We start from the raw sequence: 71,119 nt of genomic DNA on the forward strand, positions 1-71,119 counted from the left end.
GTTAATTGTAGGATTAGTTATAGCCATATAATCACCTCAACCCCCAGTCTGTTTCATCCCTTCTTTTTTCCTTCTTCCAAAGAATCCCCTCTATCAATCCTCCTCTTTTTTGTCTCTTCTTTTCATGGTTGATATTTTTGTGTTCTTCTCTCCAAATTCGTTCCTTTAATGGAGGTATATTATATCATATTGGGGTTTTTGAACATTAGTCCTTGCAAAAGATTAAAATTAAAAAAAAAACCTGATGCTAGATTAAATATTCAATTTAATCCCTTGAGTGTACTTTTATCAAAATTTACATTCACTTTTTCTTATTTAATGTGTATTTTTATTTAATCTCTCCATATTAAATTTTAATTTTATTAATATGCACATATTTAATTTGTTTTAATTAGAAATGAATGTAAATGAGAAAATATTAAAAAAAAATTGTGATAAAAAAATATATAGATACATAAGTGTACAAAAATGATTGTGCCAAAATATATAAAATTGACTTTTTTTGTACCAAAATATTTGTACCTACATGATTGTACCGAAATATATTATAATGAACCTAAATGTATGTACTGAAATGTATTATATTGAATTAATGTACCTAAAAGTCAATACCGAAATGTATGTACCAAAATGTACGAACCTAAATGTCAATACCGAAAATGTATGTACCTAAATAAAAAAATGTCAATACAAGTGTACCTAAATGTCAATTCCGAAATGTATGTACCAAAATGTACGAACCTAAATGTCAATACCGAAAATGTATGTACCTAAATATCAATACCAAAATGTATGTACCTAAATGTATTTACCGAAATAATAATTGAATTAATGTACCTAAAAGTCAATACTCAAATGTGTGTATCAAAGTGTACGTAACGAAATGCATTATATTGATCGAAATGCATTATATTGAATCAATGTAACTACATGTTTGTACCGATAGATATACCAAAATATTCAAATGTATTAATGTACCTAAATGAAGAACATACAAAATTGTTATCGGAATATATATTATAAAAAATTTAGTTGCCTAAATGTAGACATTAAAATATATTATGGTGAATGAAATAAAAATTAAATGTAAATGTAATTAATACATTAAAATAAAAATAAAAAGATAAAATAAAACATCAAAATACAACTAATAAATGATATGATTAAATGTGCTAGGGACTAAAATTGGATTTTAATCTTACATATGGTTATAATCTAAAACTCATCTTTTTTAGGGATTAAAATGAAGTTTTCTATATCATATTTATATTTCTATGTTCCGCCATGTAGGTTCCCAACATTTTTCTTCCAATACAATAGGTAGTTTATTTTTGTTTTGCAGGTAGATTATATCTGCTTTGTAGGCATAAAGCATTTTTCTTCCTATACAATAGGTAGGTAGTTACTAGATTATATCGGTTTTGTTTTCTTCATAAATAGTAGGTAGTTACTAGATAATATTTTAGTTTGAGTATTTAAATATTCAAAATTTAAAAATTGAATAAATGATAAAAAAATTAAAGAATTTAAATAATTTTATTTGAAGGGTCAAAATTGATATCAAAATATGTAATTGGATAACTGTACTCAGTCCCAAAACTACCTATGTTTTTTAACCTAGATCCAAAAGCCCCTTTTTTTAAAAGGATTATAAGATTAAGAATTTAGGAGTGGCTTCATAAAAAGGACTATATATACACACACATATATATATAATCTTTTGAAAGGTAAGAGAGCCGTGCAGTGCCATGAAAGTTCATTGAACTTTATAGCTAACTCTGATAGGAAAAGCCTGATAATGATATGTTATCAGGTGGATTTCACGTGCTCATCCATCTCTTATTTATTTCTTGTCCATCACCATTTGCAAACCCTACCTCTTGTTACCATCTTGGGTGCGTCCTGCCCATTGACCAATTTTTATTCTCTCTTCTCTCTCACATTATTTGTCCTTTTTCTTGCACAAATTGATGAGTTCACTCAATGCAAGTATTTAGATTATTTTGCCAAACCCTCGATGGGAGTTAAGGGTGGGATAATTGTAAAGGAAAATGATAGCACATTTATTATAGCTTTTCTTACACTCATGTTTAATTCTAACCTTTATTTTTTATTTTTGAATTATTTTTCGGGGGTGTGAAAGGTTAAAGGATAATTTTTGCGTTCCCCATAGGAGAAGCACATATCCCACTCTTTGTGAATTTTTACCATTTTCAGAATTGAAACCGTTCAATTTCTTGATATTCATTTGAAGATTACTCATGCAAAAATCATTTGAATTTGATAGCTTTTAGACATCCAAATGTATGGAAGAAATCAACAGCGTAAGTGATGTTTGAAATTTTTTGTAAACATGTGAGTTATGACTATGATGGAGGATGGAAGATTGCTTCAAATCGCGTATAAAATGCTTTCTTTCATACTCTATTTGCCCTCAAGTCCGACCTTACGCCTATTGTTTGTCAAAGTTTTGTACACTCCTAAGACAAACCCCAGACACTTAAACAGAGACAATCCCTCCACCACTTTCAAAATAATAATACAATATACTGAAAACATATTGTAAAATTTTCTTGAGCGGTTTTCTTGGAAGCCTAGTACTGCATAACTAAGGTATCTTATGGACTTGAACCTTAGCTTAGTAAAGACACATCAAGGTTAAATCGAGATGGAGAAGTAGCTATGCTTTGAACCTAATTACGATCCCAGTATTATGACCTAACCAGACACATCTACTTTTGAACCCCTTACGGGTGTTTCTAAAAACCGACACGCGGATTGGCCTTGTGTCTATATCCACCTTCGTAAGTGCTCTAGAGACTAGCCCAAGTCGCCTAGAGAAGGCGCAACACCTCCCCGATCATATATAGGTAAGCATGCAGTACCCTGTAACTATAGTACTTTAAGTCAATGCGTATTAGGAGCCATTGCTCAACTTCCTCATACATTACAGGACCAAACACTGTTACCTTGGATGGAAAATTTAAATAGTAGTGTTTTCATTATATGAAAATCACTTGGTGCTTGCAATCGTCTTCATATAATGTACTTCTGCAACTCTTAACATGCTTTGATAGCATGTTAAGAGTGAGCTCACATATTTCAAGAACCGTCTGAAGTTTTTTATTTAAAGGATTTGGGTAAACTCACCTATTTCCTTGGGTTGCAGATCACATACAAGACAAATGGTGACATTCTTGGGAATCAATCCTAGTATATATTAAGGATTTAATTCACATGGCAGGTATGGGTTCATGTAAACCTGCCTCTAATCATTGCAAACCTCATGATCAATTAGTGAGATCCAACTTTGTCCAAAATTATAGTTGGTTCATTGCAATACTTGACCTTTACTAGAGGCTAATCTTTGATTTAACAATAAAATTAAATTCATTTAGTGCGCACATTGCACTAGTCAATTGTAGTATGCTAATTAAGATCCCATTAACCTTCTTATTTGGATAATTTACATACTGTCATGCATAATATATATCAAAATTTTACAAAAAGAAATATATCACAATATCAAGATATGCATCAGCAAATTATAAGCAGCCTATCAAAAGATATATGAATCATCAACAGCATGATTTTATAGTTTTGAATGTCAACAAAAGCACTAATTTCAAATCACTTTTCCAGTTTGGCTTTTAAGTTTATTCATGTATTAACAAAAGCATGTCTATGTATAAGTAAAGTAAGCGTATGCATCGCTTCAAGCATGCTTTCAGTAACAAGAACACAACAACACATATCGCAAAAGATGCAAGACCTTTTGCATTAGACAGGACAGTTTGCTGTTATAAGGCAGTTGCCACTTTTAAGTTGCAGGTCCTAACAACCTCATGCCATATAACCATAAGTAATCCATACCGTTCCAATATCTATCACTGCAATTTCCTCAATAGTATAAAATTAAACATTTTCAAAGAAAAGAAAACTGCACACGACATATATACAAAATAAGAAGCAACGTGAAATGGAACGATGATATCCAATCCACTTTATGTCTTAATTAAACACATACCAAGTGATCTACAGAATTCAAGCATATGCATATTTGTAATTCTCACAACTAAACCAATCAAACATTTAGAATTTCGTTTATAAAATTTTGTACGAGTTATGTATAAGCATTGAAATTGTCTTACATAAATCTGAAATCATATTACTTTGCCCCTCTTGCATTGCCTCCACCTAATCGTTGTCTCCATTGTTGCCTCCACCAATTCAATGCATCCACAGAATATTTCAATCTTCCCTCAGAGTCCATAACCAAAGGCTAGAAATAGAGTCTGAAAACGTTGGGGAAAATTTTGCAAGCATGTGAGTTATGGTTATGATGAAGGATAGAAGATTGCAGCAAGGCGTGTATATACGCTATCTTCCAGACTCCATTCACCCCACATCCAATGTGCAAAGGAAATATGCGAATAAGTGGATACAAGGAAGCCCGGCCGTCCATCCATTGTTTGTCAAAGTTTTGCACACTCTTAAGACAAATCCCAAACACTCAAAGAACGCTCAAGATTAAAATAGAAACTAACTAGCATTTGAGCCCGCGCGATGCCGCGGGTTGTAAAACTATATTATACGTATGAAATATATTGAAATCTATTTACATCCATAACAAAATCTAATAGTCATCCAAAGTGTATTTGGAGATCACAAAATATAAATGCTACAAAATAGCTACACAACTCCATCATCGCAAGTCTTCACATCATCTTTCATTGAATCCCTGAAGAGAAAAGTGATTCAAAAATGCATTTGGCCTAAAGTATAGTGTTCACCATATGTTTCATTCAATCAATTGAGAAATCTAGACATTTTAGTAGATGGGCTTTTGCTCAAAAGAAAAAATTGTTCCTCGGTTTTTCAAATTAGAGACTTAAGGATCTTTAGAGCAGGAACTTTTAAGCTGCTCCATATCCTCTAATTTCCTGTTCCAATGCAAGTGTGCTCTCTTCAAAAGTTAAAAAGAAAAGTAGCATCAAATAACAAAACAATTTTTTAAAATCAAATAAACACAATACATGCCATCTTATACAATCACCTTCGAGAGCACACCCAGTCCAGAACATGGAGCATCCAACAGAAGTTTATCACATTTTGTACTATTGTTATCCTGGAGAAAATGATGACGAACACATAAGAAATTTTGTGTCCCGAATAACAATGTTGTACAGGGTTGATGACTTACAGAAAAAGTACGGATATCCGAATGAACAATGGTGATCACACCATCTACTTGGCGCAACTTAGTCGTCTCTTTGAGGATTCTCAAGCGGCCTTCATTTATGTCAACTGCATATACCATACCTGAAACCCAATGGTAAATCACTCCCGTTATTTATGGTTTCACAAAATTGACGATAAGAGAAGATTAGAGGGTCTAACATCATCATCACTTCTTCCAAACAATCTGTACAATAATAAGACTCTGGAATTTAAAAGCTCGGTCCAACTTTGTAACTCTGCGATGGAAAAAAATATAAACCTAAATTACAGCTTCTTCTCTCACTTAAAAGAAAATCGAAAACTTTATATGAAATTGAGCTTTACCTGCAGAACACAAATTCTAAACCTTCTTGTTCAACTGAAAAGTTTTCAAAATATGGATTGGAGGTATGCTCATTTTGCTATAAATCTGAAAGTAAAATATACATTTGGTTAGTTAAAAATGAGTGCATGTATATGTCAAAGTTAAAGTAAAGAATATAAAAAAATGTTTAGGCATTGATGAATAAAGATTGAGACCTGTTTTTAAATTTTGAAGATATTCTACACACTATGTTTTTAGTGTATTTATTTGGCACCTAACAAACATTGCAAAACATCATGTTTGAGAAAATGAAAAAAAATTGTAGTAAAAATTTATACTTTCAGGCAGTGATTGAGTAGAAACTAATGTCACCTTGAATTGATGACAAATAGTGCTTATCCTATCCAATTAACGAAGAATTTATACTTTCAGGTAGTGGTTGAGTAGAAACTAATGTCACCTTGAATTGATGACAAATAGTGCTTATCCTATCCAATTAACGAAGATAAGCACTATTTGTTGTCAATTCAACATTATATAAAAAGAAACAACACCTGAGCAGTGGTCACATGAACCAATCTTGTGAGATCAGCCAAATAGTGTTTATCGTCTAGAAGATCTGCATATCCATTTATAAACCAATCTTTAGTCTTGCAGAAAGTGATATGCTGACTCCAAATTCCCATACTATTCAAATTGACTTACAGTACAATCTGCATATGTAGTTAATTTTAATGCTTCCCATCATTGCCATTGTTGCAAATCAAATCCTATGTGCAGATTTATGGTACAATACATGATCGAATAAGATAGTTGTATGAATACATGTTTGTTCTTTCCCTTTCAACATGTTTGGATCTCACTTTTGTCAAACAAAAGATTAGACTGTTATGACTTCTTAGCATACGACTTAGCAGGTTTAACCACTCGCACAACCACTAATAACATCTCTCGAACCATTCATTGTGCATATTCATATCATTTTAATATCGAACTTTTAGGAATCGAAGCTCATCAAAGCGTAACTCCGACAAAATACACATAACAAAAGGTGTTGATGCATAAAATCAGAGATGACTTTGGTACAACAGAAAGTGTTAAGTTTGTGACCTTCGCTAGATTGCTCCGGTCACTAGTGTGGATAAGTATGTAAATGGATAGAGACAGGGAAGCAAACACAAGATGTACGTGGTTCACCCAGATTGGCTACGTCCACGGAGTAGAGGAGTTCTCATTAATTGTGAAGGGTTTACACAAGTACATAGGTTCAAGCTCTCCTTTTGTGAATACTAGTGAATGATTTAGTACAAATGACATTAGAAAATATTGTGAGAGAATGATCTCTATTTATAGAAGAGAGTTTCTAGTTTCATTCTGACATTGACACGTGTCATGTTGTGATTGGCTTCTGATGTTGACACGTGTCGCGCTATGATTGACTTCTGATGTCAACACGTGTCGTGCTGTGATTGGACTCCTGGTTGGAGGGAAACTTTTCTGAGTCCTTGACTGTATAACGTTGATCGGTGCTCAGTAGTTTCGGGAATGGTCAAGTATGGTACAAACAGTGCTCCCCTAAGTTCCCGAGTGAGGGAAGCTCCTCGATTGGGGACTTGCAAGATCCAAGCCATTGAGTAATCACGAAACTTCTAAGTACCGAAGTGTGGTATCATTTTCACTTGCCTTATCTGTCTTATACGTACTAGGAAATAACTTCTCATACATTGCTCAATTGGGGTGTTTGAATGTACCACTGTGACCTACTCAACCTCAGGAACATCCCCATATTTTTAGAAAAATTTTCCGACGTCCCACGCGCCGGCCAAGGCATAGCTAGACATGCCTCTACGCACAGCCAACCTTGACGGAATCCTTAGCCGCCGTTAGGGAATATTCCGCTAAAAATTAGAATATTCTGTTAAAACTAAGCTGATGCCGTTAGCTACCGTTAGGAATATTTCGTCAATATCGACGGAATATTCTCATTTCTTCTCCGGCGAATCGCCGATCGCCGATCGCCGTCGCCGGAAACTGGAAATTTGAAAAAAAACCTTAATATCTTCTTCATTTCTCAACCAAATTTCACGAATTTTATACCAAAATGAAGCTTAAGACAAGTAGAACAAATCATTACCAGTTTTAGGACCTAAAACTCATGGGATCTTGCCGGAAAAATCCACGATAACCGGCCACCTCTGCAACTCACTATTCCCGAGCTTCCTGACGTCCAAAACGCCTCAACTTTCTTCTCCAAGCTTCGGGGGAGTGATCTAAAGCTTCCTATCACCTCAAAACTCCCTGAAAACTGCACATTTACGTGTGCATGAACAGTGCATCAAATCAGGAATCGAGTTCTCATTATCCCGACGTCCTCACGACCAACTAAGGGTAGCAATGTGTTCCTGGGCTTTCAAGGAACACAAAACCAACCTTCAAGTCTTCGATTCGTGAATGAAATGGATATTGAAACTTGTCTGTACGATTTGTACGAAAAATGGGAAGAAAAATCAAGAGGGAGAGAGAGAAAGAAAGTCAATAGAATTGGATGAGGGTGATGTGTATGGTCCTAATTGGGTCACCAACCAAAACAAATACAACTTTAAAATTTGATTAGGTCCAAATAGTTAGGAAATGAACTTAATTGGTCCAAAACCTTAGCCCATTTACACACACCATCACCAAACGCTCAAGGGCAATTTCGTCAATTCACGCTATCGATAAAAATAATTCGGGACGGGTTGTGACACCTATTTACATGGAATTTAAACTTGGGAATTAGATGTCCCATATTCCAAGAAATTGGTGCATGTCAATTTATAAACTCCGACTTTTACCAAATTCCAAGTTTATTTTCCTCATCCAAACATAATGTGAGGGTTTGACGGAAGGAGGAGTGAAATTGGGTACGGGTTTGACGGCCAGAATTGAGAGAAGAAATCGCATAAATTAGCAATCATATATCTATATTTGGATGGCCAGGTTTCAATGGGGTTTGTAATATTGGCTATGACATCAGGTGACCGGGTTTAAACCCGGGAATAGTTTTTTTGGGTTTTTAACCTACCCAACCCAATTAATGTTGGGTAGGTTGGTCAAGTTGGTCGGTTGACTTGCACAAATGCCCACCCCCTATCAGGACATATGAGCCCGAAGCACCATTGGTATATTGGTGGCTACCCTATCAAAAGTGCATGGATATAAAATTAACATCTTATTTATTAAGATATTAGACCACGTGTAAAGACAAACTATCTTTTTATAAAAAAAATTAAAAAAAGAAGAAAGAAAACCTTTAATAAAGAGTAGTGCTACCTACACACCAATTTTTACTTCTCACACAATCTCTTAATTTTTGACCATCAGATCAAATACGAAGAATATCAGTGATCGAAAATTAACAAATATGTATAAGAGATAAAAATAGATATATAAAATCATTATTTCTTAATAAAACGCCATCGTCTAGCAAATTATAGAAACAAAAATAGGGCAAACTATCTTCTTCTTCTCGAGTTGTGCCGCCGGTTTATAGTTTCTTCTCTGCTAGTGATTTTCCTTTTTCACAAATAGCCCAGCCAGTAATCGGCGGAAGCAGCAGCAGCAGCAGCCAAAGGTTCAACCTTGATTTGGTTTGGAGCATAGGACGCCATGGCCGAAGAAACCCATCTGCCAGAAGCAGCAACAGAGCCAAGGAAGCGGAAAATAGGGAAGAAGAAAGGCTCGAAGGCAAAGAAGAAAGCGAAGATGTTACATTCGTCAGAGGAAATCAGAGCCATGAAGCCGAAGAAGTTTAACAATAAAATGAAGAAACTGTTTCTGAAACGAGCTAAGGACTACAATTCGGAGTCGGAGGAGGAGTCCAAACAGGAAGATGTGAAACCGAAACCGTTGGGAAACAATGAGAACGAGCCGATTGGCGGTGCCGCGTCGTCTTCAGGAGAAGAGTCGGAGGAAGGTGGTGGTGGTGGTGGTCGCAATAGGGGTGATACAGTTTCGGATGACGAGGAGCACGGCGAGATTCTGCCCGGAATCATGAAGTTTTCGGAGGGTTGCAATGCGTTTAGGTTGGCATTCAAGAGTATAATCAAGAAGTCAGTTTCTCTGAATGCAGTGGTGAGTTATATAGAGTTGAGCTGCTATGTCTAATTGTTTAGTTTTTGTGTCTTGACTCCTCAATAACAAAATTTGATTGCTTTACAGGGACCCGTGATGTCGGCGCACAAGAAGCTTGTTGCAGAAAAGCTTGCCGAGGAGCAGACGGAGCGCAAGGCCAAGGGCGAGGCTAAGAAGGAAAAGCATACGGTAGTTCATATCTTCGATTTGTTTTTTATTTTAATGTGTATGTATCCAACATTTTTGCTTGAGAGGTTAAATGCTTATTTGTTTAGATCGTTTTGATTTGATAGGTGATAGAAAAAGGGCATGTGATGCCGGCCAATTATTTGGACACGCACGAAAAGTTTCTAATCGGTGTTGCTACTAAAGGAGGTACCGGAATTTTTTCCCTTTGGTTAAGATATATTTGATCGTGTTATTTGTCTTGTGGGAGTTATCAAATTTCTTTCTCATACTGACTTAGCTCACATTTACCATGTGCAATGCTGGATGTTCAGTGGTGAAGTTGTTCAATGCTGTAAGTTGCTTTATGTGAATTTAATTGTTTGCTTGTTTTCGAATCGGGAGTTTAAAAGTTTTAAGTTTTGTAAGATTGTTTCTGTTGCGCCGCATTGAATCATGAGCTTGTGTTCGTGTCTAATGCAGGTCAACAAGGCACAAAATGCTCAGAAAGGACTGAATCCATCCAAGTTTAAAGATGCCAAAGGTGTGTTCTGACTTCTTAGTACTGCGGCTACAATTTGAGACCTTCAGTTTTGCTGAGGCCCTATGTTTTGCCAATTTATTTTGTTAAGTTTCAGGTATCAACTATGTGGTTGAGTTAGTTTTGAATTTTAAACTGATAGCGAAAGCAATACGTTTTCATCATATCACAGATAGTGTTGAACTGTTTTGTGATTTTATGTTTATTCATGCCTCTCTTGAGTAGCCGTATGAGTTGATTTGGATTTCATACATGGCTTAGTTAGGAGGCAGATATTAATTCAGTGTTTTGTGGCGAGGCCTTTTGAGGGGACTCTTTGTCTCTTCCCCATCAATTGTCCTCCAAGCAGCCTCGCACATTCTCTAATTAACCGAAAAAAAGAATGCTGTCATCTTATGATTTATATTTTTCTCATAGATGGTGTATCAGTGCCAGTTTTTTAATGTTTTCTTGTGGTATCCTATTTTTCACATATTTTGATTGCCTTTTAAAACCTTGGTTTGAATCATGAATGCCTTTTGAACACAAATTCACCATTAGCACTCAAACCCTGTAAACAAAGTGTATTCTGGCAAGTTATTTATGCTTATTGAAATTCAGTTTACACAAATCTAATATTTGTTGGTGAGACTATTGGAACACATATTTCTCTGTTGGCAGTTGCAAATTTTGAGTTTAAATGTGTAAACCTCTGTTCTGATTGTGTGTTTAATTACCTCCTTATATCATTGTCCAAATGTTTCCAGTGATAAAAAAGCGGAGGAAAGAAGCATTCTTTTCAGAGTTGGGCAAAACATCTTCGAAGGTCAGCTACTTTTTTATTTTGTTTTAGTTCCTTGCATTCTCCCACAGCATTTTTACCATCTTGATCTTCCTTACTGGGGAAGGTATGGTTGTAGACATTCTTGTTTCTTATTTTCAAAGATTTGAACAATCAAATATACCATTGCTCCAAAATATGTTTGGAGGATCGATATCTGATGTTGAAGGTCCTTTTCTGAAATATTTATCTTCCAACCACCTGGTTCCATTGAATTGTTGGTAGTGCCAAATTGCCGAAGTATATTTTCTTAATTATTTATTTGTGGGTTTTATATGTGAGAATGATTTAACATGCAGGCTCATGCGTCTAAAGGCGCAGTGGATGGTGAAGGGCCAGCCTGGGCTCCCTTAAGAGATAATTACATGCTCACAAATCCCAAATTGAAAGACTGGGATAAGAAGCCGGTAAGGATCTTTAATCACATCTTAAAGTGTTTCACCTGTCAGACACTCGCGTGCTCTCACATAAACACGTGCGCGCATACACAATGCACTTCTAGTTGCAATTATGTATTCTGGTGACAAATTGCTGTAATTTGCATACAGGATTCCATTGTGGAAGATGACATTGGAAGGGTGGCTGGGGATAGTTCCGATGACGATTGATGCTGTGGAACTGCACAAACGGCTGGAGATAGTTCCGATGATGATTGATGCTGTGAAACTGCACAGACTACTATGTGCTGATTGTTTCCTAGGCATACTCTCTGTAAACACTACCGTGTTATCCTTGTTGCTACTGCACAGGAGGAATTTTGTTTTCGATTTCTATTAATGTTATAAATGAGTGCTTTCTGATGCAATTAGCGAAAATATCCTGTTTTTCTTGCTCATTTTGTGCAAAATTTTCTTTTACGAAGATTTTGAAGAAGCAGCTCACAGAAACAATTGACTTTACACCCGCATTTGCAAGCGAAGCGGAATATATTTTTGCGGATATTACAATGATGCGCAACAAAACACCGGACTTTCTTAGCATCCAAAAGGCGTAAACTGAAATCCGAAAGAAACTACGTTTTGTCCGGCATCCGAAAGAACGGTGCAGAATTTATTGACAGTACATGTGATAGTAACACACTAGAATTACAAGGTGAAGTGTATTCCAATTAAGATACTACATCTTACGGCAACGGCAGCGAATTAACATCCCCCTCCTCTTATCGGTATAAAGAAACTACAAACTAATCTCCCTAAACTGCATATGTAAAGCATCCTGTTCTTGTCTACCCAGGCCAACAAAAATGAAAGCGAAATTTACAAGTTCGAGTTTACCTCTTAGGTCAGAGCTCATAACACTCAACGGCATACGTACAGATCATGTGCATGTCAAATGAACAGAAAAAGGGGAAAAATAACAAGCCAAGGCTAACCTAATGACCGGAAACTACATGTTCAGCCGCAAAGATGCCATGGCAGCCGCTTTTTATAGGAGTCATCGGAGCAGGAGGACAATATAATAACAGGGATAATCGAGGCATCAAGCATAGTAATGGTTTGGAAGACCAATGTGAATCCTCCCGGGAGAATAATTGAACAGATGAACTTCGGCTAGAGAAACATAAAGGGAAACGAACGATCTGGATAATGTAACGATCAGTCAATCTGTCATGGTGATTAGAATCAGAAATCTGCTCCTCCACTTTATTAGTGAAGCATCAGAACCTGGCCGTTTGCATCAACCCTTCTCTTTCAATGAAACCAAGGCCCTGTGATACAAATCATACAGCTTTTCACTGCACAAGGAAAAGATGCATCAGCTTCATCTACCATTACGTTATAAGGATCACACCGTCTTTTATATTATATAACATGGTTAAAAATTGTACTCAGTAGCTTCTGGTTCTGGCCTGGTTCAAAGGGTCATAGTCATAAGCTTCACCAGCTTTAATGAAGCGGCCCTTGACACGCTTTCTTACATCAGCCCGTGCTTTGCGAGAAGCATACCTCACCCTTTTCTCAAACCTATCAAAAGGACAACAGAAAATATAGATGTTCAATAGACAACGCGAATTTCATAACCAAATAAGACTTCCGTGAAAGTGTAACCACTTCATCCAAAGGAAAGTAGAGAAAGAAATCAAGGTACCCTACATAGTTAAATCTCTCTATATGGCGAATAATAAGAAACAAACATAAGACTACTCCAAGAAGTGATCAAACAAAGAGGTGAAGAAACTAGAAAACGATTGCTGGCTTAATAAATGAATGAAGAACAAATAGTAGTCTGTGTGCATGCTTGCTAATATATTTACTTTTTGGAGTACACTTACTTGCGAGCCTTCTTCTTTTCCTTGTAACGCATAACAGCATTACTACGGTTAGCTGACTGCATGGAACTCTCAGGGCAAGGAGGACACCATGGCGTTGAGGACGCTCCACAATCTTGACAATCACCAGCACTACTCTCTCCAGTGACGCCCGAAAACGAAAGGTTTGAATGTGCTTGTTTTGCTGGAAAGCAGATAACTGGATCAGTTTTCGTACTCATTACAGAATCAGCAGATGCCGCGTTACTGCACGCTGGCTGTGGAGCATTTCCCAGTCCAAATGAAGACCCCTGGAAAAAAGCACTAATAGTTAACCACAAATACATTTTATAAACTCAAATCTGGACATGCTTTACCAACTACTTTAAGAAATATTCAAAAGAAAAACCCAAAAAGTTCAGAACGGCTACTTGTAAGATAAAGAAAGCAATTTTTAGTTATACAGTAGTCTAGTCTAAGACAAGGGCCCAGCCAATGAACAAAAACAGATGACGAAAGACCGAGCATCATAAAGCACGAAAATAAGGAGACAAAATTACATCAGCAGCAACCGCATCTTGACAATCCCTGGACACGTTCTTTGCCCCAAACAAGCTATCAATCCCGCCATTCTTGAAAAGCTCTTCAGAGTGATTGAGAGATACACCAAACAGTTCGTCATAATTTTCAAGATTCAATTCCATTTCATCCATGTCTAAATCATCATAAAGGTCATCGTCTTCAGGGAGTCCAGTACCTTTGCCCCCATGAGAGTACAGCTGTATAATCATAACACGAAATTCCGAAGGTCATTGATGAAGAAACTTCAAACTTAGAACAAAATCATACACATGACTGTACCCAATACTGTATTAAGATCATAATTTTGGAATAAAAATTACCTTAGGCAATGAAGCATTTACAGATCCGGACAGCTGGCCAACAACATGACGAGCATGACTACGTTCAGGCACCGAAGAGGAACCAACCAGAATACCAGACTTCTCCATGGAATGCGCAGGATTCACTTCATCTGCACCAGATGCACTTTGCCTAGTGTTACTTTCAGTTTGGCTCCATTCACTTCTGGTGCTGTTCTCAGCGATGCTCATCAATCCCATTTCCTGCTCGCAAGCAGATTCTCCGTTAGAAGGTAAATCTGATACGAATGACCAGATAGACGACAGTTCGGCAGATGATGGGCAGCCGGAGTAACAATTGAGGGTTTGCCTCTTATGTCCAGAAGCTGAAGTAGATGCTTGGTGACCCATCCAATCACAATTCTGACAAAGAGACACTCTCTCTTCTGTGCATCTAACTAATGCAGGCTGTGAATTGCATCTTTCGCAAATAAGTGTTCTCAAGTGACGCCTAGACAGGGCATTTGCGGAGTGGACATTTCTGTCGCACGATAAACACAAGCATGCCGCATCAGACCGGCAGTGCACCATGGACCTTTGAACCTGGCAGTAGTCACACATGTAACCCATGTTTCAACTTTTTTCTCTCCTCTTCTAATCAAAACTTCTCCAAATTATCCAAATTGAATACAAATCCAACCGAAACTAGCTTCTCAAAAAGAACACAATTCTGCTGAGTGTATCTCACTACAACCTTCAAACAACATCATTAACACAAATTCAGTATTACTGCTGTAAAAAGATCTTGCAAGAAGAACACGAACAAGTTTTCGTAGACAACAAATTCGAAACAAGAACAACAAAAAGGCTCTTTTTTGCCTATTGAAACAGGGAAGTTACTATGTCAATTATAGGAGATGCTATGATTACTAATCTGAAAAATTGGTTAAAAAATGGATCTAAATATCTAAAACATCCTTTCAAACAAGAGCTTCACAAACATGTTTATTTTGTAAAAAAAAAAAACCAGAAAAAAATCATACAAAAACCAAATTTGCAGATATATTTGGACAAGAAAATATAATCAGAAAGTTGAAAAAGCAAAAGCCTTTAACAAACTTGCATCACCAAAAACACAAAAGGTACAATCTTCTGGGTGAATTTAACAGATTAAACAAGTTTTTCAGCAAAGATTTTGGCTTCAAATTTCTCTTCAAAACAAAAAATGAATAAAAGGGTAGTTCAATTAGGCCCTATATATTATTTCTTCACCATCTGAATTTTCAGATAAGAATTATCAGACCCACCAACAGAGGAAATATCAAAGTAAATCCATTACAAACACCCAATAAAACTTTGAACTATAAATAAGCCTGAAAAGTAGTAACAGAAAACAAAAAACCAACAGACAGAGAGAGCATTCAGTAAACTTTACCAAGAGAAAGGGAGAGGGGGATAAGATCTGTAGACAAACAGCTTTTGATATTTCTGAAGGGCTCCCAAAGATATGAACTTTTTGGGTTTTTTGGGGTTTTTTTCTCCCAAATTTCTTGTTCTTTCTTATGTGGAGATGGAAAAGATAGAAAGATTGGGTTGGGGAGGAGGGGTGGGTGTGAGCATAAGCATAATGTTGTTGTTTTGGTGTCAGGGGGGCTCCAAAAGATGGTGACTTCAGCAAAGTTGATAAAAAGTGCATTACTTGTGTGGGTCCCTGTCATTTTCCTAGTGCAGGGAAAAAGTTAGGCCCTTCACTTTTCTAGGTCCCTTCATCATATAAAATTCGTATTTAATTTTCCAAGCTAACTCCCTTTTAATATCTCTCTGATTCTCTGTTTTTTCTTTGGGATTTTCTTTTGGGAATTTTTTATTTTCCTTTTTGGAATATGTAAATAAGGTGTAAAAGTTGTCAAAAGTGCTTCCACATGGTCCTTAATCTAATCTATATGGCCTAATCCCACATGATTTGCCATGTCATGTGTCCTAATCACTTATCTTACATCTGTCCATAGCTTTTCTGTTTATTTGTTTTTCTTTTTCCCCTTGGTCTGATTTTTTTACTTTTTTTTTTTTTTTTGATGATCTTTTGTTTTTGTTTATAGTTCTTTTCTTTTTTTGGTTTATTTTCTTACAAAGTAATGTCCTAAACTAATCTAGATAGGATCATACAGAGCTAATTCGACCTTTTAATATCTTAACGGTTGATGTAAAGTTTTAATTAGAATTTAAATAAAATTCTTACACTTGACAAAAATAAAACTCTAATCTAGTTTATATGAACGGAGATTTGACTTCAGATCTAAGTGAACAAACACAACGGATTAGACAACCGACTTAACTTACACATATCTCCTTTTTTTCGACTGATGACAAAATAATATTCTAATTAACAAGGTAAGATATCTGAATTCCAATAAAAAAGACAGACACATCATCTTCATCCACTGACTAATCCACATCCGTTTCGATCTTTGATTTGAGTTTTCATTTGATTTTGATGTCTTAGACGGCCATCCAATCCAATCCTAGGGTACTTTTCTTTTGCACTATCTTAATTTGCTACTACATCCCCTAAATCCAATCCTTAAAGCTCTAGAAACCTTCATATGAGTGTTGATGAGGCAACTTGATATCAACAACACAAAGACACCCCAAAAAGTGAAGGCAAAGTCTCCATATACAATTATTAATTTGACATTCAACAATAATAGGCCAATAATGATAATCGTGCTCTAATGAGTCATAACTCCATGACATAATATATGATCCCACTATAGCCTATATTTGCACTTTTCACACCTAAGTCCTATCATAACTATGGTGCATCCACCTCACCTTATACTCTACATGATTGAATTGGATGACTATAATTTATTAAGGTTGGTGTGTGTGAATATACCTTTTCTTACCTTTCTAAAAATGACATATTCTATACCATTTATAGCATTGGAGTTAATAGGAAAGAAATTTAGGTGTATATTCACCTGTCTTCGTGCTTTTAAATGACAATTCTGTATATCTAACATAGCATTGAGTTAATCAGGGAAAATTTTTACACGCAACGAGATGTTTATTCATTTGTGTTGTACTCTCCTCACGTTACTACATGATGTTGGATTTGAATTCTAACATTAACGTTGGATTTGAATTCCAACATAAATTAACCTTAAAATGATCCTACAAATCAATAGGAATGTAATTAGAGTCTAATATCATGTTACATGAAATCAAATATAATTAGCTTGTCGATCGCTTTGTTTTAAAGGGCAAGTTACTGTGATTAACGTCTTGATATTATTCACCAAAACTAATCATATTTTACGGGGGTGTGGAGGGCTTTGAATAGACAGAAGTCAAAACCTAACAGCTATAAAATCCTAGCAGTCTATGTAAACCCTAAACACAACATATAGACTTCTCATGAGTGCGTTGATAAGGGTGGGTGCTTTGTAGAAGACTATAGGCGTTTAAAGTTGCTTCCGCATACTTCAAACTCTTCACATCGACTTCAATGGCTGCTTGAAGCTCAGGTCAGCCGTTACTCACAAAGTTTTGTGTTTTGGTCATTCAACAATCTCAGCCCAACACATGACGCATCATGGGACGAGACAATCAAATACAAAGGAAAAAGTTATAGTGTTGCATATAAGTTGTTATCCAAAATTAGGATTATCTATCATTTTTTGGTGGTACATCAAAAGGAATCAAGCCCTAGACTTGCCATATTCATTTATCTCTATTTTCTCATCGCAAAACTACGTGACTCATTGTGTGACAAGAGTAACAAAGACAAATGAATATACAACCAGATGCAAGTAATTTTACGTCCTAAAAGCTAGGGTAGTTATCCATCTATCAACTCTCTTGTTTATCATACAAAAATCTTACAAATGGCCAAAACCCCAAAGAAGTTGGAAGCAACAAGAAAAGTGGGAGGTGATAGGAAGCAAAGTATATATTAGATGAGCTTAATCAAATGTATTGAGGTAAACAGTTTATTATGTATTGTGATTAGTGCTCAGCTAATTGTAATAAGAGATAAGGCAGGCCAAAGAAAAGACATGTGAGATTCAACTTATATTGTACGGTTAGTTTTCGTTATGCACTATTTATATTTGAATTTAAATTTTAAATTTCAAATTATTTCTGATCTTATGATGTACGATGAACAGACATATCACGGATTTCCCAGAAAGGATCCAACGAAGATCCTTTTCCCAACTTACAAACCCCACTCTCACAAAAAGGGAAGAGGATCCTCTCTTGAGCTCAGGATGAGGATCTTTCTGACCAGCTCATCTGGGTTGTTCAAATTTAATCCAACGATTCCAAACAGGCAGACTCTTTAAAAGTTATAATAATTGTAACCATTGAATTACGTTTGAATAGCTCAGATAGGCTGATCAGGAGGATTCTCATCCTGATCTCAGGAGAGGATCTTCTTCCCACAAAAAAGTGTTACCCTTTTGGTCATCTGTCAAATTTTCGTGTGTATTTACCAAACTAACCTTCTTGTGAACAATTTGTCTCCATCACATCATGCCACGTTGCCTACATAATATCCTATCCTTTCGGTCCTCCCTGGGCTGGACTATCTGCTGTTTCTCCCTGGACTGGATTATCTGCTGGACTACCACTACCAGTCTTCCAGACTTACCAGTGGCAGCGACTCCCCGTGCCACTGATAAAGGTTAAAGAGACCATTAACGTGTATTATATTAGCAATTAGCATATCATTTAAGTCCACCAAAAAAGGAAGAAAATTAAGAAGTTGACCTAAATCTATAAACCAGAACATCCTTAATTTATAATTTATTAATTATTAAATATAAGCTAATCTTTCACACAAAAATCAAACTTCAGATTTCGAGGACCCTTTTTGTAATGCTATGCTAGCAAATGTGTATCAATATATTAGTATCTCTTTCAGCAAGTTTACGTTAACGAGTAAAAGAAGTTATTAGTTTGAGCGGAAGCTAAAGATATATATAGAAGCCGTCACACAGTATTACTGTTTGATAGTATTCCTCTTCATTTGTAAGTAATAGGTCTTATGTTTGAATCACGTAGATGATGAATTCGATACCAAATTAGGTTGCTCATTGTGTGGTTTAGCTGAACTCCTCCCTCCTCTTAATTTAAATATATATTGTTGTACTAAAACAAAAGATATATATAGAAGTCACATATAAACAATAGTAAGGAAAACTCGTGCGTAGGGTGTGGGGCCCACAAATCCATCAACGTCAAGAGCGTTCAATTGTCATAAGCATTTTCAAATTGTTTGATAAAAAAAATAAAAAATAAAAACAAGCATTTTCAAATTGGAGGTGAGAAACTTCATTACGCATGAGTGGCTATCAACTGTTTGTGGTTGCAAAGGTAAATTATGTAGCATTTTTCAAACCTAAGCGTGCTCACGCGTGCAAGTGACTGTCAACCGTTAATGCATGTTTAAAAACAATTATGAATAGCATTTCTCAAACTCAACAAAGAGCACGCCAACAACTAAGTTATTCATTGGACAAACTCTTGCCTAATACTATTTTGGTCGATTGAATGACCATCAAACCGTTAATGAGTGTTGAAAGACAATTATCAGTAGCAAGTAGCAACCCTCAATCTCGACATAGGACACGTCACTCAGTTATGACTCATGAGTTATCCATTGGAAAAACTCTTGCACATTACCATTTTGCCCAAGTGAAAATCTCAACTTGTCCCTTAAAAAGCTACGTCCAGATACAATTTTAGAAAACCAGAAAGCAAATTAATAACAAATATGGAAAAACGGTCCACCGAGGCAACTACCCGTATGAAAAAGGTTGGGTGCCATTGACCATTCAACTCAGATTTTTTCTAAGATTAAAAAGATCAAGAAAATATCTTGCACTTTTTTCGTTTGGGACAAATATCTTCTACCTTACAAGCCGAAAATAGCTCTTGGTAGGCCACAGAGACAGATCCACCTGTCAATTTAAATTGGAGATTCCAATTTTTCAGAAAATATCTAGTCGACATCGCAGCAACAAAATATTCCTTATCCACTTTTCTTTTGGTCTGAAAAATAAGAATAAATTGGAATAATAATCCCTTAACTTTAATCAAATTGGAGCAATGATCCATTAATTAAAAATTCATTATCATTGGTCCCGCAACTTATCAAAATGTGTATCTAATAGTCTTTTTCATCAATTTCATCAAAATTTTGTCAAAATAAATTATGTTGGAATAACCATTTATATAATTAGAGTCCCTCAACTCATCAAAGTCTGTAATTATGATCATTTTCGTCAACTACGTCAAAAATTTTGTCAAAACGAGTTGTGTTAGAAGGACCATTACTACAATTGGGTTTAAGTTAAAGGACCATTTCTCTAGTTGAATTAAAGTTGAGGGACTAATGGTAATAGATTTTTAGTTGAAGGACCATAACTGCACGTTTTGATGAGTTGAGAGACCAATGGTAATTGATTTTTAGTTGAGGGACCATTGTTCCAATTAAGTTAAAATTAAAGAATTATAACTACAATTTACTCGAAAAAGAAATAAATAAATTTGTCCCCTTGGAAAGCCCTACTAACAATTTGTTCTTTCTTTTGGTCTTTCAATAGCAAAAATACGAAGACATTGCTGATCATAAATGTTGGAACTTACAACAAAAGATAAGAATGTGCGCTCAACCTCGCCAAGTTCAATATGTTAGCGTGACCATGCACGGTTCGAGCGATAGAACTCGATTACAAGAGTCTGTCCTATAGGATTTGGGTGAAAAACCCGAGTTATCGAACTATCTTTAGCTAAATATGCAACTAGGGTGACCTAAGGTAAATTCCAACGATGTATTGGCGACGCGTTTGACCTCCCTTGGAAATACTGTGTGTGTGAAGTTACACCACGTTGGAGATACACTTGCAGAGCCTCATTATTCTCGTATATCCAGAATCAAGACTCTCCGCTGCAGCTCGTATTTCAGCTAAAAGTGACTCAGGCAGCGGCTTTTCTACTGCAGATTCGGAAGCCTGTATCTGATGCGGAAGGATCTCTGAGGGATAAATCCCACTGTCCAGAAACCAACAAACAAGTCACTATTTATTCAAAGCACTCAGGTATATGTGCAACAAACAAGTCACCATTTATTCAAAAGCACTAAGGTATATGTGCAACAAACAAGTCACCATTTATTCAAAAGCACTAAGGTATATGTGCGTATAAAGCACATTGAGGTATGAAAGGCATAGAGGATATTGACAGACGAAGTAACAACGAACATTTGCATATAATCACAAGGAGTTTCACATTGTTTCTAAAGAAGCAGAGAGTTCTCTGTCACACAGAGGGCCAACAAAGTAGTCCATATAGCATTTCGGAGAGCTTTAAGGTGGTAAAGACAAGGAGGGCAGTTTTGAAGTGCATTATTATTATTGCATTGTTAACCACACATGATGATCATGATACCCACGAGTCATCACCTAAGAACCTAAATAAAAACAGAAGAGTGTAGTATTGTTTAGGAATCTGAATGTGTTTGTTGGGCCAAGTAACATGATTAAATGTATACAGATACAAAGAACGGATAAATGGGCACAAAATCTAAAAGTGCAACAGGAATTTGCAGCGGTGATAGAATACTTTAATACTGATTATACGTGACTGGTTCAACTATATGAAGCCAATTAATATGGTATAAATTTCCAAATTAAATAAGCAACGAGATAGTCAAGGAAATTGGATAGGATTGTACCTTTTCAAACAGGTCACGTCGAGAGTCAGTGCCACTTGTCTACCACTCTTAAAGTTAAGGAAACAAAGCTTCAGATCAAGTTGCTCAGCTATAAACAAGAACATATCACCAACAATTTAGTACAAAAATAACTTTATATGTGGAGGTGAAAGTTCAGATAAACAAATTGATTATCACATTTAGAGGAGTAGATTTTGTTACCAGATGGAGTTTGAAAATTTGTTTGAATCAAATTTACAATCTCAAGTCGAGCCAGGTGCACTTCCTCAACCACATCTAGCAGATTTCTTAGCAGTGAACGGGTTACCTGCATTATATATAGACCAAAGTGAAAAAGCAGTACAGAATGTGGAGTTAGAAACATATTATCCACTTTGACCCTATGGGAATTGAAACCCAGTATCACAATTACTATAACTAATGCACGTAATATTCCATTCACTTAAATTGTAACATACTTGTGTTTCTTGTGCCAAAGGCAAACATCTCAACTCAGAACTTTTTTCGGTGGCCTCAGCATTTAGCACAAAACCAAATGCAACTTGAACATCCATGTTTGGGAATTCCTGATGTTAAAAAATATAACCATTTAGAAAAAGAATAGTAAAATAAACAACTTATTGACCTCAGTACCTTTGTGATTTTTATATCATTCATATTGTGTGAGATGGCTATGTTTGATGTTGGGCCCACAGTACCCATAAACCTGTATATCATCAACATGAAATCACATGTCATACTTGAATTTTGTAATAAGAAAGAAAATGTCCATGACTTAGCCAAAAGAACATCCAAAGAGAAAGAGAGAAAACCTTTGCAAGACGTAACCATGATAACTGAGAAGAATGTTGTAATGGCCATTCTTAATCTCAAAATGATCAATATTCCATAGCTGTTGAAATCACAGGAGTCTCTTAGTGACATAAGACATTTATTTCGTGTTTGCAAAATGTCATATCATGTAAAAAATACCTGTAAATCATGACATATAATCCTGCAACATGCTCTTGTCTTCAGTTGATGTTGAACTAATGAAATAGTATCGGCGCAACTTGGTTCTCCTTTCAACTTGCATTGGATGTGAAAGAAATTGCTTAAGTTTTTTACATCTCTGTCTAAAGCTTTAAGCTCCTGCCTCATTGTGCTTACATTATCATAGGAAGCCTGACAATAAAAGGTTTATATAAACAAAACTCATGACCTGAAACTTCATTATCTTCACATACTTATTTTTTGTAATATCTATAAGCTGAACTGGTTGTTTGAGAAAGACAAAGGAGGAAGAACGGTTTTCTTATGCTGTATTCATCTTATTTAATTTTCTGGAACGTTTTATAACAGAAACCTGTCACCTGTTTTCAAATTCTACTAATAAATTTATTTACTGCATCTTTCTTGGAATTTGGTTCACAGGAAAACTTTAAAGAATAGTACTTAACTCTGATTAATATATTCCCAATAAAGTAGGGTCTGCCTAGAAATTAATAAAATCGCATTTCTATTGCAAATATACAATCTCATGTAATGGCTTTTAAAAATAAATAAATAAATAAAAAAAAAAAAAATCATTCACCTTGCTTTGTAGTTACAAAAGGTTTCTCTGGTTTATAATCTTTGTAACAGTTTTCGAAGTGTTTAAAATCCTTCTGTTAAAAATTAGAGAAACACCGGACAGATAAATTGGCAAGAACAATTACTGAAGCTACGATTACAGGGACAAAGAAAATGGTAAATAGATTCCCAATCTTAGAGTTGATGATTACCTCTTGTTCACCCTCAGAATTAACTAAAGAGGACTGATGATGACTATCATCAACATGAGTCTGCCATTCACTAGGTTCAGACTGACAACGAATGTAATTCAATTTCAGCATCTGAGACTTCTGAATTGCTGAGCGTAAGAGCTGTACTCTACTCTGCAGGCAAGTGTAAGTCCAGGTGACAAACTGTATGCATATCTAGAAATGAAAAACATAAGAGAGCCAACCTTAATTAATATTAAAAAAAAAATGCAAACCTGTAATTTATCGCGCTTCACTTGCATTAACTGCAATTTTGCCTTTTCATACACTATTTTATAAAGCAGCAATCTTGCTTCAGCTACTCTGCAAAGGTTAATGTCAATGCTTATTAAGCTAACCCACATTCCTGGACAGGTAAGAATTAAAAAAAAAAAAAAAAAAGGCATGATGAAAGACACCACCTTTTATGCCCAACATTGATGCAGTCGAACTTCTGTACACATTAAATACATTATTAGCATACAAATTGAAAGTGTAGAAGTTCTATTAGATTTAAAGAATGCTATCTGGTCCGACTATAATATGTAAACATGTCCATAACAGACCCTGATTGACCATTTAATTCAGCAAACCTGAGACTGGACCTCAGAACACAACGTCCCATATTTTTTAGCCTTCAATAGGTGGACCAGCATATCATCCAGCACACCGATCTACATGATCATGATAAAACAGTAATGTCAACCAACAGATACAGATAACAAGCTTAACCATAAGATGGTTAATTCTATCACCCAGATTAGATTTTACTTGGGAGGAAGTAATTAAAAAAAGGAATATACCGCTCTTAAATTTAGTTTTCTTGCCGATGGAGAAAGCAGTTGTTCTGTATCTCCTGAGAATTTTACTAAAATCTGCAAGAGGGAAAACTGAAATAAGAAAAAGTATGAAAATAAAATACTTATCATATCTGCCAGAGAACCTGGCTATTCAAGTAGTTATCACAAAACAGGAAATAGTACACACACATCAGTCCAGCACTTCCATGTTGTATCGCCCCCACACTTCACTCTGCCATCATAACCTTTATTTGACTGATGCAGCATGAACTCTGGATTGCAGTTCTCACTTCTGGGAACTTTCGGGCTTTTCTGGATTCTGGGGATCATATCTGTACAGTATCCATCCTCAGAAATTATTCCTAGGTTTCGTCGTTTCCGTCCAACAGATTTCTCTGAATCTTGCCCTGTAAATGGACTACGTGAATTATACACTCCCTGATAACAGTCATCACTACTAGGATGACCATTTGAATTGGACTCGTGGGATACTAGGTCTTTCCCAGCAAAGGGTTGCATATTCTCAGTGTCAGCTGCATAAGATGAATCCAGCCTGGAGGGGCTATTTGTTGACTCTTTTCTTGAGGGACTCTGATTCATATCTTTTATGAAGGGACTATGAATTGGCTCTCTCACAATAGGACTTTGAATTGGGTCTCTCACAATAGGACTTCGAGTTAGCTCTTTCACAAAGGGACTTCGAATTGGTTCTCTTCCAGGACTTGGAGTAAGTTCTTTTCTGGGAGGACTCAGAGTTGATTCTTTCCTGTGGGGACTCTGACTTGGCACTTTCTTGAGGGGACTCTGAGTTACCTTTCTCCCAGTAGAATTCAGGGTTGGATTCTCCCAGGGTGGACCCTGACTTCGCCCCTTCGTGGAGGGGTTCTCAGCTGACTCTTTACTGGAAGGGCTCTGCATTGACCATTTGCCGAACAAAATGTCAAACCCCTAAGCAACACAGAACAAGTAATGATATCTCTAAATAGAACAGCCTAGTATTTAACAGCAGCCAACTAAAGCATGGGAAACTATATAAAGCTGTTTTCAAATTTGAGTAAATATTAGCCCAACACCCAGCCTACTGTGTATAGAATGGACATGGAATGCAAAGACAAACAAATCTGTGTGGTATAAAACATAGGCGCAGTGTCCATGTCCTTTTAAAATTTAGCAAATATACAGACCTGAAGGTATTGTTCAGTCATGCTGCTGCAGACATATGGTTTAGAATGCAGTGGTTCTGCTCCACCTGGAATGCTTTTATCTGGGCTGTTTAGAATGACTGCACCTTTTGAAGGTGATTGGAAGTTCTTTTCAGATTCAATTTGCAGATGGGGAGGACTATCTTCTCGCTCACCAGCCAATATGGGAGCAGTTCCAGCAGAAACCAATAATCCTTCAGTGGGAGTTTCTAACATCAGGAGGTGGTGTGTCATTTTGCTTCCTGATAATGACAGCTGAGAGGGTGAAGCCACTGCTTTTCTTGGTGTGCCAAATGTATCCTTCAAAGGAGTGTTTGTAACCATGCTATGCTGAGGCTCTTCATCTTTATCAAGGTCTGTGGTCTCGTTAACCTGGCTCAACATACTGATGTTTATTGGGTTCTCATTCCCATTGCTATTCATGTTAAATAAGCTTTTCTGTCCACTGTTGAGATCAGGCATAGCTGTTTGCTTCTCTAAACAAGCAGTAGGAGAATTAGAAAATTTGCACTGGAGATCTTTGCTAATGTCAGCCATAACATTCTTTATGGGAGAATTCACAGATGAGTAACTTGATAATCTACATTTTAATTTTTCAATTCCATCTTTGAGACTAGAAGCACAAGGAGAAGGCTCAGGAAGTGTGAATCTAGAAATACTTTTCTGAATTGATGAAACCCACTCATTATGTTTCGTGTGTTCCGCACTTAAAAAGGAACCTGGTTGTTTCGAGGATGGAGTCACTATCCTTGAGTGTCTTGCCAAATTAGGAGTATTCCAAACCGATTGCTGATGTCTAGCAGATAACAATAATATGGACCCCTCCATCGGTGATCTATATTGTTGGTCCAAATGTTGATCTTTATTATATGTTTTCTCCTTAAGAGAATATTCTTGAACCATGCCTTGACTTGAATGTTGATAAGCAGGTTCATGCTGGACAAACACATTAAACTGAAGTGCTTCACTATTGAATTCTGGTAGGACTTTGCCATTAACAGCAGTTAACTCCAATTTTTTCATATCCCTTGGAGATCCAACTTCAGTAAATTCCTTATTCACCTGCAAACAAACCTGTGCATCAGTTCACCGATACAAAAACTCACATTTATCTAATTTTTTAACACTTCCCGCTTTCTTCACTGGTAATGTAAACATATAATATAATAGAATGAATAGTTAATTAGAATGCAAGCACTAATAATGCATCAATTATGCAAGCTAAAGTCGACAGGAATAGGACCAGTCCTGAATTGTTAAGCATGATAACTCTAAGATGATGCTATTAATAAGATAACAACAGATATTTAGTTTCTTTTTGGTGTAGATCGAATGGAATAATGGTAAAATTTGTATTTAAGTATAGAACAAGTTGATTATGGACATGCAACTACAATAATAACATGGTGACAATTAAAATTAAAAATGTACTTTAATACGATAAATCATCATCCATCACAGCAACTAGACTACTGGACAAAATCTTTGGCAACTGAGGCCATTTACTCCAGCTGAAAACTAAACTATCAGCTTCTGTTGTCCAATCCAAATATCCAACTTCCAAATTTTTCTACTGAAACCCTTCATGTTTGAACAGCCAAATTTCATCAACCTCAAACAACTTAATCTCACATAAAAAGCTACTACATTACCTTCATTCTTACACACTATTTTTTTTTTTTTTTTTGGTAAACAGAGGGGGTTTCTCACGCATTATTTTGTTACAAAACCCAACCATAGAAAAGTCCAGTGTTTATTTCCCACACCCACAAAACAGTCACAGTCCATTTTATCAAACAACAAAAGCTATAAGATGGCTACACTCCAAATTTCCAAATCAGCTACTGGCACTCTCTGTTTGAACCATTATTAAAACTCATTTTCGAAGTACATAAAATCATATGCACTGGCAGGACCTTTTTGGTTCAAGTGCATGAAATTTCACCCTTCTAACAACACCACAACCACAATCCTCACAACAACAACTAAGAGTCTTAAGACATGCATCATCAAATCTACTAATTTAAAATACCAAATGGATGAGATCAAACCAAACTGCTAATGGGTCTATCAAATCCTGATTGCAAAAGACATCCTTACATTGTTTAATTGATTCGGAGTCTGGATTTGGCCATCAACAAAGTCACCTGCAGCTGGATTACGACCTCTGTTAGATGATGCATCATAAGCAGTTTGATGAAACGAACCACCATTTCCCTCACTCAACTTGATACAAGAAACTGATTCTGCCTCATTAGGCGTGTCAGTAGTTCTACCATTTCTCATGTGGCCAATCTCATTTTCATCTGATGCAGATACCTCATCCCCCTTTGGTGACATTGAACTGGCAGGGACGGCAACAGAGTCAGCATGCAGATCCTTGCTGCCTGCTGCCAAAAGTGCATCTAATGACGGAGATAGTCTTCCATATTCGTACTTATGTGGGTTTTCTTCTATAATACTCATGTCATTCGAATCTTCGCCGCTTCTAACCTTATCAGCAGGGACCGAAGACTGAGGAGTAAGCATCTTCGGTTTTGTTAGAGACATGAGACTTCCAGAATCAGTAACATTGGTACTATGGATTGGCGTCCTCTCTTCAAAGGCAAGGCGCACTGCCGTTGGGGTCTTGAGATCTCCTCCGGAGTCTGACCTTGCAAGACTGCGGTAATGCATTGAAAATGCTGTAGTATCCAATGTAGCTTCATGAATATCATCTGAGGCCGCGGAATCAGATAACCGTCCTGGTCTAATGAAATTGGCCGATACAGGGCCAAAGAAATTGTCTTCTGCAAAAATAAATCATAAAATGCACTATAATTTTCCACTAAGACACTTGAATTTTTTACTCAGTGGAATTACTACCTAGACAAACAAAAATCGATGCTGTCAAAAATTCAATTATCTGCAGCCTGACGAGTAATTTAAAGTCGATTATAACGTAAGCTGGTAATATAAAGCACCAATTACATAAGGCATTAGGTACTAACATCCTCTAAAGAATCTCCCTTTTCTTTCCTAATTGTGTATTAATCACTAATTAATCAAAAAATAAGATAAAAGTTTATAGCTTACCGTCGTTGGAGGTTGCAGAGCCCGGAACACTACTCCCAGGAGAGGGCGATCCATTTGGCCTGAAAAACGACTTACTCCCGTCGTCGTTTTGGTCATCGTCATCGGAATCCCTAAAATCGTCGCTGTCACCGCCCAAGTCCCTAAAAAACCCTATCACCGGGTTCTCGGCCTGTGCGACGTCGTTTTGAGAGCTGGGTCGGGGCTTGGGGTCGGGAGGTGTGTCGTACTCCTCGTCGCGGTTGAATATGTGGACGGAGGTGATCTCGGTGTCGGCGAAGCTCACGCGGCGGGAGCGCTTCTGCTTGATTCTTAGGGCTATTGTTTCCGGTTCGGTCTCGGAGTTGCAGGGCTCATCGGGTCCGTCGGAGGCCATCGGAAATGGAAGAATCGGAGAGGGGAATTGGGGAGATTAGGGTTTGCAGTATGAATTAGGACGGAGCAGTACGCTGTGTGTCAGTCATTGTGGGACTGCGCAGCGGGACACAGAGAGAGAGAGAGAGAGAGAGAGAGAGAGAGAGTGTGAGTGTGTGTGTGGAGGGAAATTATTTTGATGGTTTAAAAATGTCTCATCATTTACGACTAGTCGTTTTGTTGGATTTGTTCCTGTCTGAATTTAAATTTTAGTTAGGTGCTGATTGGGGGTACTCTTTTGAGACGCTAAGGCCATCTCCAACCGAAGGGTTCAGAGGGCCAGAGGGCCGAAAATAGCCCTAAAATCGTCTCCAACCGAGGGCTAGGCCAGAGGGCTCTGGAATCTGGGAGAGCCCCACAGGATCGGAGAGGGCTGGAGGGCTGGCTGCTTTCGGCCAGCCAGCCAGCCCCGGGCTGGCTATTTTTTTTTTAATGATTTCCTATTGCTGTCGGTTATAGCCGACAGCATTAAAGATATTCTTTTTTTTTAATAGTTCTACTATTAGTGTCGGTTATAACCGACACTAATAGTTTGAAATGTTTTTTAATATAACGGCTAGTAGCCGTTGTATTATTAGGCCTCTTTTTTTTTTTTTTTTTTTTAATGAATGTAAACTTCTTTTTTTCCCCTTTTTTTTTCCTTTTCTTTTTTTCCATCTCCAACCGAAGGCTGGCCAGATGGCTCGTTTGAGCCCTCTGGCCCTCCAAGATTCCCCAAGATATTAATATTTTAATGAACAGTACAGGGCCATATTGGCCTCCTTCTCCAACCGAGGGCCAAAGGGCCAGAGGGCTCGTTTTAGCCCTGTCACAAAAAACCGTCTCCAACCGAGGGCCAAAGGGCCATAAGGCCAAACATAATTTATTATTTAAAAACTACAATTTCATATTGTTTAATGTTGTTTCATGTTACTTAATTTAATTTAATGTTGTATAAATGGCCTAGGAAGTTATAGGAAAAAAATAGAATTGAAAAAAAATATGAAACAAATTTTGTGAAATAGAAATTATAGGAAAAAAATGGAATTTAAAAAAATATGAAACAAATTTTGTAAAATAGAAGTTATATGAATCAAATTTTGTAAAATAGAAGTTATAGGCAATCGAGAAGTTTTCCTCACTCGGGAAATTAAGGGAACACTACCCCAACCTACATGCTCCACTCAGAAAGCTTCAACATACAAGCTTCAACAAAAGAAAATTCAAAGAACTTAGCAAAGAAGGTTTTGGTGTATTTAACACAATACGTTGAAATAAAGGAAAACTTATTTATTGATATCCCCGATAAGCTACAAATGTGTACATATACATGAGTCAAAATAAACAAACAAGAGGGAGCCTTCACAAGGGTTGCTTAGGAGAAGTCTCAGCAGTCGGTAGAGCCCCAGAAAGAGAAGGCACCGGAGGGGGATCATTCGGAACCTCAGTACTGGACAGAACCCTAGAAGGAGGAGGCATCAGAGGTTGATTATTTGGAGCTTCATTACGAGGTACAGCCCCAGAAGACGAAGGCAATAAATGCCTTTGGAACAAACCCACAAATCTCTGATGATCAAGTAAAACCTGACCATCAGTTTCCTTCATCTGGTCAAGCTTCCTCTTCATGTTTGTAGCATAGTCATGTGCGAGCCGGTGCAACTGTTTATTCTCATGCTTGAGCCCTCTAATCTCCTGTTTGAGACTCATCACCTCAGCCGCCAATGATTCAACTTGGCGGGTTCGAGCAAATAGGCGTTGGGCCATATTAGACACAGAACCTGCACACTGAACACTGAGAGCCAGCGAATCCTTAACAGCTAACTCATCAGACCGTTTGGAAAGTAGTCTGTTATCTTTGGGAGTGAGAAGGTTCCTGGCCACCACCGCAGCAGTCATATCATTCTTCATCACGGAATCCCCAACGGTAAGAGGACCAGTAGGGGAGACGAAGGATGGGCGCCATATGTTGTCTGGAGAAGGCGGGGCTGCCTCTTCAACAAGGTTCAAGTCAAAACGACGGTCGGAGGGGCCAGACATTTTCAAAGGTGTTGAAGAGAGAAGAGGTTGGACAAATCAAGATCTTAGAAGTGCAAGAATGGAGCTTCTACTGGTGGAGATTCAAGTGTGCTTTGGAACTTAATGCCAGCCCCTATAAAAATCTGCACTCGACGGATCTTCAGAAATCGAAGAGGCGCCTGCTCAGAAATCGAAGAGGCGTTTGCTTTCTCAAAAGCTGGGCTGCTTAGAGACCACGAGGGTTGATCTCAGAAATCGAAGAGGCGTTTGCTTTCTCAAAAGTTAGGCTGCTCAAAGACCACGAAGGCCGATCTCAGAAATCGAAGAGGCGCTCGCTTTCTCAAAAGCTGGGCTCCTCAGAGACCACGAGGGCCGATCTCAGAAATCGAAGAGGCACCTACTTTTCCAGCCTTGTCAGCACCTGTCACACGCACACTCAGCTTTGCGGAAATTATGGGCATTCTGTCGAAGACTTCTGAGGAAGTAGAAAACACATGAATCTTACTGTTCAATCACCCACTTCCCACACGCAACACTAGCTCATGGGTACCACAGATAACTTTGCCAAAGTTCTCTGCCAAAATTGAGCACGTAAAGCTTGCAGCTCCCACTACATCGCTCTGACCAAGAAAGGTAAAAGAATAGCAAAGAAACAGCACTAACAAAGTTTAGACCCATAAATTTTGAAGGTCTAGCTACCATATTATTACCCACAAGGGTAAAGGAACAGTACCACTGCTGGATAATTGGAAAGTCCCTGTGTGTCAACCTCTGTGCTTCGTGGCAAGGTAGACTAGTAAACATGCCCAACCTTTACTCACACTCGAGAAAACACTACCAATAAGATTGCTTGCTCCAAAATCGAAGAGGCACCGTCCTCCGAATCTCGAGAGCCAGACTCCCAACATGACTACTTTCTCAAAAATCGAAGAGAGGGTAAAGGAACAGTACCATTGCTGGATAATTGGAAAATCCCTGTGTGTCAACCTCTGTGCTTCGTGGCAAGGTAGACTAGCAAACATGCCCAACCTTTACTCACATTCGAGAAAACACTCCCAACAAGATTGCTTGCTCCAAAATCGAAGAGGCACCGCCCTCCGAATCTCGAGAGCCAGACTCCCAACATGATTACTTTCTCAAAAATCGAAGTGACACTACTCCCCGAATCTCGAGAGCCAGACCCCCATCATGATTGCTTTCTTAAAAATCGAAGATGCATCGTTCTCCGAATCAATCGAAGAGACGCTCGCTTTCTCAAAAGCTGGGCTGCTCAGAGACCACGAGGGCCGATCTCAGAAATCGAAGAGGCACCTACTTTTCTAGCCTTGTCAGCACCTGTCACACGCACACTCAGCTTTGCGGAAATTATGGGCATTCTGTCGAAGACTTCTCGAGAGCACATACCACTTTTTCAAAGTGCTCTGACAGAGTTAAAACATGTGAAGCTGGTAGCTCCCACTACCGTGCTATGACCAAGCAGGGTAAAGGAATAGCATTACTACTTGTTGTTAGGGAGACTCCTATATATGTCGACCTCCATCCCCAACGGACAGGCAGACCTGCAAAAATGTTCAACCCTTCCTCATATTTGAGAGGGCACTCCCAACGAAGCCTTTCGAAATATTCAGCTTTCTTTCCCCCCGATAATACCTTTGCAAACAAGCTATACTAGAGCAAGAATATCTCATATCATCAGGGTTAAAAGCAAGAGTATCCCATATCATGCTTTTTCCCTGTCTTTTCCTTTGGCCTTGTTGTTACCTGCAAGACAAGGAGAAAGAGAGCAATCAATCAGCACTTGGAATCAAGCTTCCAGCCAGGAACTGACTGCCTGGAACCCCTTACCTGATTACTTACCTGGCATTGCTCTCGAGTACTCATCTTCAACATCTTATGTTTCCAGGGAAGATACCGCATCTGCTTGAGGAACAGATAGGGCAAGTGCGAAGGATACAAGGAAGCATGTGGAGACAAGCGTAACAGCACACGTGCCGATACATCCATTACTCTGTCAAAAGCAAAAGTATCCCATATCAGCAGGGTCGAACGTACTCTAGATTTGATGGACTTGTTTTGACCCTCAAATTCTTCAGTCGGCTCGGGAGGAAACCAGAAAACCCTCCAGCTCAGTTCAAGAATAAGCCTGTGGAAAGTTACTTCTTCAAAAGCAAAAGTATCCCATATCATCTCTTCTCATCTTTCTTCTCTTTATCCTTCATGCTGCTGCAAGATGGGGAGAAGGTGAACAATCAGCCGGAGCTCTGATTGCTTACCTTGTCTGTCACCTCTTTCAGCAGATCCCCTAGCTCGGCGACTTGGGAGACTCCTACTACATGGTTTGTATCGCGCTTGACCAAGCCTGAAACTACAAGTAAGCTTCAAGTGAAATTGATACATTACCTTGTGCATCTCCACCAGTTAAAGATACCACCCCTGGATGGAGGAAGAGTACTTCCAGAGAAGATGCCACATCTACCTATGAGACAGATAAGGCAAGTCAAGACGATACCACACTCCGATACTTAGAAGTTTCGTGATTACGAGATCATTCTCGCACAATATTTCCTAATGTCATTTGTACTAAATCATTCACTTGTACTCACTAAAGGAGAGCTTGAACCTATGTACTTGTGTAAACCCTTCACAATTAATGAGAACTCTTCTATTCCGTGGACGTAGCCAATCTGGGTGAACCACGTACATCTTGTGTTTGCTTTCCTATCTCTATTCATTTATATACTTATCCACACTAATGACCGGAGCAATCTAGCGAAGATCACAAAAAGCGACCGTTTTTGCTGCCTAGGATCTATCTTGCAAGAGAACGGAGAATTAGATGGAGATCTCAACCATAGAATACGACCTGGACGGATGAAGTGTAAGAGTGCATCCGGCGTGTTATGTGACCGTCGTAGGCCACTGAAGCTCAAGGGAAAATTTCATAGGACGACAATAAGGCCAACGATGTTGTATGGCACAGAATGTTGGACGGTGAAGCATCAACACGTACACAAAATGGGTGTAGCGGAGATGAGGATGCTTCGTGGGATGTGTGGGCACACGAGAAAGGATAAGATTGGGCATGAGGATATCCGAGGTAAAGTAGGAGTAGCCGAAATTGAAGGAAAGATGAGAGAAAATCGGTTCCGGTGATTTGGACATGGGCAAAGAGGGCCGACTGACGCTCCGGTTCGAAGATGTGACTACGGGACAGAGGTTCAGGGCCGAAGGGGTAGAGGAAGACCTAGGAAAACTTTAGAAGAGACTCTAAGAAAAGACTTAGAGTACTTGGATCGAAAGGAGGACATGACACAAAACCGAGCGCAATGGCGTTCTAGGATTCATATAGCCGACCCCACTTAGTGGGAAAAGGCTTTGTTGTTGTTGTTGTTGTTGTAAAAGTTATAGGAAAAAAATGGAATTTAAAAAAAATATGAAACAAATTTTGTAAAATAGAAGTTATAGGAAAAAAAAATAGAATTTAAAAAAAATTGAAACAAATTTTGTAAAATAGAATTGAAAAAAAATATGAAACAAAATTTGATTCATATGAAAAGGAAAAAAAAAGGGAAAAAAAGAAGTTTAAATTCATAAAAAAAAAAAAGTTAATACAACGGCTACTAGCCGTTATATTGAAAAAAATTCAAACTATTAGTGTTGGTTATAACCGACACTAATAGTAATTAAAAATAAAAATTTTGCTTTTCAATAACTATTATTGTCGGTTATAACCGACAGTATTAAAAAATTATTCTTTAATGATGTCGGTTAATAGGAAAACATTAAAAAAAAAATAGCCAGCCCGGGGCTGGCTGGCTGGCCGAAAGCAGCCAGCCCTCCAGCCCTCTCTGATCACGTGGGGCCCTCCCAGATTCCAGAGCCCTCTGGCCTAGCCCTCGGTTGGAGACGGTTTTAGGGCTATTTTCAGCCCTCTAGCCCTCTGGACCCTTCGGTTAGAGATGGCCTAAGACCATCTCCAATTGAATGGTCCAGATGATCAGAGGGTTGAAAAACGTTCAAAAATTATCTCCAACCAAGGGCTAGATCAGAGGGCTCAAAAATTAACAATTAGTATTACATGCCTATTTCATTCTCTAAATTATACTATAAACGTCATTATTATTACGATTTAGTGATATTTTTTTAATAAGTTTTTCTTCGAATTATGTCATACCAATTTAAGAAGGAAAAGGAAACCCTCGGAGCTACCTAGGCCATCTCCAACCGAAAGGTCCAAAGGGCCAGAGGCCCGAAAATAGCTCGAAAACAGTCTCCAACCGAGGGCTAGGCCAGATGGCTCGTGGAATTTGAGAGGCCGCCAAGGAATCTAAAAGGGCTGGAGGGCTGGGCAGAAAAACTCTCAATCCTGTCGGTTATAACCGACAGGAATGCTAAAACTAAAATTTGAATCCAACAGCTAGTTAGCTAGCCGTTGGATTCAATTTATTTATTTATTTATTTTTTGGTTTTTTGGGCCCATTTTTTGTTTTGTTTTAAATTCTGAAAAATTCTAATTTTTTCCCAATAAATACCTAAACTATTCATTCATCATTCCTACACCATTAATTTGTAGTTTTTAAATTTAATTTGTCGTTTTTAAATTTAAGTTGTAGTTTTTAATTTAAGATGTAGTTTTTTAATTTAAGTTGTTGTAGTTTTTAAATTTAAATAATAAATTTTGTTTGGCCCTATGGCCCTCGATTGGAGATGGTTTTTTCTGACATGGCTAAAACAAGCCCTATGGCCTTTGATCCTCGGTTGGAGACGAAGGCATATATGATCATGTACTGTTCATTAAAATATTAATATCTTGAAGGACCAGAGGGTTAAAACGAGCTATCTGGTCAGTCATCGGTTGAAGATGACGTTAGTTACTTTTTGCAGTGAAGCCACACTAAGAGAAGACGATCGTCTCCTCTCTCCTACTCGATCTTTGGCGGGATCAGATGCTTTTTCGGTCGAGGTTCAATACATCCGCCAGTCATAGGTTCTCAGATCAATTTTCTCTCTCCACCTTTCAGCTATAGAGTCGGCCAAGGACATTAATCCTCGTACATAGTCAATTAGGACACTTAATTAGGATCCAATATTCCATAATCATTATTTTAATTAGTTAATACGGTTTAAGAATAGGTCCACTTCCATGAACATAAGAGATAAGAGTCGTGACTCGTGACCACCTTTTTCCTTGTTAATTTCTCAAATAGTTATGATGAAGTGATATATGCGCATGCCCTTGCGTCATCGTTACATCCTCCTTAAAGCCTATTGCAAGTATATAAATAGGTCTCGTTTTACTATATATCAACAAACCCACAACTACTTGACGATCTCGTTCGATCTCTTACATATATATGCAAGCAACATGAGCTCAGAAAATGCAAATAAGGGGGAGGATTGCCTGGGATGGGCTGCAAGAGATGAGTCTGGGGTTCTTTCCCCTTACAAATTTGCCCGCCGGTACGCTCGATTTCGATTAATTAATTAATAATTTGCATGCTAAAAACGTACTGCTTACTTAACAATGAATTTGTTAATGAATCTGCAGGGCTGTTGGGAGTGACGATGTTTCCATAAAGATCACACACTGTGGAGTTTGCTATGCTGAAGTGGTTTGGACAAAGAACAAACATGGGGATGCCACCTATCCTTTAGTGCCTGGGTACGTATATATGTTCATCCATTAACTCATGATTTTATTTTTGTCATATGATTAATTCTTAGTTAACTACTGCTCAATGTACAAATTACAGACATGAGATTGCCGGCATTGTGCAAGAGGTCGGTTCAAATGTTCGCGGATTCAAAGTTGGTGATCATGTTGGAGTGGGAACTTACATTAATTCATGCAGAAATTGTGATTACTGTAATGACGGCCTTGAAGTTTACTGTGAAAAAGGAGTTGTTTACACTTACAATCGTCTCGACATCGATGGTACCATGACAAAAGGCGGATTTTCCACTTACATTGTTGTCTGCGAAAGGTTGGTGTCGTTTGTGTCCTCTCATCAGAAATTTTTTAGTTTGATAACAGTCGTACTGCCACGTAGCGTTACTAATTAATGTGTTAAAATAAGCATTAACGGCATGGTTGATATTTCATGTTATGTCAGCATCATATAACCTAATTGCCTAATGCTCAAGGAATTATAAGTCAAGTTTTTCAATTCCATGAGAAATCAATGACATTGTTGGTTATGTATTTGAATTTATACAGGTACTGCTTCAGGATAGCAGAATCCTATCCATTGGCTTCAGCAGCACCTCTTCTTTGCGCCGGCATTACTGTCTATTCTCCAATGATACGCCATAAGATGAACCAACCCGGTAAATCACTAGGCGTGATTGGCCTCGGCGGTCTTGGTCACTTAGCCGTGAAATTTGGTAAGGCTTTCGGACTGAATGTAACAGTTTTCAGCACAAGCACATCAAAGAAAGAGGAGTCTCTAACTCTGCTTGGTGCAGACAATTTCGTGGTCTCATCCGACCAAGAACAGATGAAGGTAGAAATGCACAAGCCTTCCAAATTTGGTCATTATTTGCACTATGTTATGAGTTGTTACATATTTGAATGTAATGAGTGTATTAACCTTCATTTTATGCAGGCCATGGCTAAATCCCTCGACTTCATCATCGATACGGTATCTGCTGATCACTCATTTGATATGTACATGTTGCTTCTGAAGACTGCCGGCGTTTTTGTCATGGTTGGGGCACCAAATGAAGTTAAACTGAGTCCTATGAGCCTAATTCTGGGTACTGCAACATTTTCATTGCTCAAAGTTTTGGTGTTTTTAAAATTTGGAAAATTAGTGATTTTATGCTACATTAAACAATGCAGTAGTTTACTGATTAGCTGAACAAGATGCATTGATCTTTAATTTTTTTTTTCTTTCACAGGTATGAAATCGATATCTGGTAGCGTGGCGGGTGGTACGAAAGAGATGCAAGAAATGCTAGACTTCTGTGCAGCTCAGAAAATATATCCCAACATAGAAATAGTTCCGATTCAGTATGTGAATGAAGCAATTGAGAGGCTTATAAAGAAGGATGTGAAGTACCGGTTTGTGGTGGATATTGAGAACTCCCTGAAATATTGAACAAGGAAAACTCAGATTCTATTCCAAAGCATCGATGAGAAGGCATAGATATATGCAAAATATTTACAGAGATTTTATCTAATAGGGTTGTGGTTTTTTTTGTTGGGTGTTTTTGTCTTACTTTTAATAGAAGTGTTTGAATTCGTCTTCTGCCTTGTGTGTTAGGGCTAATTTGGTATTTTGGTGGTTTTGAAAAATTGTTTATATTGTGATATGAGAATAAACAATTTTAAAATAAAACAATTAAGTGTTTGATAAAATGTATTGTAAAAGTGTTTTTAATAAAAAAGTAGTGTAAGAATGTTTGATAAATTTTTATGTAAAAGTGTTGTGATTGTGTAAAATGACCATGAATGCGAGTATTCAGATTGTAATTTGTTCAATCCATTCATTGATTTATTAAGTCTTAACTCGAGTAAAAAATTACATGCAATTGAGATGTTACGGCAATATTATATTAGGCCAATCACATGCCTCTAGGTATTTTTAATTTCCCCATTTAACATCACATAATTTTTTAGATAACATCACACTTCACGTCTTAGTTACATGTAAATTCTTCTCCGAAAGTCAATTGCTTTATGATGGGCACATGCAATCAAAGAGGCAAACAAGAAAAGAAAGAAATCTTGTGTAATCAAAGAGGCAAACAAGAAAGAAACAAATCTTGTCGTAATCAAAGAGGCAAACAAGAAAGAAAGAAATCTTGTCTATAATATGCAGTTACTGACAATTTTTTAGAAAAAAATAATATTAGATAAGCTCATTTTATACATTATTATTCACAAAGTCAAAACCAACTCTAAAAACTTATATTTTTTATTCTTACTAAAATTAGGGGAAATTATATTTTGCCCCTTGAAGTTTGGATGCAATTACAACCTCATATATTATCTTTAAAACATTACAATTTCATATACAAACTTTAATTTTATTACAATTTCATACATCCGTTAGTCAAACTATCAATTTGACCGTTAAGTGATAACATGGCATTACATTTTTGCTGACGTGGACGTCACTGACATGCCACATAAGAAAAAAATTATTAAAAATAAACAATACCTTTTTATGCGAATATTTTTTAAAACATATGTAATAGGCCCATCACCACTACTATTCATCTTCAACCTCCTTCCCCTCACCGCTACCCAAACCCCCACCCACCCAAAGAACCGACCCGCAACCCAAAAATACCCCCCCCTCAACCGAACCCTCCCCCTCCCCCGCAACCTAAACTATGGGTGGTTCGGTATGGGACTCCAAACCAAAAATGGGATCCTGAATCCCAAACTGAAAATTTTCGGAACGGGAATTTGAAGACCAATCCCAAACTAAAATTTCGGTATTCCCAATTTTTAGGAATCCCAAAATAATTTCAGTATTTCGGGATGGTTTGGTATTCCCAAATTTCATACAAATTGAAATAGCAATCATTCATACCAAGTTAAATTAACATGCAACCAAAATAAAATAAGTAACAAACCCAAAAGCAAAAAAATAAGTTATAAACCTAATATGTTCGAAAACTAACGATACAATTGTTAGTGGCATTCCGTCCTTACTAGCTTGCGTGGCTCTTCGACGGCTAAATATCTATGAGTGGACCATTTCTAAAAATGCATGTTTTGATAGTAGAAATGCATAAATGAAAAACATGATTTAATGATTATGTTCTATGAAACGCTTTGAGATAACATGCTTACTGAGGCTAAATTGAATTACTACTATTTTTCCTATAACCCGTGTTCTTATAGAATATCCGATGGATGACGATATGATATTTAGAACATGTTTCGAACACCTCTTTATAGTATAGATGATGGATGACTTTATACTATGAAGTTGCTTTTCAATAAATATATGTATATATATATATATGTTCAATGGTTTTGTACTTACCTAGTGGTCTTTTTCCACTACAGGACGTAGGAATAGATTCCGGTCCATCTCGGACGATGGTTTGGTGTTGGCATAAGGCCTGGAGTGTGTTTCCTCTGGCTATTTAGCACAGGGACCGGGAGCCGGCATGGGGTCTGAAGTGTATTTTCCTCTAACTGTTTGCTCAGAGACGGGGAGCCGGCATGGGGCCTGGGGATTATCGGACATTCACTAGTGATTATTATATATACAAGTTATGATTTGAGACATTGCACGGCATGCTAAGTTTCGGAAAACCTATGTTTATCATGATATATATGTGTTTTCATAAAACCTGGGGGTTAGTATGTTGATAACTGTTTTATTATATATATAGCTTGGTCCACTCATGTTTGTTTTGCGCCCCCTTCAGGACTTAGAATCGAGGTATACAATCCCGACGTCAAGGCACTTCCGCATCGACATCTTCGAGTTCTCTCGGTGTATGACCCATTCTTTTACTCATTCAATTTTATATTATTTCTTTTAGTGTTCTAGTTAGTTGTATGCTCTGAACATGTTCCTTAAATGAATATTCATTATTCTTTTATATTTCTAAGTCTTATATATTCCTTATTCTCAGCACTTGCATTCAATAAACGACTTTCGTCACCTTCGGGTATTGGCCAACACGTGCTTATCCTGGTATTTAGGGAATATCGGGATCGGGGCGTGTCAGTGTGTATGTTCTAAAATAGATTACCTAGAAAAAAAATAGAGGAAAGGTCAGAACCTATTGCCCCCTCTGTCGCCCTCCCACCTATTTCCAGCAACCTCATCCATCTATTTATATCATTATAACCTCGAATTGGTGTCGATTAGACCCACGAGACGTAACCAGCAACGAAATCGGAAGGGGATTTTGGTATTTGACAATCAAATGAGTGCTGGTGTGGAAGAACAGCGGTGGGTCAGTGTTGTGGTGGTGCAGTTTAAAAGAATAGCGATGATGCGATTTGGAGGATGTACAACTCTGTTGGTCGCAATGACGGAAATGTCGAGAGAGACGAAGGGTTTTGGGTTTTGGATTCTGGATTGGATCTAAGGTTGTGGGAGTTGGGGATTGTGAATGGTATCTCGCCGAATCTAGATTACGAAGGAAGAGATTTCCGAGATGAGTTTGGAGATGGGTTTGTGAATGTTCAAGATGGGTTTCGAAATGGGTTTCGACTATGCAGATGATGTTCTAAGTACTGATATGCAGGTGATGACGGCGGGACGGGGGATGAAGGACGACGGGGTGTTGGACGGGAGAGAGGAAATAATTTTATTTTATTTTTATATTTTCCAAAATTTTAATTATACAAAAAACTATTTTTATTAATTAATATTTTTTATTTTCTTTTTTATTCACATGGTGCAAAATTGGCTGCCACATCAGCACAAATGTGGTCCTCATATTTGCCACATCATCACTTGACCATTAACTTAACAAATTTCTAATGATGGTATGAAATTGAAATGAACTAAAAGTAAATATATGTGATTAAAATGTTTTAAAGATGTTGTATGATGTTGCAATTGACCTTAAACTTAAGGGTGCAAAATGTAATTTATCTCTAAAATTATGTTAACAAGAAAATGTTAGACTTCGTTACCAAACTTTTGGTTATGGCCAAAGAGGTCTAGTTTAGGATAGAAGGTCATGGTCTCATATTTACAAACAAGTCTATTGTCTAATTTGAATACCAATCAATTGATCACATTAATGTGATAAATTATTGGGTTACACTTGTTTTAACACGGGATCCTTTTAGGTGTGCATAATGGTACATATCGGAAAATAAGTCACGGAAAACTCAAGCGAGATTAAGAAGTTCAAGAAAGATCAAAAGCCTCAAGGTTCAAGGGGCTTAGAATCGAATACTCCCTAGCACTAAAGTCGACCGCCTTTGAGCTTAACTCGACCATAACATATAAAAAAACTTTCCAACCACCAGGAGCACATGGGCAAACTGACAGTTTTATGGCACACAAGTTTCCAAAAATAGGCACTAGACGTCATTCAGGCCATGTGACGGCTCACAGTCAGTGGCAGAAACCTAAAATGGGACGTAAAGATGCTTAGAACAACACTCGGAGGGATGACGTTGGACTAAAGGTCGAGCTGGACACTCGACCCACATCACTCTAAAAAGACACGCCATCTCGACTGAACACATGGCACTTCACCGTCAAATGTCTTATTGATAGGTGAAAAGGTGTCAATGCTAGTATACGTAGGTGGCGCATTAAATGCAAAGTTAGGAAGCCTCAAGGCTGTTTGGGGGGTGGGGGTGGTCATTGAGAGCCTAAATAAAAGGGTGGGAACCTCCTGTAAGAGCGTCGACTAAAAGGAAAGATAGTTTGTGTATTAGAAAGCATTATTTTTAGTCTTGAAATGAGTATAATTTGAGCCAGTGATGAAGCTACATAGGAGCAATGAGGGGCAGCCGCCCCTCCGGTCGTCAGAAATCGCCATTGAGAGTGAAGATTTCGCCCATCCAATCTTCTGAACCCCCTGATATTTGGGGTTGGTGAGCTGCGTTGCTAGGTTTTAATGTTTTCAAGGAAAGAAGAGGACTTAAAACCAAACGGTGTCATTTACTTTGTTTTGTGCTATTAGTTATAACTCTTTTCCATTAAATGAAATGGTGTGGTTTAGTGGTTGACTATGGTTTAGTTGATTAAACATAATTTCTCAAAGAAACCAGCCCACCATTTCAATTCTCTTTCCTCTCTCTCATTTGTTTAGAATAGAGAAAGGGGTGTAATATCCACACACCCCTTTTTACTTCTCACACACCCTTCTAATTTTTAGCCGTATGATGAGATGAATTGAAGAAGATCAAATGACATAAATTAATAAGGGGTGTGTGAGAAGTAAATCCACACACCCCTAAAGAAAAATAAAAAGTTGATGTTTGTTATTGTCTTTTTAAATTCTTGATATTTTTCCAAAATTTAAAATTATTTTATCTTATTTTCTTTTAATAGAGATGATGACTTTGATAACTAGTTTCTTGATGTACAAAAGTTTTGTGAGGAAAATGATATTAATGTTCCTAACATGGAGGATTTGCATTTCGTACCAGGAAAATCAAAGCATAAAACTCCAAGACTCACAAATTTCCATTACTATCATGTACCTCTATTTTTAAGTCCTTGATATGCAACTCAAAGAATTGGATGATCGCTTCAATAAGGTAAACACCGAGTTGCTTCTTTGCATGTATTTTTGAACTTGGTGAATAATTGTTGCATCTGTTAACCAATAAAAATAGTTTGTTTCGCCCGATTTTATCCTCAAGATTTTAATAGAGAGATATATTTTTGTTTTTGTTTTTATTAATAACGAGCCTATTTGTGACATTTCATGACATGAAACCTCACCAACTACAATTGTAACTTGTTTGTATTGATAAATTATGAATAACGTATAAAAGGTTGGCTACATTTTTTGGAACCGTTTATACTTTTAGATTTCGCCCAACCCCCCCCCCCCACCACATTTCCTAACTTCACCACTGATCTGAGTAACATAAGGAATGTAGCCCAGTTTTATGAATGAACCACTTAAATATTTTAATCCATTTCATTCCAGTCTATATACTTTAGGTAAAATATTGATGAATAAAACGCTTTAATATAGTTGAGTAGAGTTAGCAATGAGTGACTGCGTTACAATCTCACTCAAAATGCTTCTTTTATTAGTTGGAGAGAAGATTCCAAATTCGTATATCTTCCAAATCTCTTTTTACCTCCCACTACGTCAAAATCAACTCTAGCAATGTATATATTATTGTTACTTAATTATATTAACAAATAAAATGTTACTTCATTACCAAACTTGTAGTTATGGACAAAGAGGTCTACTTTATAGGCTAGAAGGTCCTGATATTTTCAAACAAGTCAATTGTCTAATTTTAGTAACAATCAATTGATCACATGACTCTCATTAATGTGATAAATTATTGGATGACATTTTTTACTTACACACATTCCTTAATTTTTGGCCGTCAAATCGAATGATTTGAAGAAAATTAAATAATATAAATCAACATGAATGTATGAAAGTTAAAAGGGATTTGTAGATAATATCGTCTTATTCCAAATGTTCAATCTCTGCCGAATATGATACATCGACAAATAGAAAATGTTGGAAAATATTAGTATTTTGGTTTATTTGAATGTTTGGTTTTATGGGCTTAGCCTGTTAGAATTAGGTTTTGTTAGAGATTAGGGTTAGTTTATTATAAATAAGGTGCTTTGTTATTCATTAGAGAATAAGTTAGTCACAAGGTAGTCTTTTAGGGTTTTGTAGCCGTTTCGGCATTCTTAGTTTGTTTAATAATATTCTTATTATTTGTTAGTCTTGTTCATTGCACACTATGATATTCAACTGAAAATTGTTCCAATCCAAAACTAGTATTTAAGTTGAGAAGACCTTAAGCACTCTCAACATATCGATTCAAATTTAAGTGCTTTGATTTGCACGTAAAATACCCCAAAGTCGAATGATGAAATTGATCACAGCTTATCTGGATCGAATTATGTTTCTAATTGTCAAAACGCCCTATTTTCCTTTCTTCACTTCTTTCCTTCTTTGTGATTTTTTGGACGCGATCCAGAGCCAGGCCTAAAGTCACCCCCAGGGCCATGGAAGCCGCCTTTTATTGGAAACTTGCACCATGTGGTCGGTGTGCTGCCACACCACACTGAGTGACTTAACAAAAAAACATGGACCCATCATGCACCTTAAACTGGGTCAATTAGAGGCCGTGATTATTTCAACAACCTCGGGTTCCGGACCACTCAACAGAACCAAACTAAATATGATCGTTTGTCAAATGTACCAAGTACAACTAATCATCATCACCTCTAGAATGCATATGGTCCCCCATCACAGATATACCAAGCAAAACCATAGGCATAATCTCATCGTGCAGGCAGTGATCACCCATCGCAAATATACCAATCATGATCACCCCTAAATACATATGGTCCTCCATCGCGGATATACTAAGCAGGACCACATCCTAACTCTAGGTAGTGACCACCCATCGCGGATATACCAAGCATGATCACTCCTAGCATGCGTATGGTTCCCCATCGCGGATATACCAATCAGAACCATATGCATAGTCTAATACTATAGGCAATGATCACCCATTGCGGATATACCAAGCATGATCATCCCTAACATGTGTATGGTCCCTCATCGCGGATATACCAAGCAAGACCATCCATGTACCACTACTACATGGTGCAATCTCATCATCACACATTATACATAATTATACGCATACATGCTATCGATTCCACATATCAACCAGCATATAGTCATGTGGAGCACAACACAAGTAATTCCCTTAATCACTATTTCTACTAAAAATATCTAATAAAGTACCTAACTCATCTCCTGACTTTCATCTCCATCTCATGCTAGGTAGTAATGCCAAGTTCAAATAGGTATTCAGTTGGCAATCATATCCAAATAATTATCAAACAATATTTAGATCTCATAATTGTCATAACATTCATCATAATTATCAATCACATTATTAAAAAGATAATTAAACACATATATATCACAAACATCATCAGTACACAAGCCAAATCATATTTAATAAGCATAGGTCTATGGCTAAATATATAAAAATCACATTTCAATAGAAATCATATTTATAAGACCAATTCATATTCACAATGTTACTAATATAAGAAATTAAGGTAATAATCATATCTCATATATTCAAGTCACTATCTAACCAATATAGGCCCACTAGACTTTAATTAGTCCCATAGTACTAATTCTAGTATCTAGAACGTTTAGAGACATGTTGACCAAAAGTCAACTCTCGGTTAACAGTATGGTCCACAACTCTATATAATTTGATCCGAAAGATCCACCCATCGGCTTTCAGATCCGTAACTTCCTAAGGTCCTCATTATACTCATAGAACATCATACTAAAGTCTCACCACGATCCAACGGTCGGATCTCCGCCAATCACAATTTCCAGTGGCAGTCAACGTTTTATTTTACGAACTTACAAACCCAATTCGGGAAGATCCGTATGACAGATTCCCTATTCGTAACTTCCTAGTGTCCTCAAATATTACCTATTATAACATATTAAAATTTGGTGACAATCCAACGGTCGGATCGTCGATTCACTTAAGGTCCAAGGGGCGGTCTCTATCCAAACTATAATCATACGATGAGATTTTGTCAATCGAACTTCACATATGGAATCATGATATCCAAATTAGTCTAGAAAGGGTAGGTGGGGGTCTCGGTCCACGCGCCGCCGCACGTGGCGGCCGGCAATCCCGACTCGCTGGAAAATTCCAACTATTTCTAAAAATTACCAAATTTTACAGGCAAATATATCTCAGTGAGGGGAACAATTTTCATACCTGGGCCGAAGTCCAATTTGGCGGAAAAACACCTGAAATCGCCCACGAACCACTGGAACCCTAGAATTGGGTGTGCTCCAATTCGACATCAAAACATGCTCTGACGCCCCAACCACTGATTGGGCTTTGTTCCTGAGGTGGAGGAATGTATTTTGGTGGTGATAATCGATTGAGTGAGCTTCGGAAATGGCAGATCACCGCCAAGACGTCATCGCACCCACCGGTTCATTTCTTGCGAATCCAAGGCCAAATTGCATGAATTTTGGGATGGAATTGGTACAAGGTAGGCTAGGAAGTTGTTTCTAGGTGGTGATTTGACTCGATTTGCCGTGAAAAGCCATGAATGGTGTCGGGAAGCATAGCGCGCCGCCAGTTGGGTCAAACCAAAACGGGTCGGGATCCGATCCCGTGCGTCCCTTCTCCCTTATTTCCCTTTTTTCTTTTTTCCCTGATTCGTTCTCCTTCTTCCTCTCCCCTCTTCTGATTTGTCCCCCTCCTTCCTTGTTCCTCCCTTCTGAAACTCTTCTTCTCTCCCCTTTTCTCTTACTGCCAGTGCCACTCATCAGCTTTTTTTTTTTTTTTTCTAGCCACTCACGTGGCTTCCCTTTTTTCAACATTATACGATCGATGTGCTTCCAAAAAAACATACATCATAATATAATGCGTTAAAATTAATAATACAAAAATACGTAATTTTAAATAGTGAAATCTGGGAACGAGATTTCACACTATTGACAGGGCGCTCTGACGAGACATGACTAACATAAGCAGGTCACATTTCACCAACAAGATTGAGCAGACGGAACAATCCCACATACACTGGCGGATACAAAGATTACTTCTGTTTCAATAAACACATCAACTCAACCTAATGGCGCACCGGGGGCAGACGGGTACCAAAATGACACATCAACCCAACCACCAAGAACCAGGGGCATATATTATTTTCATCACTCCAGACGATTCAATACCGGAGCAGCACATCACTAGTAGCCGAGTACCGTGGACCTAGTGGTCCAATTTCTCTTGCTGCACACAAGCTGACCCCGGTTCCGTACTCATAGCCATGCTAATCTTGCCATGCGACTCTTAACCTCATCGATCATGCCCACAGTACTTCAAACTTCAAAGCATCCAACGATGGAGTAGAATACGAGGCTCTACTAGCAGCTCCTGCTAACGAAAGACTTAATGGTGAAAAAGCTTCCAATCCATTCAGATTCTCAGCTGACCACTAACTAAGCCTCAGAAGAACACATGACGAAACATCTAAGGATAATGTAATACATGGAGAAGGTCTAAGAGCAGCTCACTGCACTTCCCACTTACACTCTTACACGGGTTCCACAAGTAGTTCAAAGTCTTAAACAGATCGCCGAACAAGACCTCACAGGCTGAAGATTATTTCAATGACTTTTATGCTCTCTAGTGTGATAGGGTAAACCAATCGTGCGAGAAGGTAAACTAATTGCTTTTCAACGCAAGATGGTAAACTAATTCCCCAACACCCATGGGTAAGCTCTTCACTGCGAGAGGGTAAACTAATCCCTCGACACCCATATGGGTAAGCTTTACAGTGCAAGAGGGTAAACTAATTGCTCCATATTGCAAGAGGGTAAACTAATTCCCCGACACCCATCTGGGTAAGCTCTCTAGTGCGAGAAGGTAAACTAATCCCCGACACCTATTTGGGTAAGCTTTTCAGTGCAAAAGGGTAAAGTAATTGCTCTTCAATGTGAGAAGGCAAACTAATTCTCCGACATCCATCTGGGTAAACTTTCCAGTGCGAGAGGGTAAACTAATTGCTCTTCAGCACGAGATGGTAAACTAATTGCTCCCTAGTACGAGCGACACCCATCTGGGTAAGCTCTCCAGTGCGAGAGGGTAAACCAATCCCCCGACACCCATCTAGGTAAGTTCTCTAGTGCAAAAGGGTAAACTAATTGCTCTTCAATGTGAGAGGGTAAACTAATTCTCCAACATCCATCTGGGTAAACTCTCTAGTGCGAGAGGGTAAATTAATTGTTCTCCAGTGCGAGAGGGTAAATTAATTGTTCTCCAGTTCAAGAGGGTAAACTAATTTCTTGACACCGATCTGGGTTTGCTCTCCAAAGCGAGAGGATAAACCAATTCCCCGACACCCAACTAGGTCTGCTCTCTAGTGCGAGAGGATAAACCAATTCCTCGATACCCATATGGGTAAGCTCTCTAGTGCGAGAGGATAAACCAATTCCCCAACACCCATCTGTGTAAGCTCTTCAGTGCAAAAGGATAAAACAATTCTCCAACACCCATCTAAGTCTACTATTCATCGGAAAGGGGCAAACTGCCCATGAATTTCCACACAACTACTCATTTTGATGTGATTAGTTAACAATTTTCATATTCCATAGATCTTTATCATGTTGTGATGCAGGCAACACAGCTCAAATGAGTGAATACTCAAATACCAGCTAAGTAGCAAATGGTCATGGGGTAGCAGCCGACGACAAACTCAATAGCTCGATGCCCCAAGAAGCCAAAACTCATGGCCATAGTGACTCTGTGGGTTCGCCAGCCTTTTTTGAAACAGCGTGCCCAACAAATGGTTTTATGGCTAAAAGTTTTGTAAGACGCTTCAACCAAGCTAAGCAGCCTAAACTGTGGCCCATGCTATGTTACTTCCTCGACCTATGCTGAGCCATCCCTTGGCTCTAGCCAATCTGTGGCCTTTACCACACCACCTCCTCGGCCCACGCCAAGCTAACTTCTGGCCCCTGCTAGCCAACGTGCTACACTACCCCAACGGTTGCCCCGCGACAGCACCACCCAAGAAGAAGACAAAAAAAATTAAGTTTTTCTTACCTTGGTGCGACACAGAGAAGACAAAGAAATCAACGGAAGACGGTTCTTTGCACGGGCAAACGAAGAAAAATACTAAGGGAGGGGGAACAAATATCCTCTGGCTTTCTCTTTTTCTTGTAGGGATAAATAATTGCCATTCAAAGTTGATTTAATCCCCTACTTAAGGTAGGCTTAAATAGGCTTTGGTGACGATTTATTTCCCTTTCCTAGAAGAATCTAATTCCAAGTCCAAGTGGGAATCTGCATCAAAGTTGAGGATCTCTACACCTACTGCCCTTTCTTGCAAGTAGCCCAACAGGTGTGGAGGCATTTGTGGAGCAAAAATAATCCCGAAAATCGTGGAAGTGACACATGAATTTTTGGACAAGAATGACAAGATTACCCTTGGCACACCAGAATTCTTACGAGCATGCAACGAACAATAATGACTCAATCAAGGAAGAGTAAAAGGTGATAAATATGGAATTTATTTCATATTCCTCTCATCACTCTGCATCAATCCCTTATTGATTTTATTCAAAAGGTAACTCCCAATACTTCCTGTTTAAATTAGGAATAATTGCTATGTTAATTGCAAGATATTATTTCACATAATATCTTGCAATTATTCACCCAATTACACCATATATGGCTGACCACTTTCCACCGAAAGGGTTAGCCATTCTCCTATAAATACCCCTCTTATCCCACTAAAATGCTAAACCATTTCCTACTCGAAAACTCCTAAACACATTCTTTTCAAAATTCTAACTTTGACATCATAGATTCTTTGGCCAAAGCCTCCCATTCATCATGGGTGCGTGAGACTTTTGGCCTTAATCAAATGTGTTATTATTTTGCAGGTGTATTTTCGTCAAAGGAATAGATGGCGGAAATTTGCATCCACAAATATTTTATAATTTGAGTTAAATAGTAATGTCACGTGACTGTGTTTTTGATAAACTGAAAAATTGCTCATGAATCTGTTTAAGGATGCTGGCAAATAGTAAAATGATCATGCTAAATTTAATAAGTATCAACTAACAAGCACTATTTAGCACACAGCTTGATTGACTGGAAAAAAAGGTCTCCTATATTGTTATGTAAATGTAATATTTATGTTGCTCATGCTTTGGATTCGACTCGAAATGTAGTTGTTTTTGTTGTATTAGAACTAATAGTTAAGTTGAATCCAGAACTTATGTGTGGAAGACAAGAGAGCGAGAGATCAAACTAAGGGTTGGTTTTGTATTGCTGTGCTGTGAAAAAAAAAAACAGCTGTGAGAATAAGCGATTGTGCTGTGAGAATAAGCGGTTGTGAAATAAATCAACAGAGTATTTGGTAATTGGAAAAAAAAAAGCAGTCTGATAGTGGGTCTTTTCATTAAAGGAGCATTGTAGCTCCGTGTGCTTTGAAAAAAAACCAGTTTTCCAAAGCTGTAAATAGCAGCTTCTGCTTTTTCCTTTGATTTCAGCTTATTCTCACAGCAGCTTCCAAAATAAGCCCTTTTTTTTTTTTTCAGTTTACCAAACACCTAAAACTCTCACAGCTTTTTTTCATGGATGCATTTTTTTAAGCACCTCACTCCCAAACCATCCCTAAGAGATGAAAAAATGTTTGATCCGCAAAGGGGAACGGTGAAACGGGAGGATAGGATAGTCATATTGAAAATTCATTAACGACTACTGTTCAGCGGTGTTTGTGCAAAAGCTATTTTTTTACTGCTTCCGTTTTTTGCTTTGAATTGTCATGATTAAAAAAAAAACACAAAGTTTGCTCGAGTTACCAATCACAAATTCGAGCCCAACTTTTTTTTACCCCTACTTACAAAAAAATGTCAAGCAGTCACAAATCAGTACTTAATAAGTTGTATATTTTTTTTTATAGTAAGTTAGTGAATAAATTTTCAAAAATTTGGTGCATGACATCATATATGATAAAATTCCTGACTTTTAAAGATGAAAAATGAGAATCTTGGGTGTTTATGGACTCAACAAGACTTCTCTTCTTAGTGAACAGACAGTGAAAAGAGGGTTGGAAAAAGTTTCATGCCTATAAATGAAACCCTCTACCATTTAATTAGAATGGGATCAGGGATGGCCCAGGGGCAAGCCACGAATTGCGACCGTCAATGAAGAAGGTATATGTAGTCTAACTTCTTTTAGATTATTTCTTCCATCGTTTCACTGTTCATATATTCACTGACATATATCGTTTAATTGAGATAGTCATAATAAGTGACTTTACCCAATTTGTTATATTAGACATAATTAAACATTGAAACATTATCCTGAAAGGCTTCTTTTCGAGATTGACTTTGAGGACATATCTCCAATAACAATGTCACATAACTTGTGCGGAATGCCACTATGCACTTGTTTCATGCAAGTAATTTTGTAAATTCAAGTATGCAACTGGTTGAAATAAATTTTGTTTACAATTACACAAACAAAACATGAGAAAAATAAATAAAAGGGTTGTTAACAAAAATGGTCATTAAAAGTGAAAATCAATTAATGTTATAAATCAATGTGGTCACGTCATAATTTTGTCAAAATTTATAGGGTTAAACTCTGTTTACTACCCTATGTTTCGTGATTTTCAACATTTAGTATATCAAGTTTTTTTCATCCCAAAGTCATACCTAAAGTGTAAATTTTGGGACAGTCTCATACATCCGTTAGTCAAACTGTTTAGTCTTCCGTTAACTGATGACGTGTCGCCCACGTGCACAATGATTGGATGTCACATGTCAATAAGGTTTCCACGTGGATATTTAAAAAAAAAAAAATTACAAATTACAAAAAAAAACCCCTTCGCCTTCCCCAAAAAGCAACCTTACTTCTCAGAAGAATTAGGCCCCCTTTCCTTCTTGAATCCAACAACTGCAAATCCAATCAAAATTACAATCACAACCATCCAATTATCAACCCTTTTGTTCCCAAATCCATAGAAACCCTAATTCACAAAACCCAAATTCATTTTCAAATCAAACACGCAAAACTCACAAAATCCAGAAAATGAAGCAGAAAAAACCCACTAAGAACCGGATCGTGTTCACCAGCTTCTCCACCAACAACGTCTCTGTGGTCTTATCCAGAGTCTTTACCGCGACGGTGCGAACAGGGCGGTTCACATTGAGTCGGCGGTGTGAGAGGCATGAAGTGGACGGCAATGACGACGAAGATGTAGATTTCAGGTCGGCGAAAGAGGGGAGCGTGAGGGTGGCGGAGAGGGAGACTCGGTCGGAAGTGGAGTTGGAGCCATAGTGGGAAATGGCTCGGACCAGGAGGGCCTGAGACAGAGCCATAGAAGTAGACAAAGTCATGACTTCTGCTGCTGCTCTGTGGTAAGAGGAAGTGTTAACCCCAAACCGCCTAATCTCTTCTGTCTCTGTGTGACTTCAATTCCCAGAAAATCCATTCCCTAAAAATCAAAGGGAAATGAAATCGAAACCCCAAAAAATGCAAGAAAACCAGCGAGACTTTGAGAGGTAAAATTGAATTTCTCCTTAATCAAAATCGAAAATCTTCAAATCCGAAACGATTGATAAGTTTTTGGGAAAAAATTGGGTTTTTAAATTGGCTCTGACTCGGAGCCGCTGGAGAAACAAATTTGGACGGTTGGAGAGAAAAGAAGATGAGAGAGAAGGAAGAAGAAGAATGAGGAACTTACATGGCGAGATGAAGATGGATCGACTGGGAGGGGTTTTGGAACAACGTAAATTCGACCGTGAATCTGCAAGAAAGTAAAGAACACAAAATGTATCGTGGTTCACCCCAATGTTCGGCTTACGTCCACACTGATGTTGATATTGTTTCTCTCTAACTGTATGTATGGATTACAAGGGTAAGGGAGAGTCCCCGAGAGAAAGAGAAAGTTTGAGATAGCTCTCTGTTTGTGAGCTTTGTGGCCTCTATATGTGAGGATGAGAGCCCTCTCATTATGAGGGTGAGGAGTCTCTTTTATAAACTAAAGGCTCATCCCCTTTTACATAGGTCATGGGCTCAATGTCTAGAAGCCCAAGTAACGAGGTCCAATATAATATGGTACTAACAAAATTGGCTCTGACTCGGAGCCGCTGGAGAAACAAATTTGGAAGGTTGGAGAGAGAGAAGAAGATGAGAGAGAGGGAAGAAGAAGAAAGAGGAACTTACACGGCGAGACGAAGATGGATCGACTGGGAGAGGTCGGGCGGTCAAATGATAATCGTACGGACTGGGCGGAAAGGGCCGCGGTTGCGACGTTGAGGTGCGGGGGGGGGGGGAGGGGAAGCAGGAGAAGAAGCTGAAAGTGGAGGAGGCGAGGGCGTGTGAGATCTGGGTTGGGTGGTTCTGCTTTGATTTTAGATGTTAGGTTCTACGTGGAACCCTTATTGACACGTGGCGCCCAATCATTGTCCATGTGAGCGCCACGTCTTCAGTTAACGGAAGACTTAACAGTTTGACTAACGGATGTATGAGACTGTCTCAAAATTTACACTTTAGGTATGACTCTGGGACGAAAAAAACTTGATGTACTAAATGTTGAAAACCACGAAACATAAGGGTAGTAAACAGAGTTTAACCTAAATTTATATTATGTTATGATTTGGCACATAACTAAGTTCCACAAACCTAATTTTAGGTTTTGCTAGTTTGGTGCTTGACGTTTTGCTTTCTTTGAGGGGTAAGTTACTTGCCCTTCCACTCTTTTGTTCATTAAAAAATAAAATTTTGAAAAGGTCAAACAAGTTGGAAATAAGAGGAAATTACAAATTAATAATGGAAGGCCACTAGATCAAGTGATTCGGACATTTGAAATTTCATCCAACGGTAAAAAATTATTATAATTTCTAAGGGATCAAAATAGATGGGTCGTTGGATGAAATTTTAAAGGTCCGGATCACTTGATCTGGTAGCGTTTGTGGAAGAGATTCGGAGAGGATCTCTTTCCATTAATAATGGTTTCTACTTCCTTCCTTCCTTCTGCGATCATCTATGGATAGTGATGTGTTCAGGTAAAAAAAAATTTCATTGTAACGAGAATATAGGTGGCATACTACGTGTTTTTACGTAAGTGACGGAAACTTTTATTTTTTTATAGTAATACATGGTATATCATCCCGTATGCCGGTCACACTGAAAAATCTATTGTTCATGTCAATCAAGGCAGATTGAATTAGTACAAATTTTGGGAGTAAAATTCTCTCTCTTTCTATTTTCATTTTTTTCCCTTCATTTTTCTCACATTTTGCTTTTTGTCTTATTATTTTTATAAAATATCAATATAAGATATTGACATGATTTAACCGTAATTATTCAAGTACGAAAAGAGTGAAGAGGAGAGAGAAAAGAAAAATGAGAGAATCCCAAGTGAATCTGTTGAAAGGTCCCCAGGTAGCAGGTACCGAAGTCATCACTGCGTACGTCCGTTAATGGAGGTGATCACGCATGCTCTTGCGTCACCCAAAAACCTTCACGAAAGTCTATAAATAGTAAAATAACATCTCCAAAACCCAAAAACTTAACCTGTTCACCAAGATAAAAAACCCAAAAACCTAGAGCAAGACGACTTTTTTCTCAACAATCTCTTTAATTTCTTCCCAATTTCTGGGGAGCCCTCTGCATATTTACAACAAATTATTAAGGGTCCCAATTATCAAGCATGAGCTCACAGACGAGTAGTGTCAATGGAAACTGCTTGGGATGGGCTGCAATTGATGAATCTGGAGTTCTCTCGCCGTACAAGTTTACCCGAAGGTAACTAAATTTGTATCAGTTTAATGTGTTTTTAACAAAACAGAAACAGAAACATGTGAACTGAGAAAGGATAAGATTGGTAATTAGGATATCCGAGGTAAAGTAGGAGTAGCCAAAATTGAAGGAAATATGAGAGAAAATCGGTTCTGGTGGTTTGGACATGTGCAAAGAAGGCCTACTGACGCTCGGTTCGAAAATGTGACTACGGGACAGAGGTTCGGGGCCGAAGGAGTAGAGGAAGACCTAGGAAAACTTTGGAAGAGACCCTAAGAAAAGACTTGAGTACTTGGATCTAACGGAGGACATGACACAAATGAGCGCAATGGCGTTCTAGGATTCATATAGCCGACCCCATTTAGTGGGAAAATGCTTTGTTGTTGTTGTTGTTGTTGTATTATTAGTACATCGATATTTTTATCCTAAGAAGAGGGGGAGTTTGGTTAAGCCACAAAGTGAACAGTCTAATTTGGTATCGAATTCGTCATCTACGAGATTCGAACTTAAGATCTGTCATTTCTGAGTGAAGAAAAATATCACCAGTAATACTGAGTGACTGTGAACGGAGTTATATAAGTACGTTATTGGATGGCTAGATAAGCAACTTGCATGACCAGCGATAATTAGGCATACAACTCACATAAAATACATATTGTTCTTGTATTAACTAGAGACAACTAGCATTACGTCAACGACTAGTCGGCGTGTGTGTATATATATATATTTTGCTTGATTTCACCTGGTTGATACCAAAACTTAAGTGGTATTCACTCCTTTGAAGTGATCTGCTAGAAGTAGAAAGAAGTATAGTGCCATTCCTTTTTATAAACACAACGCCCTTAATTTGTTATACTGATATGCAGCTTGTGATATCTTCCCCAAAGTTAGTGGCAATGCAGTCTTTGAAATAATATAAAATTTTGATGGAACATAATTAAGAAATAAATCTCTCATCCTTAGGCCTAATAAAGTTCGATGCAGATAGATCACGAATTGAAATCCGGATACAATTATCTAAAGTACACTAAATGACTAGTATATTGAATTTACATGCTATATATGTAATATTGACAGTTCTAATTAAACATAGGTTTAATTAATGTATCCAGGGATCTTCGAAACGATGATGTGTCGATTAGGATTACGCACTGCGGAATTTGTTATGCTGATGTGGTTTTTCCAAGGAACAAGCATGGCAACGCCAACTATCCAATGGTGCCTGGGTATGTCGAATGATTTATTATGTTATATATATGATTGTTATTACATATATTTCCTTGAACTGACCTATTTTGTACAACAGACATGAGATTGCTGGCATTGTTCAAGAGGTTGGTCCAAATGTTCACGGCTTCAAAGTTGGTGATCATGTTGGAGTGGGAACTTTTGTTAATTCTTGTAGAGATTGCGACTATTGTAGAGATGGCCAAGAGATTTCCTGTGAAAAGGGAGCAGTTATGACTTATAACCATGTTGATGCTGATGGCACGATTACAAAAGGAGGGTTTTCCAGTTACATTGTTGCTCATGAAAGGTTAGTATTCTCCATGTCAAATGTAATGTGTCAACCTGTACTTCTGTATCATCATCTGTTATGATATGTTAAATTCATGGTTTTAGATTTTGACTGTCGACCCTGCGTATTTGCAATAACTGCATTGCAAGTGCCTAGATTTATAGTGTCTACATAATTAATTGCTTAATGCTTAAGAAATTCGGAAATAGTACGAATCTATCATAGATGAGGACTTTAACTTTGTTCTTGAAATTATTATAGGTACTGCTTCAAGATACCAGAGGGCTACCCCTTGGCTTCTGCAGCACCTCTGCTTTGTGCCGGCATTACTGTTTATTCTCCAATGATCCGCCATAAAATGAACCAGGGCGGTAAATCACTAGGTGTGATTGGCCTTGGTGGTCTCGGACACTTGGCAGTGAAGTTTGGGAAGGCTTTCGGACTAAACGTGACAGTTTTCAGCACAAGCTTATCAAAGAAGGAGGAAGCTCTAAGTCTGCTTGGTGCAGACAATTTCGTTGTCTCATCCAACCAAGAGGAAATGACGGTAAAATTTCACAAGTTGATATAATTGTTTACGACAAATGATTCGTGCAATTTAGTTCTGTGTACATAAAATTGTTCTTAGCATACGAACTTTTGTTTATCTGATTTTGTTATATCGACAAATTTTACTGTTTATGTAGGCCCTGGCTAAGTCGCTTGACTTCATCATCGACACAGCATCTGGTGATCATCCATTTGATTTGTATATGTCTCTGCTGAAGACTGCTGGTGTTCTAGTCTTGGTTGGGGCACCAAGCGAAGTTAAATTAAGTCCTTTGAGCTTGATTATGGGTATTTTAACACTTTTAATACTCTCAGTTTTCATTTTTAAGACAAGAATTATAGATTTTTTTACAATATATATTGACTATTTGTCAGGTATGAAGTCGATTTCTGGTAGCGGAACTGGCGGTACAAAACAGACGCAGGAAATGTTAGACTTTTGTGCTGCTCACAAAATATATCCAAACATAGAAATAGTTCCAATTCAGTATGTGAATGAAGCTCTTGAGAGGCTGATCAAGAGGGATGTGAAGTACCGTTTTGTTATAGATGTCGAAAACTCCCTAAAATGATGAGGAATCGATATTTTTCTTTGAATTCATTGAGAACTTGGTATGAGGATGAAGAAGTTGGTATGTAACAGGGTTGCGGTTAATTTTTCAGTTTTTTTATTTTTATTTTTATTTTTTTAATTTTTTTATTTTTAAGAGCTAAGAAGGGACTGTTGCCTTGCTTAGATATTTGTTATACGTGGAAGTGTTTGTACTCGATTTTTAAGCAATATGTGAGTGAGTTAGAACTTCAAAAGATCATATGAAATAAATAAATGAGTTCAGTTATATATCACAATAAATTCTTGTTTTTAGCTTTGAATAGATTGGCACCACCACTCCGTGTATCGCCCACTGCAACAATGTACTCACATATCACATTCATGGATTAATTAGAGGAAATTTCATTTTTTTTAACACTTTTATATCTACCTTGAGATTTGATTTCATTTTGCTTTCGGTCCATGGATTAACTAGAGGAAATTTCAGAAGCCCAGTTAAGCAACTGTTCTTCGAGTAGAGGATAAGCAATCCATGTTAGGAAAACGGGCAATTGGGCTGATATGTCGTGTAATCCTGCTGTTTATAACTGAGCGCGCCAAAGTTGAATTTATAAATATGCCTCAGAACTTGCAATTTTCTTTCGATTTGCTTGTTCGACTTTCAATTCTTCCTTAGCCCTCTAATTATTTAGTGTGGCAACTGGCTCTAAACCATCAAATTGTTGCGCAGACCGAATAATGAAGAGCTAATTACATCTTTTCGGTGAATGCGGGCGTGTCAACTTGAGACTGAGTTCGGTCGGGTGAGTAGAATAGATGTGGTGGTGGTGTCAAATGCGTTGTTGACTTCTGTACTCAAGCGATCACGGGCGAGGAAAGAACATGTCTTGGCCTTGAGTTTTAGAACCTGAAGACAAAGTTGCTAGTCATTGTGAAGTTCAAATAAGGTTCAACGTTCAATGTGCCGAACACTGGGAAACATGGTAACACTTCATCACCAAGAAGGTAATGAGATGATCTCTTTCACTAAGAAAACCAAAGGCTCCTTGATGGTAGAGACTTGGATAGGTAACTAGCCAAACTCAAAGTAGTGCTATTAATCTAAACTGAAGGTACTTCTCGGTCGCCTAATTTTATGACTCCAGTGTTGTTAATCCAAACTGAAGATGTAGTTAGTTGTCAACATAGTGTTGTTGCTCCAACCTAAAAGTGTGTTGATGAAGGAGTTAAGTGAGTTAGTGACTTCTCAAAGTATGAGAAGGATTAGCGTAGAGCGAGGTTTTGCGTAGGGCATTTGTGTGTTGAGTTGAAGAACCACTTCTATTTATAAGGTAGGATTTCGTGGTGACCAAGCTAGTTGAAGTAGAATCCTAATAGAATTATATTTCTTCGACGCTTTTTCTGGATATCTATGATATTATCCTTTAACTAAACAAAACCAATCCGCACATGGTCTCAGCCACTTCAACTTGAACTAGGATTCTGAACCTTAGCCGTCTTATGTGTTAAATTCACTTGTTATCTGATTAGTCACGAGTCTTGATTCTTGGAATAATTCAAATCTTATCAATACCTACCCTGATCCTTAGCAATGTCAATTTAATTAGAACTCGGTTAAATCATTCCTTAATCTGATCTTTTAAGAATCCTACTTCTATTAGGACTCGGCCAAGTTCTTCCATGGCTAAACATCATCTGGCTTGAGAAATCAATATTGGGTCGAGAACTACAACCTTTTAACCCAAGTCATCTATCTTTTGCCAAACCTAATATTTCAGGCCCAAGCTTGTATGCACAGAGAAATATGAGTAATCAATGATCCAATCATATTAGATAACAACAGCCTCATTTTTCTCTTCCATGACATGATTGTGCACCAGCCTGGTGGTTGGAAAATAACCATCTTCAAGTGTGAAGGTGAGAGGGGAGACAAAAAAAAAAGACAGACTGAAAATAATGGCTGCATCACAATTTTTTTTTTTTAACAAACAATAGTATCTATACTAAAGGAGTAGGGGAGTGGGCTAAGCCTTAAATTGGGGCTAGCCATAATAATGTGGTTCAAATTTGCCTTTGGCAAGTGTTTATACCATATTTAAGGCCTCGTATTTAGATTTCGTATAAATACTTAGAGGACTTAAATGTAATTATGTGATAAAGGAAGGGGCAAATATGTAATAAGTGAGGAGTCCTTATTCTATAAAAGGACCTCTCACCCTCACAATTAGGAGACACCAATCCCTAAGGCTCATCTCACCTCCTCTCAACGCTCTCACTCTTAGAGCTCTCTCTCCCTCAGATAAATACATAATCAGTGTGGACGTAGCACAAACCTTGGGGTGAACCACGATACATCTTGTGTTATTTACATTACTTGTAGATTCACGGTCGGATTTACGTTGTTCCAAGACCTCCGGTTTTGTGCATCAACATTTGGCGCCGTCTGTGGGAATTGACACAAAAAACTATGTCAGTTCTATTTCATTTTTTCATCTCACCATCGTGAAACTACAGAAACCCAAGAACCCAGAAAACCTCACTCTTTAGGGCTTTTCCAGAAAACCTTCGCAAAATCTGCGCAGTTTTAAAAAATCCACCACAAACTCAGATTCTGGGAAGAGAAAGAGATAAAATCCCATAATATCATTATCCATGCCGTACGTCGATTTCTTGGGGTTTTGGAGGCCATAAATATATTTGGAATTAATGGCTTCTCTGACTTCGATCACACTGAACCTATTTTCTTCTTCCCCGTTGGGATCATTAGCTTTAAAGCATTGTCAGCATAACCAGAATTCTTGCTGGCTTACAGCCGTCGGATTAGTCAAATCATCATCATCCACAGCAACGATTGTCATCGCAGGACCTCAGAATCCGTAGTGCAACCAATCCCCTCCATCACACGTGGCACCACGTGGACGCCCCTCTCAACTAGCGCGTCGACATGATTGTCGCGCTGGTTGGCCACCGCATAGTCGTCGCAGGTGGCATCTGCGATTACGAAGACGACCCTCTGGCCGTTTCGATGAACTGCACGACACATGCGATGATGGCGAAGTTGAAGGGCGAGAACGACTGCGCGGGGGCTGTTTTGATGAGTTGCATGAGAGATATGGTGTTCCCGGACCTCCCGGCGCCATTACCCAGGAATGTTTGTACGGCTTGTTGGTGTTGTACTGATCATTGTAATCATCATATCCTGGAGGCCTATTGTATCCACTTTGATTTGGGTAGCTGCCATAAGTTCTTGTTGGCTCAAAGGTCTATCGTGGAGGGCTCGAAGGCCTGATACTCCAGTTGTCTCCGATGGCAGCATAGCCGTAATTTCCACCTAGGGGAGAGCCATGCCTTGTTTGGCCCCACTCGTTGGTATACGGTCTTACCCCGTTGCTTCCGGTGGAGTAAGCTGGTCCGGTGGAGTAAGCTGGTCCGATGGAGTGGCCTGGTCCAGTGGAGTAGCCTTGTCCGGTGGAGTAAGCTGGTCTAGTAGAGTAGCCTGACCGTAGCTAGTCATTGCTTAGTTTGGAAGTACCTGTATGAATTTTTTTTTTCAAAATAAAGATATGGGCTTTTTTGGGTATCTTAGGATTTTTTAGAGAGAGAGAGTGGTATTCTTGGTTTTTTGTGATTTTTGTAGATTCACGGTGAAGGTGAAAAAATGAAATAGAACTGACACAACTTTTCGTATCGATTCTCACAGACGGCGCCAAATGTTGATGCATAAAACCGGAGGGGTCTTGGAACAACGTAAATCCGACCGTGAATCTGCAAGAAAGTAAATAACACAAGATGTATCGTGGTTCACCCCAATGTTTGGGCTACGTCCACATTGATTATTGTATTTATCTGAAAGGTGAGGGAGATAACCTCTGAATATGAGAGGGGATGTGAGAGGGGTGAGAAGGTTTAAGAAATGACCTCTCCTAATTGTGAGGGTGATGAGTCCTTTTATAGAATAAGGGATCCTCACTTATTATAGATTTGCCCCTTCCTTTATTACATAATTACATTTAAGTCCTCTGAGTATTTGTACGAGATCTAAATACGGAGGCCCTAAGTATGGTATAAACACTATTTAAATTAGGAATAATTGCTATGTTAATTGCAAGATATTATTCCACATAATATCTTGCAATTATTCACCCAATTACACCATATATGGTCGGCCACTCTCCACCCAAAGGGCCAACCATTCTCTTATAAATACCCCTCTTATCCCACTAAAATGCTAAGTCATTTGCTACCCGAAAACTCCTAAACACATTCTTTTTAGAATTCTAACTTTGGCATCGGAGATTCTTCGGTCAAAGCCCCTCATTCATCATGGGCGCGTGAGGCTGTTGGCCTTAATCAAATGTGTTATTATTTTGTAGGTGTATTTTCGTCAATGGAATAGATGGCGGAAATTCACTACAAGAAAACATGGAATAGGTGACGATATTTTTTGTGACGCCCAAAAATTCATCACAATTTGGTGTAATAAGTGAGGAATTTTATGAAAGCGTCACATACACACTTGTGTGGGATACATAATTTTTTTGAAATGTTGTTCGTCACATAAAAGTCTCAAACTCCTCACAAATTTTTAGGCGGCAAATTTTACTGCCAAATGAATTATATTGGGTGACGAAAATTTTGCTTTCTTCACAAAACCTAAGATAAGGCCACCTGGGTTCCTGTGAGGAAAGGCAAATCATCACCTTTCCTTTATTGAAGGCAGAGAAAAAAAAAATAAAAAAAAACATAAAAGTAAATAAAATCCAAAAGCCCTAACTCGTTAGAATTCATATGTTCTACTCTCACTCCACTTCCTCTCTTAGCCAACGTTCACCTTTCCCAAATTTGCCAACTGACTGCTAGTGGCGGCGAGTACCATAGGTCTTTCGTCTTCTCCATACCTCCGCTGCTTGCTATCACACTCTACTCTCTTTTGACCTAAGACGACTTAGTATCTCAGCTACCCAATTTCATATCCAAAGGTACTCAAATCTCTCTCTTTCTCTTGAAATTATTGCATTTTATTTCTCTCTTAGAATTTTGTCTTAATCGAGAAAATTTTGAAAATTTTCTTATTTTATGTATTGGGTTTTCAAGATATTGGAGAAACCCTAGCTATGGAAATCCCGCTTCATATCCAAAGGTACTCAAATCTCTCTCTTTCTCTTGAAATTATTGCATTTTATTTCTCTATTAGAATTTTGTCTTAATCGAGAAAATTTTGAAAATTTTCTTATTTTATGTATTGGGTTTTCAAGATATTGGAGAAACCCTAGCTATGGAAATCCCGCTTGTGTTATTGGGGTGGAAGATTTTTTCCATTTTTAGTTTTTAATTAAATTTTAGGATGATGTTGATGTATATTTCTAAATTAGGGTTTTCAATATCGGTGTGAATACTTAATGGCATGCTTTTTTTTTTTTAATTTGTACCTAGATGGGTGTGAATACTTAATGGCCTGCTTGTTTGTTTAGCATCTAGCTGGTCTTGAATTTCTTGTTATTTGAATTTATGGAATTTAGTTTACTGACATTCATATTTGTTATGTTATATGTCTATTTTAACAAATTTTTGAAAAATTGTTATGGCAACTTATTGGACTATGTCAAAATCTGAGGCCCAATACTACTACTGAAGATAGACAATGGATTTGTTGTCATAATCTATTGAAAGTCAAGAGTGGGTATTCCATATGCAGCATCAGTCACCCCATATCGTCTAATAAAAGTCAAGAGTGGGTATCTGGAGCTATTGGTTAAGTAGACGATATCGGTGCAGTTGTCATCTTACTTCTAGTTAGATTTTGTATCTTCTTTCCCATACTTCTAGGGTGGTTAGAAGCTTTTTGCCTTACCTTATTTCTGCTCCCTATTTTATGGAGCTGCCGTGTATGAGTGATTCAAGGTTGATCAGTGTGTTGATCACACCTTGCCCTATATATCTTGTATTCTTGTGTTGTTGTTTCTCTATGAAAGATAATGCAAACAAACACTTAAAACTTAACAGAATCGCTTTAGTTCCGATTATTAGAGAAGGGGTCCAATCATTCATTCACACTGCTTGTCGCCATGTGGACCAGAACAATCAGATGCTATGTCCTTGTAGAGTTTGTCATAACATATTTTTTTCACTTAATTGAAGATGTTCATCTACATTCGTTGAATTTCAGCATGGATATGAATTATGATAGGTGGACAAATCATTGAATTTGCTACTAGAGTATTTGAATACTTCAGTAGTTTGTGTCTGAATACATTGTATATTCATGCTTGATTATCATTACAAGATTACACACCTACTAATAGGAAAGAGGGAAGGATAGCTCAGACATAGTGAGGTTTATGAGGAGCTGTGCCACCTGAGATACAATAATGAAAAGAAACACTCCACTACACTTAGTTGGAGAAAATATAATAACAACCAATATACAAACATTAACTAGTTATAAAGGGAAAGCACTTCTAAATAAGAAAGTCTCAGCTTGAGATTGTGCAATGAGAGACTTCGATATTCTTATAATGATAATGATTTATGATGCTAGTCTGTTATTATTTTTCCTTTTTCAATTTACTAGATGACTTCTATGCAACAAGGAAAGAGGGTGAAACGGGTCAGGGTTGCCCTACCTCAGCCTCCACCATCACCACCTTTTCCACCACCACCACCATCTCCTCCACCACATGCTCCTTCACTTGAAGAGCCAACAAACATGAACTTAGGTATTTGGGAAAGGCTAATTATAGTTAATTTAATTCTTCTTATTAATGTTATTTTAAACAAGTTATAACATTGGTCATATATAATTTTGACTTCACTGCCAAAAAGATGACACATGGAAAGTCATGTGGGAAAGGCCTCCATGATATTTTGGAGGCCAATGGTAGGAAAAAGATGCCGGTCATCTTTGATTTCAAACTTCAAGTTCCAAGTGATCTGGTTGTATCAGGTTTTTTCACTATCGAGATAAGGAATATTGTTCGAACTCATTCACCAGTTTGCTACGAGAAATGGATGAAGGTCTCAGCTCAAGAAAAGAGGACATTGCGGGATAAGTTGCTTGTGAGTTTGATTTTAATTTAGTTTATTCATAATAATTTCAAGCACTCACTCGTATGTTTTATGTTTAACAATAGGTACTATTTGTGGTGAACCTATCCCATCCGAAGATTATTGAATATGTTGATAAGAAGATGGTGAAGTTGTACTCTGTGTTTAGGCACCAGTTGTATAAGTATTACTTGTCATGTGGAACACCTGCAAGAGGACGAGCTAAGCTACTGAACGATCAAATATGGAATGGGAGACCAAAGAGTCATATTATGCGATAATGTTTACGCTACTACCCACTTTTTGGTATGTACCCTATCCAATATTTTCTAATATAAAACTGTGATAATCTATTAAATGTTACCAGCTTATTTAATATATAGGTGCTTTTACATGTATTATATAGTGTTTATGGAAATTAGAATCTAACTGATTGGAAAAAATGCTAGATAGTAGTATTTTGTTAAATTTGAATGAATATGCATGTGCAACCCAAACACATGAATATATATTACAAGTTTGGGAGGCAAGAGCTTTCCAAATTGTACATGTCTACAATACTAACTTTTCTTTTGCTTGTCATGTACCACATGTGTAATTAATGTAGGAGCTTTCAAAGAAAAATTCTAATAATAGGAAGAAACAAAAGAATCATCACAAGGGAGGAGTAAGGCCATTCATCCAACATGCTAGGAAGGCTCACAAAGTAATGAAATTAAAGTACTTGTAATAATTCATTATGCAATCTTATCATGTTTCTTCATTATTAAGCAGAAAGGAGATCCATTATCTGTGATTAACAATTGGGGAGCTCTCCACAAAGACAAGAACAACAAGTGGATCAATGATGTTGCTCAAGACATATATGTCAGTTATTCATGAACCACTAAGTTTTGTCATTTCAAATGAGTTGGATATTAAAACAAAAGCTACAAATTATATTTACAGACTGATTATACTTAGTGGTTTCCTTCTAAATAAGTTTAACGATCACATACAAACACTCAAGTTATGTTTTCTTAAGCATAGTATAGTTGGATATGTTTGAAATGAAATGAAAAAAAAAACTGAATTGTTTCTATTTTATTATGAAAGGATAACATGAAGAAAAAGAAGGATGAACTAAAGGAGAAGCTGACCGAAGAAGCACCTGAGGGTACTCCATTAGATTTTGTACATGTGTCATTGGATGATGAGTTTGAAATCATGGTTGAAAACCTTAGGAAGAAGGGAAAATCTGTTAATGGTGTAGGTGTTTTTCCTCGAATGGATACTTACAGTTGAGGTTTTTCTATGGCTTCAAGTTATGAGTTAATTGATATGAGATCTCAAATTAAGCTTCTATCAGATGGTTTCCTCATATTGCAAAAGGAGAATGAACAATTAAAAGCTCGATTGGATTTACAGAATGTTGATGAAAATATGTTCATAAAAGTCAAGGCTTTTTTGGCTACAAGTCAGGGGAAGACTAACAACAACTTTACGGAATCAGATGGTGATATTTCAGAGGGTGAAAATACTTATCTTGAGTTGGAAGATGATTGATTTCGATATTATGTCTTTTGCTATTAGTTTCAAGTTTCCACATGGTATACCTCTTTTGTTAGCACCTAAATGTGTCTTAGACTTCTCTCCTATTAGTACCAAGGATGTCTATAATAGCACCAAAGTTGTCTATAAGTATTAGTGCCCTTCATTATTCTGGCGTAGGCTTCTATTTTGTTAGTACCTGGAGCTATCTTTTGTTAGCACTAAGCTATTTTAGACTTCTCTTTTGAGATAGGTTACCATGACTTTAATTTTTGGGACGTACACCTGGTGAATGTATTCGACTTATGTGCTTAAACTGATTAATGAAAATGTGAAGTATTACCTATAATTGTTGTGAACTGCAATTTTAGATTACGAAGCAGGAAAAAACAATTAATTTGTCAATATTATTCCTAAATAGACATTTGATTTAAACATATGTGACTTAAGTTGTGCCACATATCAAAGGAATATGTGACGATTTCAGCGTCGCTAAGTGCAACTAAATCATTGTGGCATCATATTGGGTGACGACAAAAGCATCACATATAAATTTGATACGAGACGCAAAAATAGGTCACATAATGTTGCATGTTGTGATGCATACTTTGTCACACATATTGGTACTAAGTGACGCAAGTAGCCTCACACATACTAAAAATATGTGGCGAATTTAAAATTCGTCAGACGGACTATAGGTGACTGTGTATATGTGACGAAAATTGTGACGAAAATTGTGACGCTAGAATTTCGTGTCAAATGTGACGAATTTTGTTGTTTATGTGACAAATGTCTGTCACCACCTAAGCCATGTTTTCTTGTAGTGATTTGCATCCACAAATATTTTATAATTTGAGTTAAATAGTAATGTCACGTGATTGTGTTTTTGGTAAACTGAAAAATTGCTATGATTCTGTTCAAGGATGTTGGCAAATTGCAAAATTATCACGCTAAATGTAATAAGTATCAACTAACAAGCACTGTATAGCACACAGCTTGATTGACTGGAAAAAAAAAAGTGTTCTATATTGTTATATAAATGTAATATATATGTTGCTCATGCTTTGCATGATTCGACTCGAAATGTAGTTGTTTTTGTTGTTGTAGAACTAATAGTTAAGTTGAATCCAGAACTTATGTGTGGAAGACAAGAGAGGGAGAGATCAAACTAAGAGATGAAAAAAATGTTTGATGCGCAAAAAGGAACAATGAAGAGGGAGGATAGGATAGTCATATTGAAAATTCATTAATGGCTACTGTTCGGCGGTGTTTGTGCAAAAGCTTTTTTTTTTACTGCTTTTGTTTTCATATTTGAATTGTTATGATTAAAAATAATAATAATAAAAAAAATAAAAGTTTACTCAAGTTACCAAACACAAATTGGAGCCTAACATTTTTTTACCCCTACTTACAAAAAAGTTAAGCAATTCCAAATCAGTACTTAATAAGTTGTATATTTTTTTTATAGTAAGTTAGTGAATAAATTTTCAAAAATTTGGTACATGACATCATATATGATAAAATTCCCGACTTTTAAAGATGAAAATAAGAATCTTGGGTGTTTATGGACTCAACAAAACTTCTATTCTCAGTGAATAGACAGTGAAAAGAGGGCTTTGAGAATGGAAAATGCTTGGAAAAAGTTTCATGCCTATGAGGCTGTTGGAAAATGAAACCCTCTACCATTTAATTAGAATGGGATCAGGGACGGCCCAGGGGCAGGCCACGAATTGCGACTGCCAATGAAGAAGGTATATGTAGTCTAACTTCTTTTATTATTTGTTCCATTATTTCATTGTTCATATATTCACCGACATATATGTTTAATTGAGATAGTCCTAATAAGTGACTTTACCCAATTTGTCATATTAGACATAATTAAACATTGAAACATTATCCAAAAGGGCTTATTTTCAAGATTGACTTTTAGAACATATCTCCAATAACAATGTCACATAGCTTGTGCGGAACGCCACTATGCACTTGTTTCAAGTCATTTTTTAAATTCAAGTATGCAACTAGTTGAAATAAATTTTGTTTACAATTACACAAACAAAACATGGGAAACATAAATAAAAGGGTTGTTAACACAAGTGGTCATTGAAATTGAAAATCGATTAATGTCGCAAATCAATGTGGTAACGTCATAATTCTATCAAAATTTCTGTTATGTGCTGATTTGGCACATAACTAAGTTCCACAAGCCTAATTTTAGGTTTTGCTAGTTTGGTGCTTGACGTTTTGCTTTCTTTGAGGGGTAAGACCATTTCCAACTGAAGGGTCCGGAGGTCTAAATGGCCAGAGGGCCGAAAATAGCCCGAAAATCATCTTCAACCAAGGGTTAGGCCAAAGGGCTCTTGGGCCCCCACATGCTGACATCATATTTGTTTTTTTTGTTTTGTTTTTAAATTAAGTAACATGAAACAATATTAAACAATATTAAATACCATTAAGTAACATTAAACAACATAAAAAAATTGGGTTAATCTCAGTTTACTGCCATGAAATTTCGTGGTTTTCAACATTTGATACATTAAGTTTTTTCATTCCAGAGTTATACCTCAAATCTTAATTTTGGAATAATTTCGTACATCCATTAAATTAGCTGTTAAGTTAGCCGTTAATTGATGATGTGACACCCATATGGACAATAAAAGGACGTCAATACGAGGCCACGTAAATATTAAAAAATTAAAAAAAATTAAAAACAAAAAAAATTAATTAATTAAAAAAAGTAAAAAAAAAAATTGAAAAAATTAAACTTTTGGCATCCTGCCCCACCCTTCTCCACCCCCTCCCTCCTTCTCCCTCCCTCCTCTTCCCTGCACCGACCTCCCCGCACACCCATCAATCTACCCCGCTCTCTCCCTTCTCGTCACCGTATTCAAAACCCCCAAACCGAATACCATGTTTTGGTGAGATTAATTTCTGGCATCGAAGGAGGCGGAAGAAGAAGAAAAGATGTACAGAGAGCGAGGGTTGGGTGGGTCTAAGGCGACGGAGGTGGTGGGGCATGCCGCTGATCGGAAGCAGCGAATCAACGACGCTTTGGACAAGCAGCTAGAGCGATCCTCGCCCTCCACTTCTAGGGCAATCAACGGCAAGGATAAGCCGCTTATTATGGGTGGTAAGCAGCCTCCCTCCGATCTCAGAGACTCTCGCTCTGCCTCTGCCTCTGCCTCTGCCTCTCTCACAAAAAACAATTGCTCCGATGGTTTGAAGTTTCTTTCTTTCTTTCTTTCCTTCACATTTGTTTTCTCCTGTTAATTCGATTTTATTTCCATTTGGGTACCTTTTTTTTGTGGGTTTCTCTTTAATTAGGAAGATTATAGATCGATTGCCTGCCTAGCATCATTATTTTGTTAAAATCTATGGTTTGCTTTGGGGGTTTCGAATACGGCGACGAGAAGGGATGGAGCGGGGTAGATGGGTGCAGAGGTTGGGTGGGTGCAGAGGAGAGAAGGGAGGGGGCAGGGTAGATGGGTGGGTGTGGGGGAAGAGAAGGGAGGGAGAACGAGGGAGGGGGGTCGGGAAGATGCCCAGAAAAAGTTTTTATTTTATTTATTTTATTTTTAATTTTATTATTATTATTATTATTATTTTAACGCGAACCCATATTGACATGTGGCATCTAGTCATTGTTCATATAGGCATCACGGCATCAATTAACGGTTAACTTAACAGCGAACTTAACAAATGTACGAAATTGTCCAAAAATTAAGACTTGAGGTATGACTTTGGAATGATAAAAACTTCATGTATTAAATGTTGAAAATCACAAAACTTCAAGGTAGTAAACTGAAATTAATCAAAATTTTTTTTAACAATATAAAACTTAAATAACATTTTTTTAAACATTTAACAATATGAAATTTTTTGACAATCCATAACATAAAATTATTGAGGTAATTTAATTTAAGTAACCATAGTAATTCAATTAAAATAATAAATTATGTTTGATCCTATGATTTTTTGGTCCTCGGTTGAAGATGATCTTTTGTGATAGAGCTATGACCCTCGATTAGAGACGATAAGAAACATGAATCTGCACTGTTTATGAAGAACTATAGAACTAAAATGAGTCGTCGAACCCTCATTTGATAGGAGATGGTCTAAGGTACTTGCCCTTCCACTCTTTGTTTGTACTTTTATTCTATTTAATAAATTTATTCACGTCTTTCCATCATAGCATGTTAGAATGAATTTGACTTCGTTTTGTAATAAAAAAAAAGTTGAAAAGGTCAAACAAGTTTGAAATAAGAGGAAATTATAAATTAATAATGGATATCTTTCACTAAGATCACTAGATCAAGTGATTCGGATCTTTGAAATTTTATACAATGGTAAAAACTTATTATAGCTTATAAGGAATCAAAACAGATGAGTCGTTTGATGCAATTTCAAAGGTTCGGATCATTTGATCTGATGGCCTTAGTAGAAGAGATCTGGAGATGATGTTTTTCCATTAATAATGGTATCTACTTCCTTTTTGGATAATGATGTGTTTAGGTCGATAAATTTTTCATTGTGACGGGAATATGAGTGGTACATTATGTATTTTTATATAAGTGATGATAAATTTTATTTTTAAGTTATTAACTTTTTTATAGTAACATGTGATGTACCATCCCGTATGTGAGTCACACT

At 37.5% G+C, this 71,119-nt stretch overlaps 6 protein-coding genes and 1 non-coding gene across 9 annotated transcripts; 4 read left to right on the forward strand and 3 right to left on the reverse strand.

Moving 5' to 3' along the window:
• Positions 1-4,552: 4,552 nt before the first annotated feature.
• Positions 4,553-6,223, reverse strand: LOC114822695 (uncharacterized). Its single transcript, XM_070816973.1, has 6 exons — positions 6,100-6,223; positions 5,761-5,819; positions 5,566-5,650; positions 5,204-5,322; positions 5,057-5,128; positions 4,553-4,966 (listed from the first exon to the last, which is right to left on the reverse strand). Exons 4-6 carry the CDS (start codon positions 5,318-5,320, stop codon positions 4,892-4,894), a joined length of 264 nt encoding a protein of 87 aa, XP_070673074.1. The 5' UTR covers positions 5,321-5,322; positions 5,566-5,650; positions 5,761-5,819; positions 6,100-6,223; the 3' UTR covers positions 4,553-4,891.
• A 2,779-nt stretch (positions 6,224-9,002) lies between these two features.
• LOC103405066 (uncharacterized) lies at positions 9,003-11,989 on the forward strand. Its single transcript, XM_008344035.4, has 8 exons — positions 9,003-9,658; positions 9,746-9,847; positions 9,952-10,033; positions 10,159-10,178; positions 10,307-10,367; positions 11,111-11,169; positions 11,484-11,591; positions 11,733-11,989. The coding sequence occupies exons 1-8, from the start codon at positions 9,194-9,196 to the stop codon at positions 11,790-11,792; spliced, it is 957 nt and encodes a 318-aa protein (XP_008342257.1). The 5' UTR covers positions 9,003-9,193; the 3' UTR covers positions 11,793-11,989.
• Positions 10,615-10,725, forward strand: LOC114822847 (small nucleolar RNA U19). The gene has a single exon (XR_003771036.1). It is a non-coding gene; the product is annotated as a small nucleolar RNA U19 (small nucleolar RNA).
• Positions 11,990-12,405: 416 nt separating the features above from the next.
• COL9 (zinc finger protein CONSTANS-LIKE 9-like) lies at positions 12,406-15,870 on the reverse strand. Its single transcript, NM_001293833.1, is given in 6 exon segments — positions 12,406-12,919; positions 13,013-13,148; positions 13,457-13,743; positions 13,993-14,211; positions 14,335-15,046; positions 15,728-15,870. Coding segments are annotated over 4 exon segments (1,230 nt in total). The 5' UTR covers positions 14,923-15,046; positions 15,728-15,870; the 3' UTR covers positions 12,406-12,919.
• A 4,951-nt stretch (positions 15,871-20,821) lies between these two features.
• Positions 20,822-29,424, reverse strand: LOC103405246 (uncharacterized). Of its 3 annotated transcripts, none has more exons than XM_017324323.3 (16): positions 28,892-29,424; positions 27,917-28,605; positions 25,799-26,878; positions 24,804-25,526; positions 24,618-24,689; positions 24,408-24,488; positions 24,237-24,268; positions 24,051-24,138; positions 23,797-23,949; positions 23,006-23,197; positions 22,846-22,925; positions 22,667-22,739; positions 22,492-22,599; positions 22,235-22,340; positions 22,034-22,121; positions 20,822-21,351 (listed from the first exon to the last, which is right to left on the reverse strand). In XM_017324323.3, the coding sequence occupies exons 1-16, from the start codon at positions 29,262-29,264 to the stop codon at positions 21,180-21,182; spliced, it is 4,110 nt and encodes a 1,369-aa protein (XP_017179812.3). In that variant the 5' UTR covers positions 29,265-29,424; the 3' UTR covers positions 20,822-21,179. The 3 variants fall into 3 exon arrangements, with proteins under 3 accessions (XP_017179812.3, XP_028953134.2, XP_028953135.2); XM_029097301.2 differs by having other exon boundaries at positions 24,420-24,488; positions 28,892-29,422; XM_029097302.2 differs by lacking the exons at positions 20,822-21,351; positions 22,034-22,121; positions 22,235-22,340; ... (2 more) ...; positions 22,846-22,925; positions 23,006-23,197 and adding an exon at positions 23,584-23,679 and having other exon boundaries at positions 28,892-29,422.
• A 7,172-nt stretch (positions 29,425-36,596) lies between these two features.
• LOC103405069 (probable cinnamyl alcohol dehydrogenase 1) lies at positions 36,597-38,657 on the forward strand. Its single transcript, XM_070816963.1, has 6 exons — positions 36,597-36,757; positions 36,846-36,959; positions 37,051-37,281; positions 37,515-37,800; positions 37,903-38,053; positions 38,198-38,657. The coding sequence occupies exons 1-6, from the start codon at positions 36,663-36,665 to the stop codon at positions 38,395-38,397; spliced, it is 1,077 nt and encodes a 358-aa protein (XP_070673064.1). The 5' UTR covers positions 36,597-36,662; the 3' UTR covers positions 38,398-38,657.
• Positions 38,658-55,060: 16,403 nt separating this feature from the next.
• Positions 55,061-58,198, forward strand: LOC103405068 (probable cinnamyl alcohol dehydrogenase 1). Its single transcript, XM_017324125.3, has 6 exons — positions 55,061-55,283; positions 56,390-56,503; positions 56,584-56,814; positions 57,058-57,343; positions 57,483-57,633; positions 57,721-58,198. Exons 1-6 carry the CDS (start codon positions 55,189-55,191, stop codon positions 57,915-57,917), a joined length of 1,074 nt encoding a protein of 357 aa, XP_017179614.1. The 5' UTR covers positions 55,061-55,188; the 3' UTR covers positions 57,918-58,198.
• The last annotated feature ends 12,921 nt before the right edge of the window (positions 58,199-71,119 follow it).

The sequence above is a fragment of the Malus domestica genome, chromosome 17, assembly GCF_042453785.1.
Source record: "Malus domestica chromosome 17, GDT2T_hap1".
Taxonomy (NCBI): domain Eukaryota; kingdom Viridiplantae; phylum Streptophyta; class Magnoliopsida; order Rosales; family Rosaceae; genus Malus; species Malus domestica.

Excerpts from the sequence above, each read along its gene's own strand:
- LOC103405068 (XM_017324125.3), top strand. The coding sequence starts at position 55,189 with ATGAGCTCACAGACGAGTAGTGTCAATGGAAACTGCTTGGGATGGGCT. Across the intron at positions 56,504-56,583 it reads AACTATCCAATGGTGCCTGG|ACATGAGATTGCTGGCATTG; the intron begins GTATGTCGAATG and ends TTTGTACAACAG. Across the intron at positions 56,815-57,057 it reads TACATTGTTGCTCATGAAAG|GTACTGCTTCAAGATACCAG; the intron begins GTTAGTATTCTC and ends AAATTATTATAG.
- LOC114822695 (XM_070816973.1), bottom strand. The coding sequence starts at position 5,320 with ATGGTATATGCAGTTGACATAAATGAAGGCCGCTTGAGAATCCTCAAA. Across the intron at positions 5,129-5,203 it reads CGGATATCCGTACTTTTTCT|GATAACAATAGTACAAAATG; the intron begins GTAAGTCATCAA and ends CATTTTCTCCAG. Across the intron at positions 4,967-5,056 it reads GACTGGGTGTGCTCTCGAAG|AGAGCACACTTGCATTGGAA; the intron begins GTGATTGTATAA and ends TAACTTTTGAAG.
- LOC103405069 (XM_070816963.1), top strand. The coding sequence starts at position 36,663 with ATGAGCTCAGAAAATGCAAATAAGGGGGAGGATTGCCTGGGATGGGCT. Across the intron at positions 36,758-36,845 it reads CCTTACAAATTTGCCCGCCG|GGCTGTTGGGAGTGACGATG; the intron begins GTACGCTCGATT and ends ATGAATCTGCAG. Across the intron at positions 36,960-37,050 it reads ACCTATCCTTTAGTGCCTGG|ACATGAGATTGCCGGCATTG; the intron begins GTACGTATATAT and ends TACAAATTACAG.
- LOC103405066 (XM_008344035.4), top strand. The coding sequence starts at position 9,194 with ATGGCCGAAGAAACCCATCTGCCAGAAGCAGCAACAGAGCCAAGGAAG. Across the intron at positions 9,848-9,951 it reads CTAAGAAGGAAAAGCATACG|GTGATAGAAAAAGGGCATGT; the intron begins GTAGTTCATATC and ends TTGATTTGATAG. Across the intron at positions 11,592-11,732 it reads AAGACTGGGATAAGAAGCCG|GATTCCATTGTGGAAGATGA; the intron begins GTAAGGATCTTT and ends ATTTGCATACAG.
- LOC103405246 (XM_017324323.3), bottom strand. The coding sequence starts at position 29,264 with ATGGCCTCCGACGGACCCGATGAGCCCTGCAACTCCGAGACCGAACCG. Across the intron at positions 23,950-24,050 it reads TGAAGCGCGATAAATTACAG|AGTAGAGTACAGCTCTTACG; the intron begins GTTTGCATTTTT and ends ACTTGCCTGCAG. Across the intron at positions 23,198-23,796 it reads ATTCTGAGGGTGAACAAGAG|GCTTCCTATGATAATGTAAG; the intron begins GTAATCATCAAC and ends TTTTATTGTCAG.